Source organism: Phaethon aethereus (genome assembly GCF_964289735.1).
Source record: "Phaethon aethereus genome assembly, chromosome: 6".
Classification (NCBI taxonomy): Eukaryota; Metazoa; Chordata; class Aves; order Phaethontiformes; family Phaethontidae; genus Phaethon; species Phaethon aethereus.
The window spans coordinates 25107706-25179794 of NC_138580.1; the positions used below are offsets into that span (position 1 = coordinate 25107706).

At 38.1% G+C, this 72089-nt stretch overlaps 1 protein-coding gene across 1 annotated transcript; it reads right to left on the reverse strand.

Moving 5' to 3' along the window:
* Positions 1–7214: 7214 nt before the first annotated feature.
* On the reverse strand, positions 7215–50277 carry LNPK (lunapark, ER junction formation factor; the record flags this gene model as incomplete). The annotated part of the gene is made up of 12 exons (XM_082001777.1): positions 49692–50277; positions 44390–44434; positions 42406–42593; positions 39053–39111; positions 35837–35877; positions 28924–29004; positions 28773–28824; positions 21212–21430; positions 16727–16832; positions 15734–15804; positions 14284–14454; positions 7215–7411 (listed from the first exon to the last, which is right to left on the reverse strand). Exons 1-12 carry the CDS (start codon positions 49767–49769, stop codon positions 7215–7217), a joined length of 1308 nt encoding a protein of 435 aa, XP_081857903.1. The 5' UTR covers positions 49770–50277.
* Positions 50278–72089: the final 21812 nt, after the last annotated feature.

The following is a 72089-nucleotide window of genomic DNA, read 5'->3' on the forward strand; positions in this document are numbered from 1 at the left end:
AGAACTTGAAGCGATGCAAGGAATTAGAGGGCAGACCATTTCAGGAGAGCTGGAAGGTCTTTGTTGCTTGAGTTTTCTACAAATCCAGCATCTCTATTTTCATTTAAGCAGCAAAACGGAGAGAGAAAGAGAAAAATAATTATTATTTCAATATGTTTCAAATTTAGAGATGAATTTGAATTTACAAATTCAATACCCAAAATTGCCAGATCTCCAGTATCTGCACCCCTTGTTTTCTCCTATATCCGATTATTTCAGGATTTTGCTGCATGTCTTTCTCTCTGGCAGTTGCAATCTCCCTTTTGCAAATTATTTTTGTCACACAATAAAAGGAGAATACATGATTTCACAGTGGCAAAGGCTTATGAAGCCCTCCTGACAAACATTATTAATTGTTTACCAAGAATCCTAGCAGTACAACACTAGGTATGTATAGAGGCAGTCCTGAAACAGGTTTATTCCTACAGTGACTACAGTGAGAAATAACTAGTATTAAGAGAATCGGTCAGGACCCTCCCTTCTATGCAAAAATTAAGTCACGATCAAATTGATTTCATGCAACCTTGAAAGGGTTATATTATGATTCAGTGCTTTAGATTTTGCACTGTTGCCAAGTTAGATAATCTATCAAGAATCTTAGAAGTGTTTGCTTTAATCTCAAAACCCCATGGTTTGAGAGCAAATTATGGTATAATCAATAAGTTTCATTTTAAAACCCTTCTCTCTATCCTGCCCATCATACACCTCTCTAGGTCTTATTCTTGCAGAGAAAAGATTGAATGTGACCTGACAGGACCCCAGAGAGGTTCACAAATCAAAAGCAATGGTGAAGAGAAGTCAAATTCCTTGAGACTCACATTCTTAAGGGACAACTCAATTTTATTTTATTTTTTAAATGCTGGAGGGTAGCAGTTCCTACTGTTAAACGCTATTATAAGAAATTCCCACCTACTCAGGATGCCATCCTTTCCTCCACAGAGCCAGAATCCAGAGCATGAAGTACACTTAATTTCAGACTACCAGACACAGTCTCAAGTACGGCACACTTCTGATGGAAGTTTAGTTTGTCCTCTGACAGCAGCTTTGGTGCATTACTACACAGCAAGACCTAGAAGACAACCACCCTGTGCCAATCAGACCCCTAGGAACATTAGCACGAGAAGAGTCAGCTTTAATTCCTCACCTTCATCACCCTCCACAAACTTGACACCTGGGAACTCTGCCTGAAGACTACACACTGGGAGAGAGGAGCGCTGCCACACAGCAGTAATTAACAGTTTCGCCAACACTTTCCTTTCGGTGAATCAAAGCTTTCTGACAACAGCCAAAAATCTCTTCCGTGAACTGATCCTGTCACTTAATGCATTCTTAAGCAAAACCAGGAAAGGCGCACACCGTTAGAAAGAATCCATTGCTCACGGAGTGATCTGCTATTGCCCTCTTGTTCTCAAACGCCATTTTAAACCTAATGCCTCCTGCAAGGCTATTTGCCCAAATCATCAGAACATTCAAACTTCCAGTTTGAGTTATTCATAGAAAACTTACTTTCCTCCTAGTGTTTATGCACTTGATGTATTTGTAGCCTTTTTTTAAATTAGTTTATATTAGACTTGTGTGTTCCAGACAGTCTCCTACGCGCTACAAACATAGGTGAAACTTCAGAGGCTCACTACACCGGAAATCTGGACAGGTTTGCAACTATCAATTCAAGAAAGTAACCAAAGCATGAGACACTGAGATTTGAGGCACTAACTTTTAACCATGTGACTAGACAGGAAAGAACACCTTAAGAGGTATTAGGCAAAAAAACAATCCGCAAGACACAGAAGGAAATGCGGGCCTGAAGATTTTGCTTGAGAACACTCAGTGAACTGGTCAAATGATTAATTGCCAACAAAGATGTAAAATAAACCTTCAAGGTGGTGGTTCTACTAGAACATACAGAGAGAGGCCATTCCTTACCCCATAGACAGTCTCCCTCATTGTGGAAGACCTAACAAAACCTCATTCCAGAAGCAGTTTATCTAGAACTTCCTTTACATCCAGTACCCTTGTACTGAATATGCTCAGACTTTATAAAGATTAAGACTTTTGAAGTTTTTAATAGCAGACTTCACTATTGAATAATGAACACTTTCCTCTGGCCTACTAATTCATCCATCAACACAGATCCACAAGTGTACAAATATTGCTAAGTTCAGAACCATGCCGCAGAGAAGTGTTTCTCCTAGCCTTCGAAGGTTAATAATGTTACAAAAATTAATTACTGCTACAGTTTAACTAACCCTAGAAGTAGAAAAGAATTTGTAAGTTTTTATTTTTAAATAAAAAGGATAAGAGCAACTTTGCTACCATGGTCTCTAGTAGTAGCTAGCCAGTCTTATTTTAGCGAGTTAATGTCATCTGGAATTAATTCTAAAAAAGACAAGAAGTTTCTCTGATATGACTCATTGTCATGAGTTGCATCCTTTTAATAATTGCATCCTTATTATTTCTGACATAAGAACATGGTATTAACCTGGGGTATGTGCTGCCATGCAGTAACAGCCAAACCCTACTACATTTTCTGGAAAATCTTTTCAAGCTCTTATCTTTTTTCTCTCTTAAGACCTTGTTCTGACAGACAAAACCACTCTCCCTCCAACCCCCCAATCTGTTTCACTGTCGTTCTTTTCTTTAAATCCTTCCATTGGCTTCTACGCATGCACCACATGGCGTTCAACTTTCTTGTTCTTGACTTCAGGGCAACCATATGCGCCACTAGTTATATGCTTTTGATAACCTCTAGACCAGCCCATAAACCACCAGCTTCCACATCATCTTTCTTTGCCTTTTCTTGTGAGCTTCTGCTTTTCCTGTGTGTAGGCTCAACAGCTTTCTTGAGACAAACCATCTTCATACCAAGATTCCACTAAATGATCTATTTCTGTCAAAGTGTCCAAGGGTAATCAATTGTGTTCTCCTTTAGAATAAATACTAGAATTTGAAGTAACATTCCCTCATTTCCCTGTTCTGCAGGCTTCTTAGTAAAACTTAAATTTGACCAACTGACTCATTTCAATTTATTTTGAACTAGAACACTCATTTGTCTTTCATGGCAGATTTTACATAGCCCAGATAATTTCTCCCTATTATACATCTGAATAAAAGGAGACCTCTAATTATTCACACTACTTCAGAGGCAATAAAAACATGGCACTACCAAGCTTGCCAAGTATTACTACCCCACTCAATTTCGCTTTTTATCCAGGTTGCAGCACAAAAGGGGGCTTGTATAACACCTCTCAGAAATGAGATTTTCACAGGAGCAGGCTTTTAAGTAATCTTGAAAAAAAATAAGAATCAAGTACACACTAGGAAGTCAGAATACAACAAATCATGGAACCATAGCGTTTGGTATATTTGTCCCTCTACCTTCTTCCATCTCATCTTTTGAGGGTCAGTCTGCAATTGGAGTAAGTATCCCTGACAATCACTGTACCTTTTCGCTCTACATACTCTTACTTCCAAGTTTTTTGGTGTTAGAAAGATATGACTAAGTGTGGCTGCTGCTGTTCACTGGCAGGTATTTTTGGATTTCAATCACAATTCCTATTGGACAGGCATCTTTTACTACTGACACACTTGCAGTAGACAGAAGCCAAGAAGCAACGGCTTCAGAAACAGAATCCTCTTCTCACATTCGTATCATGTCTGGGGCACACGGACTTGGCAGAAGTAACATGAGAATGCTTACTGTAAATTGAGGAAAGCCCAGAGTCTATTACATATCATATGTATCTCCCTGAGCCTGAATTCACTTACAGACCAATTAACCCTCTACTCTCATTTGCTATAGCTGATTAAAACCCTGAAAATGTAAAAAGTTAAAACCAGATCTTTCTCTACCAAAATACCAGGACATTCTTAACACTTTTTTCAAGCCCTCTGTTGTGCTTTAACCCCAGACAGAAACTAAGCACCACACAGCTACTCACTTGCTCCATCCAGCAGGATTAGGGGAAGAAAATTGGAAGGGTAAAAGTGAGAAAAATTGTGGGTTAAGAACAGCTTAATAATTGAAATTTATTATTATTATTATTTAATGAAAAGGAAAATAACAAAGAGAGAGAAATAAAATCCAAGACAGACAAGTGATGCAAATGACAACTGCTCACCAGCTGCTGCCCAATGCCCAGCCAGTCCCCAGCAGCAGCCCCCCCAGCTTTATTGCCGAGCATGACATCATACGGTGTGGAACATCCCTTTGGTCAGTTGGGGTCAGCTGTCCCGGCTGTGTCTTCCCCCAGCTTTTTGTACCAGCCTACTGGCTTGTGCCATCCTACTCCTTGACTCTGTATAGGCACTGCTCAGCAGTAACAAACATCCCTGTGTTCTCAACACTGTTCCCAGTGCAAATCCAAATCATAGCTCCATCCTAGCTACTGTAAAGAATATTAACTCTACCCCAGCCAAAACCAGCACACCTTCTGAAGCAATTAATGGCAACACCTGCTTGGACACTTTTTTCAGTATGAAAATCTTTCAGGAAAACTCTACCATGCGCTTAAAACTCACTTACTCTTCCCCTCCTCAAAAATTCTAGGTAGTCTTAGGTCTCATAAAGCTAGGTTTTCACATTTCAACAAGTTATTTGTTTTCATATCAGGTTGACTGTCTTTACTTGATCCTTCAGTGACATATTAAACAGCAAGTATCAATCACTGATGTGGCAAGTTGCTAATGTCACATTTAATGTTGGAGGAAATAACACTTTCCCATTCCCCCAACCCATACCAGATACTGAGTCTCCTTTTTCAAAAAAAAAAAAAAAATTCAGATTCCCAACAACCTAAGAAGAATCAGTTTCCTTGACAAAAGCTGGACATCTGAAAATAGACATCTTCCAGGTTAAGGAAAAAATTTTAATATATAGCTCCTGTATCAACAGATTATTTTATCAGCCAATTCAATAGATACTACATGCATTACAGCTCAGTGTTTGCTTGTCATGGGAAGGACCTAAAATTACGCTACAAAAAGCCTGACAGTTAAGATACACATTTTTAAAAGGAAATAATACATGGGCCTAGAGTAATCTTACTTTCTGAAGTAACAGTAATTCATGCATTCATATCCCATATGTGGGATAATAACATCAAATTTTACTTAGTTTAGTGCTTATACTGTAAGTACATCCAACAACTTACTGTGCTGAATTACTGAAGTATTCTGTGATTTTTTTTTTTCCTCCAAATAAATTAGTGAGGTACAAAATGCAATGTAGAGATTAACATCTGAAAGTCTTACAAAATAGTGAGTAAGCTCTGTCACCTCCCAGGCAAAATTATTTCTATTTTAAGGAAGTTCTGGAATATAACATACATTCTCTTAAAATATTAAAGAATGCATTCCCCTATCACTTTGTACCCTGTACTTTTCTCATACTGTTAAGACATGTTTGGAAAAGGGACTGTTTTTCTACGTATTCTCATCTAAGATAGTCACACACAAGATGGTTACCTGTTTTTACTAATTGTTTATATAAATATAGACAAACACCTACAAGTGTAGGTGTCCTTTAATCACATCTACTTCCTGCCTATTAAGACTACTAATTAAAGTATGAATTGCAATTTAGTTAGTGAACCAGGAAAAAATGTCACTCATCTAAATACAAACCAAGCTTGATTCTGACTGATGTAAGGGTTGAGCTTCTAAACTAACCCCAGAGAATGAGAAAATAAAGCATATATTTGGAAAAGAAAATTAATCATTGCTGTTGACATAATTATGTCTCGTATAAAGACATAGATACTAAGGTCACATTTTGAAACATGTTTTTCTTGTAAAGGGCTTTATAAGCTACTAAGATTTAGCTTTTTGCTGCCTTTACACTGTAAAACCAGTTCCCTTTGGGACCAAGACAATGGATATAAAAATGTTTGTAAGTTTTCCCTTCCCTCCATACAGCGAGGTACACAGAGAACATCACACACAAAACTTATCAGAACTATTCCTAAATCAACCAAGCTACACATGGTCAGCATTTATTAAAAAAAAAAAAATCTGATTGATTTAGGTACCTCACTTCCAGGCACCAGAAAAATTCTGGTCCAGATTCCCAGCTGTTATATTTAACAGGAAATGTATAAGTGTCCTTAGCTTGAAAAGTTATACAATAAAAAAAGTACAGTTTCAGTAATCCAGCAGCAAATATTCATTGTCATTTTAACAATAAATAGTATCAACAGATTCTGGGCACTGTTAGGAAAGTCTTTTGGCAAACGCACATGCGCTTCCCCTATTGATCAGGGATCTATTTCTATTGTAACAAACCCACCTTAGCTACATATATACATGCTCCTTTTAAAGTGTCATATGCCTTCTGAACTTCCACAAAGTAACTGTAGAATAGCTGCATACAGCAGATCAGAAATTCTCTTCAGTTTTAGGAATCACAAAGCAAGTACTGCTTCTAGATGTCTTTATTTTCCTTTAACAAAATACACAAAGGCACAAAATTCACTTATATCTTGTCATTATTGTACAGGTATAAATAGTGCTTTGTATTCAAGTACAATCAAGTGCAGAGACTTTCTATATTTTATGTAAACACAAAACAGTTTTGTATGTATGTGCCTCTGGTTCATCTGCAATGCAAATACCAAAGGAGATGCCATTTATCTGAGTGCCATTTAACTGAATTCTGTCAAAAAGTTAGACAATTAATAACATTAACACCACTGTAGTGACACTTCCATACACTTAAGTCATATGTCGGATGACGCTTTAGCTTGTAAACATCTGTGTATTTAAGGTGTAGTCAATTCATTTTAACAGGGAAGCATTAAAAAGTATCTTAAGTTCACTAGACTAAACTTACTAGGTCAGCTGCTGCCAGTGATTGTTCTTCATGTGTGACAGCTAAAGAGATGTCAAATTACAGGTCACCCTTAGCAAAGCTTATACTTTTAAGTTTCTAAATAGGCAAACTGAACAATGACTACAACTGTTAGACTTCAACCAATGATACATTCTGTGTGTTAACTTAAAGACACATGCTTAATTTACAATACCCACTTTTACACATAGCTTTGACATACTGTGGTAGTTGAGGCAGTTTAAGCTCAAGCAAGATTTTTAGGTTGTACCATTAAAAAAAAGCTCACCTGAATAGTAACAACAGGCATGAACAAAGCTAAAAACTAGCTACAGAAGGCACTTGAAGTACTTTATTCTGCTTTCATTAAAGATTCTTCACTTGGTTCAGCTGAAACAGACTCTGAAATAGAGTCTTCAGTTGTTGAAATGTTTTCTGCTTCTTCTTTTTCAACTTCTTCAGCTAGCTTATCATTTAGCTGCTCAGGACTTGGTGCTTTATCATCGGTCTCATTTGTCTCAATGATCTGGGCCGTATCCTCTTCAGATTCTGAAAAAAATAAATAGCCGTTTCCAGAAATGAAGAGGTAGCCGATATTCTTAAAGAGCAAACAAAACGACATTTTGCAGTCACACACAGGCTTTGACTAGTCCCTGCATCAAGTTCTTAACTGCTAAAAACTATTTTATTTTTTTTAACGAGAGGGTCACAGGTAAAACCTGTAAAATTTAAGAAAAAAGAAAATACTATGGAAAACACTTAAGATCCCACTATGAAAATATTATGTATTACTTTTATATGTTCATCCTCAACACATTCTTTCTAAGCTTGTTCATTAATTTGAGACTGTGTCAGAAATAAGACATGATGGTAATTCAGATTCTTTGTGCTTCGTAGTAGAAGTTTTACCAACTGTATAGCTTTTTCCATAAAAATTCAATCTGTATGCAGAACCTAAACATTCTATTTGGTGGAAACTACTTTAGACATAAGGAGCCAGATAACCAGAAAAAAAAAATATTAGAATAATCTAGTTCTCAACATGTCAAAACAGCCAATGACAGTTACTGCATATTCTCAATCTTCCCACAGGAAGTATAGGAAGGATACATAGGAGTATCTTTACTCTCAATCTGGGATGGGATTTTCTTTGATAACAGGCATATTTTGAAGATTAGTCAAAAATATTTATCATGAGTACTACCTCTAAAGAAGTAAATTCTAGCTTCACAACAGGATTTCAGTAGCGTATGAGAAATAAGAGATAGTCACATTTTGAAGTAAGCATAAGCACTGAAAAAGTGAACACTAAGCATTGCACTAAATGATACAAAGGTACTGTAGAATGATACTATTCATGGCAGTTTATTGACTAGTATTAGTCAATACTATATAGCATTAATGCATATTGCGAAGGCAAACGGTTTGTAAAACTGATGCAAATTACAGCTCAAAAATGTTAACCTTATCAAATGTTTGTAATTTCATATTTATCAAAACATGTTGAGGGTCTGAAAGGAATCAGACTGCTTCAGGCTCTAGCTTCTCAGGTCACGACCGACAAGAGTAGCTGCTGCACACCATTGTCCAGCAGACCTGGTACAACTGCCGTCAGTCACCAAGAACTCACGACCTCTCCTCCCACACACAGTCCCATCTAGGTATTTCCAGGCTCCACTTCAGGCTGCTCAGTGCAGCCCAGCTTCTTCATTTCTTCCTCTGATCTGATCTTCCATCTTAGCAAGTTTGCAGCCAACTTACCTGATTCAGCTTCCTCCCCTGCTTTCTCAATCACAGACTGCTCAACACCTGGCTTGGCTTCTTGTTCCAAAATTTCTCTTGAGCCATCTGTCAGATGGTCAATCCTCCTACTTCTGCCCAAGTAAATTAATGTTCCCAGTTTCTTTCCAGATTATCCCACTCTGCCTTCCTGCTCTTCAATTTCCATCTTGATCCCATCCCAGGCTGTGCTCAATCTTTATCTCCCAACTGTCAGTTTTCTTTGTCTCATCTCTGCATTTTTTCTTCATCCTCAAATCCTATGAATAAGTTTGTGCCTCCACACTTGAGTTACATTCCTTCTTTATTGCTGCTGTTCAGGCTTGAGTCAAAGAAAGTATAGGATGTGAGAAAGAGACAACTCCATGCCCTCTCAACTCCATACAGGGGGGTTGGGACTAGATGACCTTTAAAGGTCCCTTCCAACCCAAACTATTCTATGATTCTATGATTTGTAGCATAGCCCAACCGTTACTTATTTACAGATTTTTAGTCCTGCAGTCCTCAGCTGAATGACGCTTAGCACTCGCAGAAGTGACTCATTCTTACCGAGGTAAGAAGTGCCATTCATTGAGTCTGATCAGAGAATGCCAAGCACCTACAATATGTTTGAGGACAGCCCCAGGGATAATCAGCCACTAGTAAAAGCAAGCAGAAGCATCTAATGAAAAGGAGAAAACCTGATCAAGTGCATGTTCTAACTATCTATATTCAAAGGAACAGGAGAAGGATGCTGCTTTCATTTTTATATTCTAATAAAAAGTATGGAGACATTGCTTCTCCAAGAAATAAAATGTCAGGTATTACATGACTCTTCCCTTCACCCTGCTCTTGATGAAACTTAGTGAAACTCTTTTAACTGTATATTCTGGAGAGTTTCAATGAACTTACATGGAAAACTTTGGTCTAATAATTAAGACTGACAAAGTTATAAGGAACTAAAGGGTAAGTCCTTTAAATGAGTAGTCAGGGCAATCATAGTAAGTGGTGCTACTAACTCCAACTATGAACATGACCAACCTTCATTAAACATATACAGCAATTCCATTTTAAATACACTAATCAATGGAAAGCTTGCCTAAAGTCAACTTGATCTCAATATTGCATGATTTAAGTTATTGTAAGAGCAGTAGCTAACAAGAGAAAGCTCTGATCATAAACTTTAGAAGATGACAAAAGAAAATTAGTGTCCTTGATGACTAATACTTAATTCATGATTTAACTGAAGAATGTAGCTACACATACACGATCTCAACAGTAAACAGGCCTATTCTGGCCTGCGGCAAATTTAAGAGCTGTATCAATGCAACTTTAAAACTGCTCTTAACTACAGTTCCTCCCCCCTCCCCGACTCCTGCTTAGTACTTAGAAAGCATATGTACTTCACACCGTAAGTGGTCAGCTACCCCTCTTCCCGTTGCAGAGAATATTTCACTGTGTAACCAGTGAAATCACAATACTGCAGCACTATTAAATTAATTAGAAGATGTATGTCTGTTATGCAGGAATTCACCAAAAAATGGTGTAGAGTGATTGCACTAAAATATATTTGTTTTTCTTGTACTTTCAAGACCTTTGGGACAAGCTTTCTTCACTACTGCAGCTCCCCATTAGGGCAGACTTTCACACTGTGAAATACCGTAAGGAACACGTGCTTCACAGTAGTCTGTGTTCATGGCTTTGATATCACAGAAAGCTACTGTGAAGCTTTTGAAAAGTAAGCCCCATGATAGCATAGCATTTCATTCCCTGTACCCTTTACGTCCTACCAAAAAGGCAAGCTATGTTGTTCAGCAAAACTGAACTGTGGTAGACTGGAAACATAATACACTTTTAAACCTAAAGAACTTGTTTACAAGCCATTAAACTCAAGGTGAGTTGACCCATATCTGCTTGAGAAATCATTGAATTCTAGCCATATTAGCTGAACTGAAGAAGGAGCACAGCAGGCAGAAACTCGTATCTTTGAAAAGAAACAATTGCTTACAAAAGATATAGCGGGCTCGTGCTGTCAAGCAGAACGAATTTGGTAAAAAGGCAAGCCAAATCTCTCAAACAGAAAATGCTGTTTTCTGTTTAAAAAAGTCCAGTTTAAAAAGAAACTGCACAAGATACACCCAAAACCCACTAAACTCAGACCATTCTGACCAGAACAAATACTCAAGCTTAGTTCTTAGTCCTTTGTCCTCAACCTGTTTTATTCCTAGATAAAGTTTCTGCTCCATCTATAACACTTGCCCAAAGACATGCTTTATTTTTGGTAGAACTCATAAATAAGCAAGCACGTAAAGCAGCTTTATTTCTGGAGGACAGCATTACTGTGAACCTTTCTGTTGAACAAACCAAGTTCCTGCATCTGCCTTTTAAATGGAAGTCCTTTCAAACATACTATCAGTTGCTGTACTCCAAGAATCCTTTATAAAGTGACAGAGCATTAAATCATCATAAAATATTTCATCAAGATGGCCAAAGAATTCTATAAACATCTGGAGACAATGCAGGAAGCTGTTTCCGTAAAGTGCTGACCACCGTGGTGAAATCTGAAGTTCAAAGGCATTTAATGAAGACCTCTGAACATCAGCACCAGATACTCAAAAACACTGAAGCAGTCAAATTTTGTTTCAACCTTCAAAACATTGCTAAATGTTAAACCTGAATCAAGAGCACAGCGTAACAGTACCAAATACAGGCAAGGCAAAAATCAATCAAGAGGCTTTTGATAATTACGTCCTGTTGGCTTTTTCAATATGATCCAGACATTAATACTTTTAAGAGAAGTACACAGAGAACCAATAGCCTTTGATGGCTCCAGATAGAGACATTTAAGAAAGAGGTAAGAAAAGAAGCAAGTATATTGTTTCATTCTGATTGCAAAATTTCCCAAGTTACTCTGCTGAACAGGGAAGCGTGATGTTTATGCCAGTAATCTGCATCAGATTGACAGCTGATGACTCCATATTTCCAAAGGATTAAGAAATCCAAGGTTCTGTGCCAACAGCACTCCCCATAACCATTCTTCAGATCTCTTATCCACAGGAGTTGCGTGTAACATACTTGTCACTGCATGAGCACACAACTGAAAAAAAGATTCCACTTCATACTCTACTCATTAGTAAAAGTAGTTGACTGGTAAAAAAGTATTTATAGCACTTCTGTATCGCATTAGCTTGCAGTTTCTTTGAGCTACACAGCTACAGTTTACATGAGTTACAGATAAGAATTGGATCTCCCTGTGTTGTCAACATTGCGGTGAAGTTGGTTTCCTGATGTTAATGTTTATCTACAACTGTAAGTGACGATATTCTCTATTCTTGCTATGACAGCAGCTATATTACTGTAGTGAACAAAAGCCTTCCCCAGAGCTATACCTCAATGATAACTTCGTACCTTAAGCTTACAATCAAGGAATATGTTCATTTATTAAAAACCAACTGCCTGTAAGCAGTTATGTTTCAAATTAGGGTTCTGATGGAAAAAGTGATTTACTGAAAATGGTATTTTCTCATTCATAAGAGATTACATTGTGGCAAGTCACAGGCAGTTAATGCACAGTGACAAACTGACAGAGTAGCACCAGCCTCTTCTACATCAAGACAACATTTCTCAGATATTAGTTATGTAAAATATTAACACATGCTCTATTTCTGACTACTTACTAATTATAAGAACAGAAGGGTTTATATCATCTTGGAGATAAAATATTCATAAAGCACCAGATATTTAAGCTAAAGAAAATCAAAAGTCAGTATACATTTCTTACGCCCCTTCTGAAAAATTTCACCATATACTTCCTAGCAGAAAGAGAGAACTGGGGAACAAACTCCACAGTGGTTTCTTTTGTTCTTGTTTTTAACTAAGCAGAACATTAATACAAGACCACACCAACAACAAACAAGTAATTTTCAGTGTTAAAGGTAAATTGGTAAGAATCACACTTACTGCAATAAAACCATCCTATTTTCATCATGTAATACTTGATAAAATTTTGCTTTCAAAAAAGCAAAAGCAGAATTTTCACTCCTACATCTCCTATGGAAGTGCCTAACAAAAATCTCACACTAATTCTTAAATGTTTTACAGCATCTATAAACTGACACAGCAGCTCAGACTCATTAAAGGCATAGTTTGATAAACATTTCCTTCAATGATAACACCAACTTACTTAGCACCCCCTTCTCTCAAAACCTCTAAGAACCTGAGTTATGGATAATACTCAGAAGCCCTCAAGACACACACCTCCAAGAGCTGAATATCCACCTTTAAGGGCTTCCCCATTTGATTCACACAGAGGAAAATAAGCAGAGTTTTGGAAGACCCCAGTAATAAATTATGTCTTTTCTATAAGAACCTTCTAACTTTAAAAGTAGGCAAGAAGCTGCTAACCCACCCCCTACTCACTGAAAAGATTATTATTTGAGGGCAAAGATGACATTTGCACCATCTTAGCTTCATGTATCTGATTTCAGTGTTACTTCATTAAAAGTACTCTTACTAGCATGAAAAGTAAGAGCACACTATAGCACAGGAAAAGAAACCAACCAAGTTTCCCCTATAATGCACCCATATCAGACCACACCCAGAGACAGCTACAGTTAGATGACTTCCCTACTGGTCCCATGCAGCCTTCTCAGGCCAGAAAGTAAAGGCCAATGCCATTTTGTACTCCCTGTTAAAGATAATCAAGCAGAAACATTTTTTCTGTTGTACTCTGACAGTTTCCCACAGTTGGTGTGTTTCCAGCCCGAATCGCAGGGCTGTACACTATTCAACAGCTTCCCCCCAATGATCCCTGTTTAAACTAATGTAAAATCCCATCAAGTACTCAATAGCACATCTAACTGGAGATTCTCTGGTTTGAAATTATAATTTCTGGAGTCCTTTAAAACACTGCATCTTCCTGTTGGCTGTACACCAGATGCCTACTGTATCTGCAGACTATAAAACGTCTCAAAAGGAACTAGGTTAAATTAAAATTGACAATTTGTCTTTGAACTCCCTGATCTTAAACAAGGCAGTTTTACTAGATTTTCCTGCCCTGAGGAAAACACCAAAAGGAACAAAGGCAGAAATTCCAACACACCTCAATCAAATGACCTGCTGAACACAGTGAAAGTTAATCACTTCAGGACATATTCCCTTCTTAACTGTTTCTGTAATTTGCAGTGCTATTTTCTATCTACTTATCAGTAACATTAGAGTGAAAAATTTAGTTATCCCATCATTTGTATGAGACATACTGCCTAACATGAAGAAACATTAGGGTTCCGGACAAAAGATAATAGTATCAACAAGCTAAGCTAGAAGCAGGGACAAGAAGCATTGAAAAAAATATAAACTGCACCCACTATGAAGTTCGAATAGACGATTTCAGTTGGAAGGGACCAACAAAGATCATCTAGTCCAACTGTCTAACCAATTCAAGGCTGACCAAAAGTTAAAGCATGTTATTAAGGGCATTGTCCAAATGCCTCAAACACTGGCAGCCTTGGGGCACTGACCATGACTCTAGGAAGCCTGTTCCAGTGTTAGAGTTCTTCAGTTCTTATTTGTATAAAAATCTCATCTAGACAGAGAGATAGATGATGGGGGTAGATTTCATTAGACGTTAAAAGAAGAGCAGACTTCATGAGATTAGCACATACCTTCTGCCTGTTGAGTCTCCAGGGGCTTTCTCTCCCTAGGTTCTAGAGGCTTAGTTTCACATCGCAATTCTGTAGATTGCTTTTTTTCAAAGCTGAACTCTGGAAGTCGTGGAGCCTGAGGTCTAGTTTTTCTTGCAGGATTCAGGAAAAAGCAGTAGGCACACCTAAATGCTACACAAAAGCACACCCAATAAGTAGCCTCACTAACTAATTTCACATTTCACCTTTAATACTACACTATATTCTGACCGTCCAAAATACTAAAAACAGAGAATTAAATAAGTGACTATCAGTACCTGAGAGTACCTCCATCAAATTTACACAAGCTCTTCCATATAGCTCTATTAATTTCAGCATACATTTACTTCTTAAAAACCTGCTTGCTTTCAGCTCTGCTGCACTTATGAGTACTGCCCACCACTGTGAAAGATTTAACTACAATGAACAAAATAATGCAATTCAGTACCACAAGATGTTGCCACATGATGTTGTTCTATTCTTTCCTACAAAAATTAAGTTGGCAGATGATTTTTTTTTTTTCCCCTTAAGATGCCACTTTCCTCACCCTTTAAGTAAGGGGATGCTATGGATTCTGCAAGGTATGTCTCCGCTTTTTGAGGAGCATTCTGCTCCAGTGGTGCTTCATTAAGAAAAGGCAGTTTTGTTCTGGAGAAGTACTGGATACCAGTTAATAGGTAAATGCATTATTTCCCCTACCAAGAGAAGGGGGAGGAAGTGGCAATTTCTTGCACAGCTGAATTGTGAACTCACTCGAGCTAAGACGACATATAGACTGCACATCTTTGGTTCCATAGGAAATATACAGCATTTTAAGAATAAGCTGAACATTTACTCACAAAATTAAGCAAAACAGAATGGAATGAAAGATTTATCTAAGATTCCCTCCCTTCTTAAGCAACAGGCTTACACTTGTGGTAGAAAGGAGGCAAAATAAAACATCTGTGTTCAATAAAGAGCTGTGTCTGTCTTAAGTTATTGTCAGCCATAAATTCACATATAGCCCCCTAGGGCTTGTTCCCACTCCTTTTCCGATACCTCCCCAAGATCTTCTTGCCAAAGCAAAATTTTGTTTAAGTTCTGGTAAAAGAGGCACACTTTAATGTCAGATAAGTTTCTCAATATAAAATCCTTCTGAGAACAATTCATAGCCAGTAGCAATTCTCAGGGATGTATTGGAAGAGGCTTATTTCTACTGAATAGTTTTCTATACATAAAATCCTTGGCCTGAAGGTTGCAATAAAGTACGTCTCTAAGTCTTGAAGCGAATCTTAAGATACAGAGTAATAAGCTACCATAAAACTGTTCCTGTCTGAAGTGGCATTTCACAGTGTCAGTTAAGTACTTAACTGCAACCACAATGAAGTATGATGCATGTTAGTTATGAAACATAAGCCAACTACTAGAGACCCTACCACAGATTAGCTCTTACCTATGTATTCGAACTCCTCCTTCAAAGCCATACCATTGTGAGAAAAACATTGCTGACATATAAGGGCATACCTAGAAAACAGGTATACAATTACATACCTGAAACTAGTAACACACTGAAGTGATACGCATTTTACCTTAGATATTGACTAATAGCTTATATTTTTACTCTTAAAAGGTAATTTCCAGAGTGGAATTATTATCCTTTAAAGCAAACTACATCTGTTAGTTAAATAATAGTTTTTAAAGTTGGTTTAAAAACAGTGAAATATTCTTAGCTACAACTTAAACCTCATGGTTCAACCTATTCTTAATATCATCATTGTCACAAAACAACATCAAAATTAAGTTTATATTTCATTAGAATACAGTCAATATGAAAAGTGACCATGGTTAACATTAAGTTCTAATATGTTTGGACAGTTCTGAAGGCAATCTGAAAGCTTTTATAATGGTAATAAAGCTGAAGTGCTAATATATTCCATTTTTTTTTAGTTCAAAATACAATTCATTCACCCATTTGAGCATAGATTTTTCTCTTCGTATCACACGGCTAATACCACCCAAAGCGGAGGTGGTATTTGTCAAAATGTTTTTGACAAATTTGTTTCTAGCCTTAAAACAGAAGATGCTAGGCACAATGAACAAAACATGATTTGGTAAGAAACTAAGTCTGAATCATTCAGATGTGACCATTCAAACCTAAGTATCTGAAACTTCTTCCCGAAGCCACGCCCCTGGCCAAGAGACATTTTACACAAGTACAGAAGGCATTAAGTTACAGTACTTCCAACAAATTTGACTAACATTGATTAACCATTTTTCCTACAGAGAGATTTCAGGTGAAGCACCGAGAAAGGGCCATTTCATTACAAAAACTTCAGACAAATTAATTTGCAATTCTTTTAACCTTGATGCGTCTGGCTTAAAAAACAAAAGGTTAAGAAGCTTTCTATCTCTTAAATGTTTAGGTACTTCCTTTAGCAACATTTACCTGTTCTGAGGACCATCACCAACCAAATATTCAATAACTCTATCGACAACTCCTCTTTCTCGAGGAAGAATAGGTCTTGCTAAAGGAGGTCCTGGAGGATGAAGACCTAGAAAGACATGAGCTATGTCAATATTATTTTCAACTATATTATCATATATAACCTGATATTTCACTGTGCATGCCAGTGTAATAAAATAATTGCACCTGCTTAATATATGTGGCCATATTTCTTAGTCCACTATGAAAGCTGTAAGATTTTTTTTTTAAACTCACAATAGTTGAAAGTTCCTCTTCTGCTCCTTTATCTTATAATCTTATTAAATTACTCTACTTTTACATCTTGGATATGTAATTACATTTATAATTTCTAAAGAACTTAAGGCATCAATGATATAATGATTACTCACAAATAGAAGCTTTTCAAGCAAACAAAAACTCCTTATTTGAGTTTTTTACATATAATCTCAACTCTGTACATTCAATACTTCAAGATTACACCAATAAATCTGGTAAAATCAATTACAACAGTGTAAGAACTAAAGATGTTACCAAAGAAGTACCCACTGGTTTCTGTGTAATTACTATACCACATGAGCATGCCCTCAGTGTGCATTCAGTCTACATATTAAATCTGTCTAGTCACACGGCATTTTGGTAATCCCACGTTTAACAGAAAGCTGGATGCTTTCAGATTTTTGCTTAGTCAAAGAAGCCAGAAGGCCACTATTAAGATACTATTTTTCATATCCCATGTGTTTAACAAACCATTATCAAAATAAAACTCCATTAAGGACAGGTAACCACACTAGTTGTTACCACCTTCTTCAACTCTGCTTACAGATGGCAGTTCAAGTAGACCAGTGGCACAAACTTGTCTTTCCACAAAGTTTTAAAACATCTAGTCTATTGTACACAACCACCACAAGCTGCCAATTTCCATTTACACTTCTTTGAGTTCGTATGTCTACCTCCCTTTGCAGCCTTAAAACAGAAGATGCTAGGGACAATGAGCAAAACACAATTTGGTAAGAAACTAAGTCTGAATCACTTAGATGTGACCATTCAAAACTAAGTATCTGAAACTTCTTCCCGAAGCCACGCTCCTGGCCAAGATCAGAAGGACATTTAATTGAAGATAACCATGGAAAAAGCCAGTGGACATCAAGCTTCTCAGAAGACAGATTTAGCTTTCTTGTAGCACCTTAGCTGGGGACAGCACCAGGACATGCACAGCCACAGCTTCCAACACAACTGATACTCTTCCATAAACATATGAACATAAGTAACATGTACCTCTTAAGTATACACAAGCAAAGACAACATGCAAGTCTTATTATTTGATAAGCTGATCCAAGATGGGCTTTAAGTTTAAACAGAGCATTAAATGTAACTGCCAGCAATTACCATCTCAAGCCTTCTACCTTTTAATCATCACAGATTGGAGCAACAAAGGGAAAAGAGTAACTTATAGCAGAATGCGCTACATTGTGGTAAACCTCAAGCTGGATCCCATGTACAACTAACCTCTATCCTCTATGGCAAACGTCAGAAACATTGTAAGAATCAAGTATTTTCAGCAATGCCCTATCGAAGTGCTACATGTAGAATGAGACTAACTTTGCCATTAAGGTTGCAACATTTCTAACAGCACAGACTTCCAAAACACCTCTCATCAATACTAGATAAGTGACCTAAGCAGACTGTCCTAATCTTTACAAGCCCAATAAAATTTGACCAGAAAATAGTGCAATTTACAACCCTTCAATAAGCGCAAAAAGGTTTCATGCTCAAAACAAATGCTTTTAAAACAACCCTCATTTTCACAAGAAAACTGAATTCAGAAGATATCAATCAGCAAATGCATTCCCAAATTATTCCCATATTCTGTCAACAAGCAGGAACCCAGACTAAGAAAACCCTCACAGCAACAAGGCAGAACAAATTCAGTGCAACAGAAAATGGACCTAATGCTTCAGTTTATACATTCTGAAAACACTGTCCAGAGAAGAGTTCAGGCAAAATGCATTTCCTAAAGCTTCATAAAAACCTGAAAGACCCAATACTTCCATTAAAAAAAGTGAATGGACAACATTTGACACAGGTGTGAAGTAAAGATCTAGAGCACTGATATAATCTGCAATAAAATTAAAACTCTACAATAATTTTGTGAATACCTGACTAACACTCAAATGTCCATTCAGCCCTATTTCAAAAGACCAGTTTTTCATGACCTGTATATCACTAATATATGGAAAGTTTCTAGAAGTTAATGAATGAGGTAAAAATTAAAATTACCTAGAATGCAACATCACAACACGCTCCAAGAACAAGTTCAATTACTTGCCTACTAATAACTCAAACCAACCATCTTAGTTCTCATGCTGTTACAGACACCAGTAATTAATAATAAACATCAAAAGCAATCATTGTAGAAAGACTGGTCATTTCTGCAAAGCTTGGCAAACTCTCAACTACCTGCTGGTTATTAATTTTCAAACATATGGGAGCTCTGTGGTAATACACATTAAATTGATTCTCCTCTACAAAATATAGTGTAACAAAAATGAATTATTAATCTTCTCCAAAGTAGAGACAATTAAGGCTATCATATTTGTTGCAAGCCATGCATAAACTTAGATGAAATTATATTACTTTTATAGATACTGAATTTACATACTTTTCACTACAGCTACATGACTGACATTTTATGGGCCTGGAAGGTTTAGGGAAATTCAAGAGAAAACAGGGCTTCCACATTAACTGACAACTGCAGCAGCTTCCATTGTTGTCTAAGACAAAATAACGTATTTGGTCGAAATACCAGTTATTAGTGAAAAAAATTTATATGTGCCCATAAAGCATTATCACAAAAAATATATTACATACTTTAATTAACAGGCTTGGCAATTGCCCTTTCAAACAAGTCCATTTTTTTTTTCCTTCTTCCTCTAAACCATTCCTGCAGTAAAGGCTGAACTTCATCCAGCTTATTCAATGTGCCTGAATTTTCCCCTAAGAATAAAACTATTATATACTTATTATTTTACTATATAGTCAGCTTCTTAAACAAGAAAGAGCATGTGATTTTAAACTCATTAAGGAATTTTCAGTAAGCAGGTTTCAGTAAACGTGGTTTGTAAGCAAATAACCAACTTCCTGGTGCAAGGAGCTGATTTCTGGTAATTCAAGATAATCAAGACTTAGTAATAACTTGCTTTAACAGTTCACTTCAGGGATAAAAACAAATTTAGCAGTTCCATAACACAGGTAAACAATTACTAACAAAAAATAAGGCCTAATAGACTCTGCAGAGAAGTGAGAGCGCACAATTTTTCATGACAAGTTTGTTCCACTACAGTAAGCAATACGAACAGGCATGTTAACATTCAGCTGCCCAAGATCTTCCATTAAGAGACCAAGTGTCAATATATTATGAATAGTCCTACTTTTAGATCGTATCATGGAAGTTAGTAAGCAAAGACATACAGTTTACAAGACTTTAAGTTACTTAAGTTAAAAATCAGGAACACAGGGCAGAGAAAAATATTCTTGATCACTGTATAAAGAGCAAAGAACTACTCCACATTACAGTGGTGCTCAGAAGATTCTTGGCAAGTTGCATCCCTTCTATTTTCAAGACAGCATTTCATCTCCTTTCTTGCCTTGTGATCCAACTTGCCAGACATCCTGCAACAAATGAAAGGCCTGGCACTAAGCCATACACAGCTTTACTATCCATGAGAACGAGTACACCACCTCCTCCCCAAAACTCAAGTTTTGCTACCTTCCTATGGAATTTAGTTCACATTCTATTTAATAAAGCCCATCCCATCTGATCACCAAGACAGAAATCAAAGGAAAAGCATTTTCAGGATATGAAACCGAATTTTACGGAGCACTCATTTCTACCAGATTTGAAGCTGTTGCTAAACTTTTGACTCTTGTACTAAAATAACAATGTGATTTTAGAAGAATTCAGATGCAACATAGACAACTTTTCTGGTGTATTTGCTATTTTACACTTTAATCTATGAGTATATATTGCATGACTATACCTCCTAGAGTAAAAATTTAAATAAATGTCAAGATGCATGTTAAAAAATATGTGCAGAGTTTAGTGAGAAACGTGAATGTATTCTGAACGTGTTCTCCTCTGTACCTGATTTATATAAGCGTAGAGCTCTTCTAAACGAAGAACATAAAAAGGTATGCTATATTGTTGACTACAGAATACTGCAAAGTTTTATTGCCATTTAAACAAAGAAGCCATAACAGTTAAATGCGCTCAGGCAATAGGTTTCGGCATCAAAAGGTGCCAGCTGTAAAGAGTTATGGCTAATTGAATATGGAACTCCTGCTTAATCAGATAACTGCTCTGCTATTTCCAAATGAAATGCCATTTCCATACTGTCTGAAAACGGCCTATTTTATTGGTAACCAGAGAAAACAATATAAACTGTAAATAACATTAAGTGCTCTGTTTACCCATTCCAGGCACTGAAGTAGCGGGGGATCCAGGGCGTCTTGGTAAAACATTTGACTGCAAGGATGGCACAACAGTTCTTTCTGGGGGTCCACTCAGAGCTGATGTGTCTCTCTGCAGGTTAGGAGATGCTGGAACCAGTGTTTTTGGAGAGCCTTGTTTAGGAGTTGCAGGTGGGGGCGTAGAAGCATTTCTTTGGGCTGTGGTCCTCTGACGAATTTCTGACAAGAACAAGCGCATACTGAATTAAACATCTAGCTTTATAAGCAAGAGATTAGTAAAAGTACATTAATATTGTTAATCCAGTCAGCAAATTACAGTCTCAAACAAAACCAGAAAGGTCTATAACGAAAGATCACCAGCTGCCTGACTGAGCATGCCATAGAAATAAACCCCACACAGAATAATATATTTTAATAGCAATAATAATTAACTGTTAATACTTAGGGCAAAATTCTTCTAGAAGAAAATTAGCAGATACCTACCTTACAATTCTGTTCTTTAAGGCAGAACGCTGGAGATAGGAACAGCTAGATTCAAACCACAATGGCCAGAACTGACCCCTGTTTTACTCTATGGTTTAAACGTGCTTCCAAGTATTTAGCTTTCCATGGGACCAAAAACTATTCATTCAATGTCTAAAATATCCAGGTGAGTGCCCAGAGTTACTAATTTTTTTTCAGATTGGAGAAATGAAACAATTCTAAAGCCAGAAGAAAACAATGCCTCATTCAGATCATATAGCTTTTTTTTTTTCAAAAACTCTACCAACAAGCCACATGTTGGATTGTTACAAAGCAAGAACAAGCTCTGCTGGAACATGTCCTTACTTTCACCTCTTCTCACTCCACTATCAGATTTCCTGTTAAATCGCTATTATGAAAAACTTAACAGGTTTCCTCAGTTCTTCTCACCTGAAGCCAGAGTTCTCATTAAGACCAATGGGAATATCATCCCAGTAATATATTAAGCTTTGGATATTATTCATGCAAACCTGAAGTTCCATTATATTTGTTCCTGATGAAAGTTTGTTCCTGAAAACAAGCCAGGAACAATGCTCATGAACAGCAGTCACTATTACCTATTTCTCATCCCACCTATACCTAATCACCTCTAGGGAGCCTTTGAAATACACTATTGCAACAAATCAAATTGAAATGTAACCCTCACTTTCAGGCTGCGGACATAAACTTGGTTAACAAGTGACAGCTTAGCCTCTAAAAGGTACACCCCAAGAATGCCTACACTTAAGCCTATAGTACCCTACAGAGTTCATGTCTACCACCCACATTATTTTGAACAAGCTCATTTGTCTTCCTTCACAACAAATGGAATTTAACATTAGAACTGGACTTTAAATTTATGTCCCTGAGTTTCAAGATTAGAGAGATTTTTATCTGCTGACTTTGTGTCAGGCTGGAAGAGTTTAAATCCTTAGCAGGCAGTTTACAGGTCCACTGGCAACCAGCCATACGGAGACGGGTGTGCTGAAGTTTGAAGGAATGATCCCTGTCCCTGAAAGTACAATACTACCAAGCTAAGCTTCTGTATGGGCTGGAGGAGGCAGGGAGTGTGCAACATCAGCTGACACTAGCTAAGAAAGAGTTGCTATCACTGGAGTAATAGGTCAAACATAAAAGTCCTGTTGGAAAATCGTCAACATCTAGTGCCACGAAATTGCAATGTATATAGGCTATGTTCTTGCCTACTTACCTCTACATATAAATAGGATTAATATACACCAGAAGAAAGAATAAAAGACTCTTTGGTATCATCAGTTAGAAGACGACGACTGCACAAAGTCGTACTAAAAATCCACCTAGTTCAGTTTCCTACAGAGCAGAACAAATTACTAGTTTTCCCCTGCCACACCTTCATGTGCATGACTGCATTACTTCACACAACTTTATCATCCAGGTCAGATTACCCAATGAGTGCAAAGATTCTGTCTTTTAGCTTGGCTTTAGCAAGTGAAGTTTGTACCCTCACTACTTCTACTGTTCAGAATCTGAAAACCAGGATAAATTGGTGAGGCAGTTGCAGAAATTCCTCGGTGACTTGTTTCTATTTTGAAAACTGCTCCTGTGTTGAAAGTTTTGTTTTAATCAAGAATTCATTTATGATGAACTTCACCATTGACATTTCTTTGAGAGCCTTCTGTGAGAGTCCTTAGTAGTAAACCTTTCAAATCTAACTACACTAGAATAATTGCATTATTCTCTCCATACCATCTGACCAACAGGCATGACTCATCTACAAACAATATACTGATTCTGCCCCATGATTTATCCATCCATACATTCAAGTTTGTTTTATAGTTTCTACTCATGTACTAGTTTCAAAAATCAAGTTAAAGGTATGCAACTTCTTAATTCTTTTCAGCTCCACAGATCTTTAGAAAATGAGCGATAAATATGAAGCTTGACTCCACTTGTTCCAAGATCATTTTAAATACCTATAAAAAGACATTTCAATCCACTGCTAAGACTTTCTTCATTCTTTTTCATTACAAAGCCTGCTTTATTATGGTTTTACATATAAAAATGTCAAAGGTCATGATTGTAACTTCTACATAAGGATGTTACTTCTACATTTTGAAGGTTGTCTTCCTATATCATGTGGTTTAAGCATGTCAATTTTGGTTGCTTAACAGCTCTGAGTGTCTTCATAGGTCACAGGTATATCCACATTTATTCTCAGCCCATAATACACTATTTCTAAGCAATTTCCATGCCACCTGCAAGAGCTTGCCCCTTTCACCTGTTTTTTCTGAAGGGTCATTTTTGGCAAGCCTCCTTTAAAAAGGCTTTAAATTTTTAAAAAGTTACTGCTACTTTCATGATTCTTTCCCCGTCTTTTTTTCCTCATACAAAGATGCTGAACCCAAGTACTCTACAGTCAGTATTAGGGAGATGTGCTTCAGTAGTTTTAGTCTCATTACAGAGGTAAGAATGCAAGACTCATTGCTAGTTTCCACAAAACGATATAAGGTTACTCACAAGGCTTCCCCCCCACCTCCACTTAGAAGTTCATTTTGTTTTCACTCTAGTCTTATTTCATAGTTAAGAGAACTTGTCAACACTTCCCTGCTCCCCAAGTAAAAGAAGTTACCAGCAGAACTTACATTATGAGAAAATGAGAAACGCTCTCATTGGCAAGACCAATAGCCCCATCCATCCTAGTATTTCATCTCTTAGAGTGGTTGTAGATGTTACTTAATGACAACACACAAACCTGAATGCTTTCTGTTGCCTACATCTCTGATACCACCCCCAGGATCCATAAATGCATTGTCAGGGACACTAAGCTTAGAGTACAGCCCTATCTAATCATCTTAGTATCTCATATGGACACTATTGCCCATGAACTCCTCTAATTCCTTTTAAACCTGCTGTCCGCATCCACAATAACAGCCCTAATTTTTCTGCACTAACTGAATATGATCTATATACTTCTTAAATTGCCTTATGTTGAGATGCAATGTGTTAATGATGAGCCTCTTGCAAAGTTCCAGATTTCCGTAACTCAGGTTCCACGAGTTAGCTGAGTAACACATCTGTTGGCTCTCAAAGCTAACACAATATACAGCTTCTGCTGAAGTAGTTTTAATGAAGTTTTGCAGTTTTCCAAGGTTTTTTATTCCCCGAATAATTTTTGTGCATCTGCAAACCAACTGTATGAAGACAGATAAATAACTTAAAAATAGAACATTTATTCTTCAAGAACACTGGAGTCCAAATTCCGCAGTTACTGGCACTGAACAATACAGATATATAAGCACACATTATTTAACAGGGCTACTACTCACATCTGATGATTCAGTATGACCTATTAAAGAATATTAAGGTCTTGCCACTGGCAAGACAGCTATATCTTTCATGTTTACAAACATAACTATTTTATTTCTCCCTCCCTTCAAAACTCCTTGATTTTTTTTAGAGAAGAATACACCATTTTTAAAGAGCTAGAGCACAGCACAGGTCAATATACAGTTCACATAACTTACTGGCTTTAGTGGAAAAGACCAATCAAGAAATTTGTTTCTTCCTTCTCATGCCTCCTCCTCATCCCACAGCTTGCAACCATCTGGTATTGCATTATTTTTAATTCGGGTCATAGAGTGATCTCATTTACAATACAGTCTTGCTAACAGTTGTATTAGGACAACCAAGGGAACATGTATCAACAACAGGATACTGTTGATAAATATTTATTCCACTGCCAATATATACTTACCCTATTACCCTTTTTTTTTTCTTACAGCCTAAGTACTGAATAACTATATGCTCATTAACTTTACCCATTAAAACATTTCTGAACAGATAAAAGTGCACTTAGGTTTTCAAATTCCTTTCCTTCTGAATTTCCAGGTGCTTTCTTATGCCAAACTAGAGGTTTATATGAATCATCTGTTAAAATTACAATTATTTAAGTGCATGTCAATCACAAAAACCTGCAAAAGGAGCTAAATACATATGAAAATTGGGGGTCTACCACTTATTTTCCTGAGAACCAACTATTATGCAATGCTGATTAAATCTTTGTACCATGATGCACAAGTTTCCACTTCAACTAGGAAGTCAAAAACATACCAGCTAACTAACTTTTCATCAGCTGCCTTATACACAACATTGTCCAACCTGATTACACACTGGTCATTATTTACCCTCTTTTCAAAAAGACTCAGTTATAGAGTTCAAGATAAAAGAGCTCTGCTGCCTAGCTAGTTTGTGTCCAAAGTGAGCAAAGAGAAGATCAAGGAAGCTTTAATATTAACTTGTTAACAGATATTTTATTATTCCAAATCACTATAATCCTACCACATATTGCATGTACCAAATTACACCACAACCACGTTAAGGTGTCATCTAGTTACAATAAGATATATACTGCACAGAACAGAAGCTAATATTTGTTTTCAGCAGATATTATTTAGTGTGAACAGCAATAAGCTAGTAGTTTTTTGATAACTAAAAGTTGAAATAATTACTGCATACCAAGAACAGGTTATTTCAAGTCTCCACAATTTCACAAGCTAAAGCCAAATACAGCATGTCTCCTGAACTAGAATGCATCTACAAAATACAATAATCTAAGTATCAACTTTTATATGGACAAAAAGCAGCAGCAGTTCTAAATTTAATGTGTTAGAGAACAGACTGGAAAAAGAGAAAAAAGGAAGTTTTACTGTATATGAACAAAGCTACACAGAATCATAGAATCATTTAGGCTGGAAAAGACCTTGAAGGTCATTGAATCCAACTGTAAACCACAATAACTTACAAAATCTGTTTTACAAAATCCTTTCCAAGACTAAACTGCACTTTTATTCAGGATGAAGTAAATTGCTTACTTTAATGTGGATGCACCCAGAGAAGTTGAATAATATTTGAATCAGAAGTGTACTTTACATTTTCTCAGTTGTGTCCCCACTTAGAGGTCTCTCATTCACACCACAACACAGTCTCAGAGAGCAGCACTTCCATTCTTCTCAAATGAAACTGAAAGATGCCTTCCATCAGGTCCACAAGACCAGTTTACAGCTAGCCCTAAATAAAAACCCCTAAACATATATAGTGTGGACAAATTCCTCAGAAAAAAGCTTCACTCTACAAATCTACTCCTCTTACATCACGTTTATTAACATAGACCACAGTCTATAGTGGCTGGGTCTCAGAAATACTTCTAACTCTCCCAGAGCCTCTCCCTCACAGCCCTTCTATTAACAGTCAAAATCAACACAACACACCGCATGCTGGACCCAACTAACCTGCTTTTGACTAACTCAGAACCCTGGATCAAAAGCACATGCACTGTGCTCTGTAAACCCAAACATACACAAGACTAGTTAACTAACAGAAACTGAGCAACTCACTTGTCACCATCACTACTTACACAGCCTGGGCAGAAGGGGGTGGGGGAAGAAAACAATAATATAACTCCTTAGGAGTTTCAAAAATGCTGGTGATATCTCTTAATAAAGCCTCCTCATTGTCTATTTAATTTATAGGTAGTTATCTCTACATAGACACACACAGTTCCAGGCAGTTTCATCCCCTGGTCAGCATTACTTGCATTCTACAAACACATCTGTCATCCTGCTTCTGGAGTGATTTCTAACATATCTCAAGGAGAAGGATGAGTATAAAGAGTTTAAAAAAAAAAAACCTACCTAAACATTACAGGTATGACAAAATTCTTGGCAACCACCCATGAGCTGTATTAAGACAGAGAGCAAAACAGGGTGTCAGAATGGCCCTTCAGCCTTAAACCATGAATGCCACAGAAATTGAATGATAGGAGAGACAGGTAAGGAGCAAACTTGAGAAAAACTGTTGTGCCTGGGACACCAGAAGAGAGAAAAGCTTTACTGCTAACACACTGCACTGCAACTACTCACTGTCAATGTCAACAAGTAAGCATCGGCTAAAAATGTTTTCATGACAATTTGAAGCTAAGCTAGAAGAACAAAACAGTGGATTTGAGCATGCAGCTTATTAACACCTTTGTTAGTAAATCCAGGTGCTCTGCACCCATCAAAACCAGCACTCCAAGAGCTAAAAATAAGACAAATAAAGTTTTGGTTACTCACAAGAATTAGACATAAAGTTGACAATTCCAATACATGCGCTAAAGCAATCTGTCTATTTTATGGAAAATTATGCACATCAGATTCTGCAGTTCATTTTGAGCACCAGCCCCTACAGGTCTAAGATGGTTAGAACAGCAAATTAGTACCCACACTTGGAAACAGCTCTTTATAGGTATCTTCAGTATTATAAGGTGGCCTTTTATACTGTGTTAATACTAGCATTTTCAGTTTAACTAGAGCATATTATACTCGACTGTAAGGAAAACTTAACAGTAGTTTGTTTGCAGAAATATTTTTTTAATTTATAGTCCACATTTTTAATGCAAACATTCTACTGGGAGAGGGTGGGGGAGAGATCTTTTCAGTCTTGAAACCAGTGTGCGCAACCTAGAAACAAAGCTTTCTTGAAACCCATGCAAGTTTTCTCTATTTATTTTACCATTTTATTAAATAGCACCTTTAAATGGAACATCATAAACTAGTAAAGAACTGTCCATTCTTTGTATCTAGAAAATATCCAATTTCTGCACAAAAAAAACTAGTGCAGAGTGGGATGGAATCTCTCCATCCCACCATATAAGAGTAGTTTAAGCACGGCATTAGGAAAGGTCTAACTAGCCAGAAATAGAAACAAAACTGAAAAGCTAAGCCAATGAACATTATGTAAGATTTGAAAGCACCTTAGTATTCTAGAAAAATTGTAAGTATGCCACAAGAAGTAAATTTTCTCTCTGCTTTAGCATCAAGCAGCACTAAACATCCTGCTGTCTAGAAGAGCATCAGCCTTCAGTAATAGAGCCCTTGTCTGAAAAATACAGAACGGTAATGGGCATAGTCTAATAAACAGTCTATTAACCCTAAATAAAGGTCAATTGATCTACAAATTTTATCACAGAAAGACTTCTAGAGTGGAAATTGCTATGAAAGACAAGTATCTATGCTAAAGAGCAGCCATTTTACAGGGCTATTACCTTGTCCAGGTCTTGGGGTTGCAGATGTTCCAGCAGATGGCAGTTCAGCCTCCTGCCAATTAATTATAAATAACGTTATCTGAATGTTCAAGTTCCATAGTACCTTTCATTTAAATCAGTATCAAATCACCATCAATACCAAGATTCTTACCTTTGCACTTGATTCTGGATCAAACCTTTCAAGGATTAATTTAGCAGTCTTGTACGTTTCTTTCTCCATTACTTCCTCAAGCTGGAAACAAAAGGTTCCACATATCAATACAGAATTCTTCAAAGTATTGTCCCCCATATCCTCCCACTTACAAGCAACTTATTAATGCTTCCAAAAGGTGAAGCTTAGTCCAGTGAACCAGCAGCATGTTCAGATACCTGCAGATTTGCTGTATTCAATGGAAATGAAATTTTGCTTTCAAAAATAGTTTCTAAACTCTAATGGGCTACTTGTATTTAACAGCTTTATTGCAAGAAAACACCAAATAGCACTAATTGTTTACATATAATGAGGAGAATAATTACATGCACCAACTTCAATAATGGAATGTGCAAAAATCTATCAGCCATCATTATTGGAAGTTATTAGACATGACAAGCGAATGACAGGCAATTCCTTAGATTTATTTCCTCATAGCACTTAATGCTATTAATTTAAGGAAGGTCGTTAGCCAAGCGCTTTACAGAATAAAGTCTCTGTGCCAATTACCTGCTGTCAGCATCGATTTTAGATTATTTATTAGCAGAAGCAATTAGCTTGCTGCAAATGTTGTGAAAACTCACTAAATAGAGAACAGCCATGGAATTTACTCAAATGACTTTAAAGGCTGTATCTCCATCTTTACAGTGATTCAAACTGCTTTTCAGAAAACAGGGAACATGTTAAGAATTTAAATAAAAAAATTTACTGAGAACTATGCATACTTTAGGGAGTGTAATTAAAGCACTTCATTATTACAGCATTTTATTTACAATGCACTCAAGTGGCTTTATAGCTAATACATGGGCTTAATTAAAAAAGTAATCACTAGTAAAGTATCATTTTAGCGGTTAACAGCCAGCATCAGAAGCAGCTTAACTTTAAAACAGAGATAGCTGAAGTTATGACAAATAGCTAATATGTATAGAAATTGTAACATATTTTACAGTATCTTAAGCAGACCTTTCCTCCTAGATATGCTAACGGCCATGTTCAGCTAGAAGGAGGGGGTTGTTTGTTCTTAGGTTTGCTGTTGGCATAAACCGCAAAACTGAAAAGGTCAGCGGCCAAAAAATTAAGTTCTCTCGAACTCATTTATCACTGCTAAAATAACAAATGGTGCACATTAACATGACTTTTACACTATTATTTAGCTAGTGGGAAACTAAAGTTTCGGCCATTCTGCGCATACAGACCTCATAGGGGTTTTACCTTTAGACAGACCTCAGAATTACAAATAGACCTCAGAAGCTAAATAAAATTCACTCAATTTAATGGATACACAGTATCCATTTAAGAGCTCGCTCCTACACACACTACCAGAAGTTTAAGGCAAGGAATACTACCCAAGCTATTAATTAAGGACTGTTGAAACAAAAAGGGAGTGAAGAGGGAAGTAAAAATCAATTTCCTAAACTTGTATTTCAGCAAGACTTTGCAGTTAACCCACTAACTTCATAAAACAAATGCCACACAGTGCAATAAGATCAGAATTAAGAGTCTAATAGGAAAAATAAAGTAGTTATTGCTTATAAAAGTGAAAACCATAAGGCAGACCTTTATATGAAGGGGCAAGGTTAGTGAGGTGAAGCTGCAAAGCAGGGAAGTGTTAACAGTCAGTGTCAATATCTGGCCCCCAAGTCGCTCCACATCAATGAATGTATAGTGCATACAATTTCTTTATAGCCACACAAGAAAATGAGAAACAATCTTCTGCAGAACAAAGTGACTTGGGGGGGGGGGAACAGAATGCTCCACTATCACTTGACACTTTCCTTATCTAACGCACTCCTTGTTTTAGCAGTTTTAGATAGGATGGTAGTTATTTGTGGATATGTAAGTTTTGCAAAAACAGTAACATTATTTTGAAATGGAAAAATTTAGCTCTCATCACAAGATTCGGATGTCAAAGTTATTCTTCACATTCTAAAGTTATTGGATAATTCAACAAGTTACTCTTTGTATTCTGAAATTCATATATAGCTTTATAATTCTAGTAAATCTGAATCTGAACAAGAATTCTGGTTCACAACTGACTCTACAAATTTCTTGAAAACGCATGGAAATTGTCAAGATTTCTAGAAGCACACTCACAGTTCTGACCATTTCACTTCTAGAACATATTTTCATAAAAATCAATTGGAATTTGGCTGACAATGCCAAATACCAAATCAAACAGGTTAAAGTTTACTTAGTCTTTGAGCAAATTAGTATAATTACTAGAAGCAAATAAGGGCCTGTGTAAAATTTAAATACTATCTCTACATTTACATAGCAGAAGAAACTGGCTTGTGCACTGCCACAGCAAGCTCATTTATAAATGCAAATCAACATACTGACTTCTGGATTATTTGCCATCCTGAAGCATAACTTTGGAAATGTTAACCTAGTGCTGAGCACTGGCTTGCTAACACAGCAAATTGCTCAACACCTCCTGCTCTTTTTCTACAATATACTCTTTTCTGAGATCCAAAACTTTCCCCACAAAAACATTTTCTACTTTCTGCCAAGGGCTAATTCATAGTCTATTAATGCTGAGTAACCAGGATCACAAATGAAGTCTCTATGAAAGTTAGCAGCAGCCTAATCATGGATTTTTCAAACTTACTTCACAGAATTAACCACATCTTAATAAAGAAGTATGGTCATGTACCACATTCTCTTCTAGGAATAATTGCATGGATGGCCTCCTTTCCAACTGGCAGCCAAAGAGAATTCCTGTGGCAACAACATCAGTTGCCTATATTTAAAACTAATATGAGTAATGTATTTTAAGCTTCTTGTAAATTCAATTTAGCAACTGGAAGTCTGAAGTACTGGCACCATGCAAAGTACTTATTCGCCGTACTACCACGTGAATTCTTAAATCGAATTACTCAGTGTGTCAAACCCAACTATGGAGAGGTATTTCTTTATGTTCAAACAAAGCCAAAAGAGTCATTTCATTCTACCATGTGAGATAAGCAAGTACACACAGCAAAAGTTTCCTTAAAACAGGAAATAAATCATTTAAGCCACAATAATCAAGTGTACTCTGGACAGATCCATGCAAACAGTAAAGCAAGCAAAGTAACGGTTTTGTGTGAACACTGCATGAAAGAAATACCTCATTCGATCATTCATCAGTAAATATGATTTTTAACCGTATTTTGGGCTTCCAATTGCACGTTTTCAGCACTCTAGCATATACTGGGTAGACAAGACTGGGCTTATACAACAATCAGCTCCTAGTCGAGTAGAGTTTTGGTCATGTACTGAGGGTTATCAAAATATCTACAGTTTTCTATGCCTGGAAGGCTGAAGGTGTAAAGTTCATTAAACAGTAATTATTTTAAACAAGAAAACAATGGAAAAAATGCAGCATATGAATTAACATAACTCCAAGGCAGCCTTAAAATCAGACCTCTCTTTTTCTTGGAAAATTAACAGATGCAACTGTCTAAATTCTTACTTGAAATGACTAGAAAGTCTGTCCAAGTCTAGTATTACATTCAGCCTACTATAACAGCATAGCTAAGCGAACTTCAGCAAAGTTTAATTCTAACATTAGCAAAGTAATTACTATACTGGCTTCACAACTCTGTCCTCAGGCTAAGAATTATCGCATCTTTAAGACTGCTGCTCCAGGTAAAGTCTCCACTAATTCCCACTTGTAGCAGCTTAATACATGTCCTGTGCCCTTGCTTTAATATGCTTAACCCTCTGAACTTGCTCATCTATACACATTGAGGCTTAAGGGCTGACATCCTCATTAACTGAGGACTCTAAGGCCAAAGTTACAGCTACGCAATCATGAACACAACCAGAGTATCCCTTACAATCAAGGAGGGAAAACAAGTTGCACCTTGAAGTAGTGCCTTAATTATAGCTAATCAACTTAATCCCTACCCCCAATCCATAAAGAAACACTCAACACATTTTAAAGAAAAAAGTAGTGTAGAGAGTCAGTTCTGTGGAAAACAAGTATTACACAAACTTTGAGTCAAAGTACAGGATAAACAATATTAATGGGAATTTCCAGATTAAGGATCCGTATTTGTGTTTGTCAGGTATTTTACCCACATGAATATCCATGTGATTATGCCACCAAAGACTGGAGCCTTTCGAACAGGACTGAAGTTCTATTGAGCAGCTCACTGCATAGCCACCAGGGCACTCTATCTCGTAGATGAGGAGCTTACTCTGTTACAGGTACACTTCAGCATGTAAGTAACATCATTAGGGAAAAGGTGGACCACATGCCTGTAAAACATAAGCACTGTAACATTTTTCAAAAGGACAATTGTCTTCAATACAAGATTTCTCCAGCAATCAGGTAGCTGAGCTGCAACAAAGTGAAAATTGTTGTTGTGGCAGCTGACAGTGCCTACACAACAATCTGCACTACAAATAAACAGGAAATACATAATTTACTTATCCCAAATACTTTGATGATCACAACATAAATATCTTAGTAAACTAATCCTGTTTTCAAACTAAGTAGCAAATGAGAATCCAACAGGGGGAAAAAAAAAAAATCCTCTCCCTCCCCCCTTCCCTTTATTTTACTTGGTAAAGGTTTTTGCTTTACTAAAAAGTAGGTGTTGCTAGTTATTCATAGCTACCAATAGTCCTAAGGAAGTTAATCCGACACAAAACCAAATCTGAATATTATCAAAACCAAATTACTACAGAATGCAATTTTATGAGTGGTTTTATCTAAAACACAAATTGTATTCTGTCTCATTACCTGCATCCCCTTTCAGCTCATTTCAACATGCTGAAAGTTTCACATATGATGACCTAATTTTAATGCTTAAATGAATACCTTTAAATTATGATGAAACTCCTGTGTAAAAAAAAATACCAACACCACACTGATTCAAGCAGTTGCAATAAGTCTTCAGTTTCTGGGTCCTTTACTAGGAACCAGGCACCCACAAGATCAGGAGGTTATCATGGACTTTTTATTCCCCTCAGATTGAAAAATAGCGAAGTTATAGGCTATTGGACTTCCCAGAGCTCTGTTTTACTAATCCTATTTAGAAGTTTGTCTTTAATCATTAAAGCTTGATATGCATATATACTAGTGGCAATTTATATTTCCAGGTTTAAACTCTCCGTAGTTACACTGCAGTTTCTATATTGTTCACAAAGGATTTGTGCAGTTTAATTTACTTTGATTTTTTGCTATTCAAAATACACATTTACATCTTGTTTCAACAGCATCAGTTTTCAAAGTAATGACACTCTACCCTTTATAAACCAGCTTTTTCATGACTAATCTTTTATTCAATGCCTCTTCTTTAAAGAAGTGCTTCTCACACACAAAAATTCAGCATTACTAGTTCTTCCACAATAGATATAAAAATTTTCATGAGTACAGAAAAATAAACATATTTAACTGAAATGAAGGCTTTACATTTAAGACTCAAAAAGCTATTCTGTTCTCCATTGTGCTTTTTCCTGTTCCAGGAACTTTCCCTCCAAATCTACTCAATGACTATGTAAATTGGAGAAATTAACTCATTTCAGTTAAGCAGTTTTCATAAAGTTAAAAACACAGTTATACTCATTTATTGCATTCTTAGGAAATGCAAGCCCCTCAAACCCCTTTTTATCACCTCTCCAACCAAAAGACACTTCCATTTAATTAGATTCCTTAATATAAAGATTAGCAGATATTGCTCTTTACCAAAAGACAAAGACAGAATTAGGTTACAGGTTATCATTTTTACATCTACATCTTAAAAGTGATAAAATAACAGAGTGGAAGATCAGTGAAATCTGTTTCCCCTGTAAAGGCCATATAATACCAGACTCTTACCTGACTCCTTTTTGGCAGCTTTGCTTTGGGTTTTCTATTGATTTAAGCTAACATGGCAAAATCCAGAAGGCATGAGGTGAAATTCATCAATAAAGCTTCATAATACAACTTTTGAAGTTTTGGGGCAGAGGAAGGGCTGTTAGGGGGCAAGTTGGTTTTTGGTTGGTTGGGGGTTTTTTGTGTTTTGGTAGTGATGGATTTTAAGTTTTGCCTTGCAAGGCAGGAGATTAAGCAACAATGTAAGTAAACAGAGAACTTCCTTACAGAATGATTAAATAGAGAGAAAACAGCTTTCAGTGTTAACAATTTTGCAAAGAGTGCAAGTTATCTAACACTTGGTATCTTTTCCATTCTAAATTTGCCTTATTGAAGTTAAGTGTTGATCCAGTTGAAGCAAACAAAAGTATAAAACTCATGTATGCCAGGTAACTCATTCACACAGCTCACAAAATAGATGACCTCAAGACACGCAATAGGATTGATACATGACAAGATAAATTTTTTAGAGGAAAGAATATAATAATTATGTAGTACAAAAATAAGATGGAGGAGGATGGGAAATAAGTGGTGATGCATTTCAATATAAACAGTAATCTGTTACTCGATGAAAAAGTGAATCCCGACAAGATGGAAGTCCTTTTTGCTATTTATGAACAAAACATTAAATGACAGAGTAACTATTAAAGATATAGTTGCACTCCATGTTCTTAAATCAGCACATCATCTAACACTTTTTATAATCCTAAAGTAAGAGTAGTAGTCAGCAATGAGTAGGTTAAAGCATACATTTCCATTTTCTGACAAAATAAAAATCACTCTACATAGATGTAGCAACAGTAGTTTTAAGCCAATCTACAAGGAGACAATTTATTCTCATATGCAAGCAGCCCTTTGTAATTTTGGGGCAAGGAAAACCTTGTGTGGTACTAAAAATGTATGAAACAGAGGAGTGATAATAGTTTCACCTTCCACTCTTCACCTGTGTATTACAATCAAACTCCACTTGTGGAGATGCAAAAACACTTCAGTGGACCATAACAACTAGCTTTTCTTGAAGTTTTTACTTACTATTTTTTTCTTTTGAGACTTTAATTCTTCCAGTGCATCATCTAAAAGAAGGACATCATCCATTAGTTTTCAAATATAAATAAGAGGTAATTTTAGCACACTCTGAACATTGACTTCACCCTGTGAGATCAGGAACAATTACGCACTGACCACTACCACCCTACAACGTTAGTAAACTTTGTATAAAATAACTAAAGTTTTTATGTGAAAATAAATCATTTTAAATCCCAAAACTGCTTATAAATTATAGCCCACTGTTATCCCTTTACAGTTATAACTATTAAAAAGCTTTATGTACCATTTCGTCATTAAGCAAACCAATTCTAGCCAGTGCCCTGCTTTGACCTACATTAAAACTGGTACAACAATGGACCAAATACACTTAATCTCATGAGTCAAACTACAGAAAAAAAAGCTTGAGGTCTAAGTATTAATATATCTATTTGAGTACCAGATTTACTGGCTTCAGTATTTCATGTAAGCCTCTTAACACATGCTAGTTTTAAATGCCAGGTCAATTCTCAGCTTCAAATCTCAATCTCTTTCACCCTTTCAAAAAACCCCCAGTTTTGTAAGAAAAGCTATCAGAATGTCATTTTACTAATAAATGTTATTAGACTCCGTTACAACTACTAGGCACAGCACCTAACCTCTCCAAAAGGGAGGGGAAAAAAGAAAGGTCAAATGCACATGGGATTTCCCTTTAAGTCAGTGCTTGCAGCTTGTCACTCATGGAAAACTCCCTGTATTAAACCACTGCCTACTACAGAATATAGTCTCTTGATAAATCCGTTTTCTACTACCTCCTTCACAGCAAGAAGAATTTAACAAAAACTTTACAACTTTTTCCCCTTCTAAGCTCTACTGGGCACCGGCAGTTCACTTCCTGCAAGATATAGCTAATTTTACCCATTTTTCAGTTTTCTAAAAAAGAAAATGCTTCATAGAACTACATGAAACAAAAAAACCCCAAACTGAATAAATATACATAAAGATACAAAAAAGAATTTAAGCATGCTACACACACTTTCTAAAGTTACTTCAGGAACACTACTGTTACTTGAAATTAAGGAAACACGTAATTACTTGAACCCATTTTGATAGAATGAACCACTTTATTAAATGTACAAAATACTAAAACTGAGCATGTACATATTTGAAAGTTTATGTAATGAAAAGGTAACTACAACAATCGCTTATTAGTTAAGACAAATAGGACATGGAAGAAGACCATTTTTAGCACTGGGCTGGACCACAGAGGATAGACAATTCCAGGAATTATGCATCTTCAAATTAATAAGGTACTTCCATCCACCAAATTTTACATTTCTATTAGAACACCACCTCTCATGTAGCCCCAAGATTAACACCTTGAAATGCACTGCAACATGCAGACAAACACCACGATATAGTCAGCTGTTAACAGTCATTTAAGAAACAGAAGCTGCTTTTGGTACAGAAATGCCTAGAACATCTTCAAGCATAGCCTCCCACAAAGCAATGCAAGCAGTTTAAAGCGTGGGAGTTTGTTTCTGATCACTTTACCTCCTATGTTCAATAAGAACCTCATGAAACACCTGCCCCTTCAAACATAGCCAAATGGCAATTACTGCAAAGTACTCTCAAGAATCTCATCCTAATTAAACATATAGAACAAAAGAATTCATACTAGAAAAATCAATACCTGCAAGATACCTCTTATTTTCCCCACACTTTGGGACAGAACAGCCTAAACCTTCCCCAATAGTTCTCTGCCTGACCAGTCTTAAAAACTGAAATTCCGTAATCTACATCATCTGTCCTAGGATTTCACCAGGAATTTTCCTCATTCAGAGCATGGTTCCCAAACCTGGTGCATGCCGGTTATTCAGCATAGAGCTTTACAGTATTAGATAATCATCTTCAGTGACTCAATGTGTTCTATCAGCTTATGCCAGAATAAAAGGCTAGCTTTGAGCCACTCAGTTGCCAGTTTGCTCTCAGCTACATTTTCTCCTGCTTTACTGCTGTAACTCTTGCACTGCGCATTTGATTTGTCTTCCCAATACAGGACTTGTATCTCTGAGGTAAAACACTTAATTTTTAACCAATCTCTGGAACAATGCAGAAATAATTCCTTTTGGCATGTTCTAACATCTACTAAAACCCTTTATACATAGGTTCAACAAAAGCACTAGACTTGCTTATATGCTAAAAACAGCAATAAAGACATTTAAGCAAACCAGAAAGACAGACATACATACTTTTTTTTTCTTAGCCAGCAAATATATATTCACTTTAGAAATGAATCACACAGCACCACAGAATATATGGACAATTTTATTTCTACACAAAAACGTACATCCTATGCTTGCATATCAAATGCAAACATTAAGTTTAAGAAAAATTCCAAAAGTGATGTTTAACTCTTAAGCTGGCACAAATTAAATACATCATGTTGTTCTGCAAGTCATAAAACATAGTGCAACATTCAGATTTTCCTCTATTATTGCTCACATCACTGTGAGATATTGTTACAGGCTGGACTGCTTTCAAAGAAAGTTTCAAATTAATTCTAACTGCTGCAGACAACTGCCACAGATGCAGTTTTTAAATTCTGCATTAGAATGAATCTGTATGTTCTGTAACAACTATATATATTTGAACACCTGCTTCACTTTTTTTTGTTACATGAATCCCAGTTTTCCTTAGCTCTCAAAACAGCACAAAAAACCTGCTTATCCCTTTTCCACTTAGGAAAAAACGTAAGCATGCTTTGGAGGACTTCAAAGGAAAAAAAAAAAATCTTTCTTGACAAATAATTAAATACATCTGCTATAAGTCTCTTATACATCAAGATAACAGATTAAGACTGCTAGAATACTTGCAAGACGCCAGTATTAAGGGAACTACTACTATTGTTTGTACTTCCTTTTCTTCACTCCTACTTCTGCACTACATTTTACTCTAGTACACTTTGAAGTGTGTAAGTAAAGCGTGTAAGCAAAGACAGAAGAAAGTTACCAGAATTTTGTAAGTGAAATGAAAGACTAAGCAGCTTCCTGTTCTTTCAAGAACTGTGTGAGAAACAAGTTTAGCTAATGCTACCCATTTCAGCATCAACCAAAACACTACTCTCTTCCTGGAAGCCAAATTATCCAAAACATTTACATTTTCATAGTAAGCATCATTCCCAACTAGTTCCATATTCTTAAAAAAAGACAAAAAAATACTTACTATTCCTTTCTGTCCTTTTGGAAAAGAAAAAAATGAGCAGTGTTCTTATAAACCAGATTCTTTAAAACAGAAAGAAGAATTATATTAATTAAAATATATTACAGTAACCATTTCTGAAGTCATTTAGCAAACAGGTCAGTTAATGCAGAAGACCTACCCGATGAGATTTAACTTTGCAAATACAAAGAACAGAAGTCTTCAAACAAAATTTATACAGAAAACTAAAAATTAAATTATATCTTGTCAACAAAACATCAACATCGACCTAAATAAAATCCTCCCGTCTGTTAAAATTTAACCAAGCATTACTATAGGTAGAGATACTAAGGAGGCAGCAGCAAGTAACATCATTATTTGCCAAAGTGTTCAGTGGGAACTTTTTAAAATCAACGTATGTGCAGCTAGATGAAAATTACTTAGTCATCACTTCTTATTTGATAGATTTATGATGCATGTTATCCAGAAAACCAAGCTTACCAGCTAAGGTCCAAAATTAAGACCCAGGAGATTTGTGGGAAGAATTCAATACCAATGAAAAACATAAGATAAGGTTATTGTACAAATGTTCTCCCAAGCAGAGTTAACTGACCTGATTCCTGGCAATTTTAGAGCTCTGAATCCACTCAGTTTCTGTAGGGTTTCAGCTGACTTAGCTCAAACAATGGAGCAGTTTATCTGTTCTCAAGATAAAGTTAAACTGATCTATGATCATTTTACATCTGAAAGGTCTCTGCAATCATCAGGATTTCATTTGTTTTAAAGCTTGGAATTGCTTATAATTAAATAAGTTGACACATTTCCTGGCAAGTTATTTGGCCTAAGTGGCAGATCTCATACCTCAAGCCCTTCCAAGCATCTTATCCAAAACCCTCCTAGTGCCAAGAACTATGTTATAAAGCCTAAAGTAGCAATGTTTCGTTTAAGAAAAAAATTCTTAAAGGCTAGAAAGGTTCTCGGAATAACAGCTAGCACAAGAAGGCAGGCAAAAGGCTCTAAGATTTCAAATAAAGTTTTGACTTAATTCATCAGAACACTTTTTGCATTTATACAATGGTTGCCCAATTCAAAATGCTTTCAAATATTAGCAACAGAAACTGAGTTAGGTAAATTAGATGAGACAGCTGGAACGCAAAAGTAACCTATCCAAGATCAGAAAAGCGGAGAAAGAAGTTGAACTCTATTCCATGTTCAAAGGTGTGCTGTAATAAGTACTCCAAGAATATGGATGGCTTTGCCTGCTTACACAATGCAAGATATGTCTCTTCATGAAGTATCAAAAGAAATGCTTAATAAAGAGTCTTCTACCTAAAGCTGTACTCTAAGCTAGTAGATATATGGTAGGACTTCATGAAATAAAAAAATATTACCTCTTTAAGAACTTTGACGTAAAAGTTTAATAGCTGAGCATTTCAGACCAATTTTACAAAATAAAAACATATTTCTCTGAAATTCTGAACATGAAAGATGAAACAATCTAATTAAGATGAAAATTATTTCAAGAAGAGCATCCATCTAACATGCTAATATATTTCTTCAACTTTTCAGATATTTCAATACACATTTAAAAGATGCTATATATTCCTAAAACTTAACTCACTCTACCAGCATCAGTAACTTGCTGAGACCCTGAGGGAATGACCTAAGGCAGAAATAAGTTGGTGACTGACTGCAAGTTGGAAAAGGCAGACATGTTCCAGTTTGATTAGGGCTGAAAAATCTCTAGAGCTATTACTGGGTGGCATCAGGCATTCAGCATGGAGTCACCTCTTGACCGAGAACAAAGACAAGCTGGCAGTTGCTTGCCATTCATATCTGCCAAAAAAAGATGAAGGGGAATAGCTCAAGAGAAAAGTCAGATAAACAGTTGCAAGTCATAAGAGAACAACAGTCTAATTCTGAAGGTTAGTAAGCAGATATCTAAATCAGAATTTTACAGAAACCCACCATTTAATAAAGAAAAAAAGAACTGGAATAGAAACTAGAGAATAAAAATCCAATGTGAAAATTCAGACCACTGCTAGAAGCCATCACCTTCAGTAATAAAAGTTTTCATTTCTACACTAATCCTAACATACCTAAACGAAGGGAGGCTGGTAATACCTCCTCTTCTCCAAGCCTTCCCTGTTAGCATGAGCAAGCCCCACATGCTAACAGACTTGCAAATCCTTGTCTTGAAGAACACAATCAACTCATATTGCCAGCAAAGATTAATCTGAGCTGTAATTTCTATCCTTTCCAGTCAAGATATTGCTGCCCATGTACCTTCTCTACAGGATTCCATAACAGCAGCATATTAGTACATTATGCATAACAATATGACATACAAAAAGCACCTTCAAATATTTTTTTTGCACGTTATGTTATGCTGACCCATACTAATCAAATTTGCAAAGCCTTAAATATTTACATTTGACTTTGCCTTTCAAGTCTAAAGCTAGGGCACTGACAAGTCATGTTTTCGTACAAAGATGCTGTACAAACATCAACAGTATTTATGACATTCATTTCAGCAAATTAGTAAATACACTGTGCTCCCCATTGGTAAAAAAGATGCTCAGTAGGTTGCTGCTTCTCTTTGACAATCTGGGGGAAGGGGAAGCAGGGAAGCTGCTGTTTAGTGAGGTGGAAGCCCATTTTTTCTATTTTTAGAAAAGTAGTTTTCTTAGAAAACAAAAGCCACTCAGGAGGATGAGCAGCCAATCAGCTCAGCAGAACAAAAAGTAGACAATACTTTCTCCTATTCACATCCAATGATGTTAGGATATTTTCTGGTTGAAGAGAACAGTCAATGATTTTCCAGAAAAACCACTAATTATGTAATACTAGTCCTCAACATATTTAGGCTGATGATATCTCAAGTCACTTCTGTGTTTATAGTCACCTAATATGTAGAAGTAAGTTTCTCCATTCATTCTTTTATTTTTTTTCCCAATTTTATATGCCGCATTTTACATATAGGCAACATACCTTAGGTCACTTTCATACAGTAGTGTTACTTTTCCAAATAGCAGTAGAAATAAAACCCAAGATAATATTCTTCTGCTTATATTACATTACCTTGCAGCTGTTCAGATACAGGTCTCTCTCTAGCCCTAGTACAATTGTGATAAGCCAAGTAACTTTAGATGCTAACATCTTTTGATGGTAAGACTTAGCTCTACAATAAACCCAGACCCATGAGAGACATTTCCCTCAAATCCAAATAGTTAGGCAGACACTTTATTTTAAAAGAAAAAATTCTGCAAGTTATGACAACTCAAGGATCGTCAAAAGCAAACCCAAACCCCTGCTGAGATGTATTTTCCATCTCCTTTTATCAAAGAGACAGTGGGGGGGGGAGTATATTTACTTACATCAATGGAAATGCAAAAAATGGAAGTGTCATAATCAACCTTGCTGTCCATTCATCAGGAAGACACCACAAATATACAATTAAGCAAGTGATAAGGTAAAGAAGTGAAGAGTAGAGAAGCAGCCTTCCAACCCATAGTTTCTGTAGCCTCTGATTTTTTTCTCTAAATTCTTCTAATGTCTGTATTTCCTGCAAAAAAGTAGGGTTCAACCTTATTAGTGAAATTAGTTGGTGGTTTTACTAAGCTGCCTTTAAGTGTTTTCTAAAATTAGCCATATCAATGTGATACTTAATTAGAAAAGTCAAGCAGCTTTTTGATAAATGACAATATTTGCCCAAAGATAACTTTCATAGTATAAATACATCACACTATTAAGGTTGATATAGGCCACTTGCACTGTATTAGCAGTAACACATCGCTACTGGGAAGAAATACTACAAATCAGCACTTTATCTCATTTGTAATGCGTTCTTATATTTGGGACAAGTGGAAAATGTCAATATCTTATGAATTGCAATCTTTACGATCACGTAAGTCACTACCAACCATACTTCACATCCCGAAACTTTCATCAGGCACCTGTGGAATTTCAAATGCTTCTAATATTTTTCTACTAATATGGGAAATTGCTGACACCTCTCCATCATTTCACCTGTTTTCATTTCTGTATTTTCCTCACATTAAGAGTGAAATCCTGAACATCTGAATGATGCTTTTGGCATATTCATAAGTAATCAAGCAATGCTCTGCTGTTACCATTTTGACTGCGTTTCAAGTGACAACGGGACTACTCACACTTTTAATGAAAGAAAAACAAAAAATATCAACAGCATATTTCAAAACAGTTAATTTCCCCATAGAGTACAGACATCTGTCACAAACTCTGGCAAAAAAAAAAAAAAAAATCACAGTTGATTACTGAACAGTCTATTCAGTTATTCTGCCCTTGACCTTACTTACTACCACTACAGTTACAACTCTGTCCTGGTTTCAGCCAGGGTAGAGTTAATTTTCTTCATAGAAGCTAGCGTGAGGCTGTGTTTTGGATTTGGGATGAGAAAATGTTGATAAGGTGCTGATGTTTTGAGTTGTTGCTAAGTAGTCAAGGACAGTCCAGCTTCTCATGCTGGGCTGCCAGCGAGCAGGCTGGGGGTGCACAGGAAGCTGGGAGGGGACACAGCTGGGACAGCTGACCCAGGCTGGCCAAAGAGATATTCCATACCATATAACGTCATGCTCAGTATATAAAGCTGGGACAAAGAAGAAGGAAGGGGTGGAGGGACGTTCGGAGTTATGGCGTCTGTCTTCCCAAGAAACCATTACGCGTGACGGAGCCCTGCTTCCCTGGAGATGGCTGAACCCCTGCCTGCCCATGGGGAGTGGTGAACAAATTCCTTGTTTTGCTTTGCTTGCGTGCGCGGCTTTTGCTTTACTTATTCAACTGTCTTTATCTCAAACCATGAGTTTCCTCACTTTTACTCTTCCGATTCTCTCCCCCGTGCCACCGTGGAGGAGTGAGCGAGCGGCTGCGTGGTGCGTAGTTGCTGGCTGGGGCTAAACCACGACAAACTCTTACACTTAAAACCATACATTGAAGATTTTCTAATGAGTCTGATGAATGTAACTTTGCAGTAGTGACATTCTCCATTACATGGGAGTTTAAACACTAGTATTAATTAAATTGTGTTATCAAGCCAACTTCACATTCATTCCCGTTTCAGGCTCTCTAAATAAAACTTTAGTTTCTCACTACCTATTATACGGTGTTTTGGTTTTTTTTAAAGTGACTAACAGTAAGGGGAAAAAGGGTAGCAGTCCATCTGAAACTCAGAATCTCTATTACATCCAACCGGAATAATTACCAACTTGATTTACAATTCCATGACAGTATTTTACCTAATGCGAAAGAAATATATGGCCAGCCAAAAGGATGCATATTTCTAATCAAAAAAATCAAACAAAACACCAAAAAGCAAATACATACCTTATCAATTTTTTCTAATACTTCTACAGTGGAAGGCTTTGCCTGCTTACAAGGGAAAGAACAAAGATGTTAATCTAACTTTAAAAAGTCTGTATTTTGAGGATTACTGTACATTAACATTTTCTAACAAAAAGACATATTCCTGATAGATTAATATAGTCTCTGTTTTACATAAAGGTAAGAAGTTATTTTACTTTAATAGTGACAAACAGAAGGGACTCTAATGAATCACTATTTTAGAGTTGGTATTACTATTAACTGAAGGCTTCTCTCCTACACCGCAAAAGATTAAAACCTATAATGCACATACAGCAATAATGGATGTGTGGGTGGGAAGTAAAACAAGCAGTGAATTGATGAGTGGAGAGAATGGGCAAAACAAAGAGAATATATACAGAAAACCCTAACCTGAGAACTTAAGCTTTTTATTACTTTTCATTCCACACAAAGACAGATACTCTAAATAAATTATAAGCAACTGCAAATAAGTGTTATCTCCAGTAAAATTCCCCTTAGGAGCAACTTGGAATTCCCTTCTACGAATCTTTCCTAATTTCTAAGAAGAATAAAGTCACTATCTTCCCCATCCTTCAGGCCACAAATTCAAAAACCATAGCCCACATTGCATCACTGTAAAAGCAAGCTTCTTTCTACTACACAAAACCAACATTTCACCTGAACTGTTGCCTTTAAAAAAAGGAGTTTTGTATGGGAGGCTCTAAAATCAACTGGTAATATGCAAAGGCAAACGTAGACTCAAACAACTCACACATGCCAGGGGAGTATTCAAAAACCTCATGCCTCTTCTTCAAACTCAGTACACCATTAAATAATACACAAACCAGTAAAAACAGTTAGGAAGAAAGACTTGTTTAAGTAGCTATCAAAATATTTGTTAAAACAGACACAGAATGATATTCTGAATGTATTCATCTTGACCTAAAATAGCCACCAGTCTTTCAAGTCACAAACGCTGTTATATTTATCCCAATGAAGCATCACAAAACTATTTAGATTTACAGAAAGTGTTGAAACTGTATTTTTTTATATGTGAACCAAACTAGTGCCAGGCCTAGTACTGCAAAGGAAATAAAGGACAGCTGCACAGTTTCACAGTTTAGGGATTTGGCAGAGAATATCTTTGATATTTTCTTTGCCAGTCTCACTACTGGATTTCTAAGTGACATATTAATGGGAAAAGTTTAGCACTAACATTCAACCAGCATCAACAGTCAACCAACAGGCATTAAGATTATTACATTGTTACATGATTTTACTTACCCTCCATCTTGAAATTAATCCACCCATCTTCGATTGTGGACAAATGTTGGCAAGAGCTATCAATCTTCTACAAGAATTCACAGCTAGAAGTGAAGCATTAAGCACTTAGGAGCAATCTAACAGCACAGTCCAAGATTCACAGATTTATTCCAATACCTGAAGGAATCAAAATATTGCATAAAGCCATTGCCTAGTTATCTAGGCTGTCCAGTTGAGACTAGGACAATATATATGTTAGTTTAAAATATCTAGTCTTCTGTTTCATAGGGCATCATTTTTACTTTGAAAATATTTAATCAGAGGAGAGTCCTCAAAAATAGACACACAAAATAACTGCTAAAAAAAGCCACCAATATCCTCCCTCAGAAAAACAAATTTTTAAAATTTATCATTAAGCAGCGTTATCTAAGAAACTGATTTCCAATTATCGCCTCTGCTGCTCATAAGCATAACTCTCAATGTTTCTTTTCAGCTGTCACTCCAGGCATCCAGCATTAATATCCTACTATTCATGAGAAAGTTCATCTCCAATAAGTCTACTTCATTTTCATGCTCTCATAGACAAGAACATATTCTATAGCACTATTGCTCTTCCTTTGTATGATCAGTTTTAAGTTCAAATAATCAGTTTCAAAGAGATTTCACTTACTCTAGGAAAGCACTACACTGGTAGGTGTTCCCTGTACACAACGTACAGTGCAGTCACCGGCACATCAAATGTCCCTACAGCAATTCCAAAGGCGCAAAAGTAGCTCACCCTACACAAATCTGGAACCCATGAAGAGCACTAGTTTGATGATCTGGGTCTAGGTTCCTGAAACAAAAAGGTAGCAACTTCCCTTCAGCAAGTAGTTGGAATCGATTGATTTTGAACCTCAGGATGCCATAATTTCTCTCCCGCCACTTAATTTACAAGTTTTCACCCAGTGCATGAAAAGATGATCAGTTCATAGCAACCCCAATAGTAAACTAATGCCCAACCCCAACTAGGGCTCAAACCCTTTTAACTCTGGAACGAAACAGTAAGACTTATTAAAACAAAGCACTAATCCAGTTAGACAGAAGTGATTATTACCTTATTTATTAAGTTACCTTTGGCCAGAAATTGAAGATAAAGAAACCTCATCTCAATCCAAATTTGTTCCCAAATTGTCTGAGACTGTCAGGACAAATTAATATAATATAGGATACAAATTGCTCACTAGCACAAATGCTACTGCAGTATAGCAACCTCTTCACCTTTTAAGCAAGCCAGGGACTTCAGAATCCAGAAGTACAGGCCCTATGATTTCAAAAATCAATCCTTAAAGATAAGGAAATCAGTATTTGAAAGGCTGCCAAAATTAAGCTAGAACTAATGGACAAATCTGCTCTGAGGCTGCCAAATTACTAGCACAAAGGGGTGAGCTACAGAAAAAGCACAATCACCCCCTGGAGTCTTGAGCAAATTCTTAAAATAATCACTAGCCGAGCAACTCACCTCAGTAAAACAGCAGCAATATTTTTATTTTTCAAACACACAATATTACTCTTCTCTAACACTGAGAATTTTATACAATTGTCACTTTGCAGTTACAGGCGAGTTTTTGCATGACAAATATTGCAGTAGATCTGAGCACACACTTTCTTCACAAATATTTCTACAAGGACAGATAGTATCCTTATTGCAAAACAATATAAAAGCTATGTCAAATAGCCAGTCAAGAAGTTTGTAAACTTAGCACAAGGTTCTCAAGTATAGTTTGCTTCCTTAGCATTGCCACTGCTGTTAGGAACAATAGTAGCTCTCAGTTCTGGACATACAGAGACATGGAGGTACTCACACAGCCTTTTTGTGCGCCATTTTCCTTCAGACCATAGTCTGAGAACCTCTGCAGTAGAAGTGTTAGTGGATCTTTTGGGCATAGGTCATCCGTCAGCCATTGGTGACACCGACCTTTGACAACAACACATTCACAGAGCTATCTCTACACATGTTTTTTCAAAATATCTGGCAAATATGTGAAGGGAAACAGGTTTGACAAGTGTCACCATGCGCATAATTTTACATGAACTATGACGCTGACAGACTTTACTGCTCTGTAAGTCAGTAATAAAACCAAAACCCTTCCCCAAAGAGGTATTAAGGGATTAGGGCCACTAGATTCACATTTACACTTTAGTCACCTTAGTTAGGAGATGATTAATTTTCTATGTTTTCTATGGAGTGTGTCAGATGTTTTCCTTCCCTCCCTTCTCCTCTTTTTGACATGACAACACAAATTGTCTTCAATTGCTTCAGATCCTCCTCGTTCCTCCTTAATTGCCACTCCACATACCTACCACTAATATGCTACTGTTCATGGTTAAGAGTCCTCCTTCCACAAGTCTCCTCCCTTCCCATGCTCTAATCATCCAATTATTGCACACCACTCTTCCTTCTGAAGACTGCATTTCTTCAGCACAGAGCTGTCCTTTCCACTCACTGAGCACTGCTGCAAATGGACTTATTTCCACAAACATTATCCCCAATTTAATACACAAATAAGACAGATGCAACATTTGCTAGCCGTAGGCTTAAAATAGATAACAGAGGTGTTAAAAAACATTTAATATACAAGCTTAAGGAAACACTATTACCAATTTTATTACCTGATTCTCAAAAAAAACACCCTAATTTCCTGATAGCACCTCCTCCACCTCAAAAATACGCAATTTAATTAGTAAAAAAATCAAAGCAGAAGTGCCGCAGTAAGAGTACCAGAGCAGAAAAAGTTTCTCTCTTAGAAGAGGGATGAATCATGCACAATTACAGAAGTCATCCAGCATCCTATTCATCCAGATGGAAAAAATAGTTTGATGACCTCATTACACTTTTATCAAGTCAGTCTCAAATTTCTTCGAGCTGGTTTTTAAGTTTTAAGATTAAAACCTATCAAAAAAAAAAAAATCAAAGTCACCAAAATAGATTTTAATAACTGACATGCTGAAATTCAAGACTAAGACCAAGTCAAGCCACATTAAAAGAAAAAAGGAAGTTAGAAACTTGAAATCACGACTTTGTGTACAGACGTATAGACCTTTCCCCTGAAGGAAGGCAGAATGCTCTTTAAATGAGGTATTTTCTAAACTTAATTACTTCATTTTATGTAAATACTTTCAGATATTTACTATTACAAAGAACACAAGTTCTACCTTTCAACTTGAATCTCCAATTCTGCTCACTAAGTTTCCATCCAAAATTCCTATTCACACACAATTTACTGATCTCAGAAACTTCCACAGTGACCATGAAAAGTCTGTCCTGCTGTGAATGCCGTGGATAAGGGAAAACAAGCATGGCAAAACTAGAAGCATCATCCATCGCCTACTGTTAGCCTGTCCTTGCACCTCTCAGTTAAAACAGGAGAGTGAATCTTGTTCATTTTAAACTTAATTTTCAACTTTTTCTGTTCGGAAGCATCCAATGGAGGGCCTATGCTTTGTAAAGCCTTAATTAAAAAGGCGAATTAGCTCCCACACAGTGGCTCCAAACGGAGCAAGGAGTGGGTGGGTCGGGCGCTTTTTTTGAAGCCCAGGCTTGTTTTGAAGCCTACGAGAGCGGCCGCCAGCGGCCCGGGGAGCGAGCCCGCGGGCTCCCGGGCAGGGAGGATGGCGGCAGAGGTCAGCTTCGACTCCCGGCGCCCGCCTTTCCGGCCAGCCGGGAAAACCCCACGGCTCCACCGTCCCCCTGCTCCCGGGCGGGTGGGGAAAGCGCCCGCCATCCCCTCCCCACAGCCGGTGGCTTCCTCTTCCGAGGCTGCGCCCCGGCCCGCCGCCCACTCCCCAGCAACCGCCCTGGCTGCCCACAGCGAGGCGAGGGAGGGCGGGGGCACGGCCCGCCCGCACTGCCCCGCTTCGGCCCCCGAGGACAGGGGCCCCGAGCCGGGTCACAGGCAGCGCCGAGCGCCCCTCTCCCACGGCCCCGCCCACAGCGGAGACAGTCCTTACCGCGGAGTCGCTCGGGGCCGAGCCGGGCCGCTCCTCCCCCGCCATCACGTACCTGCCGCGGGCCGTGCCGCGCATCCCGCCACCGCCGCCCGCCGAAGGAGGGCCCTGGCTGCCGGGGCGGTGCTCCCATCAGCCCCCGCGCGGCCCCAACAGCCAATCAGCGCCTGGCTGCCGCGGGGCGCGCTGGAACGGGGAGGGGCCGGGCCGGGCCGGGCCGTTACGTGAGGCCATCGGTGCTGGCCGAGGAGCGCCTGGGCGGTAGCACGCTACGCCGGCGGATTGTGCCGCGCCGAAGCGGGTGGTTGTCGGAGGCGGTCACTGCCGTCCCGCCGCCACCGCCGGTGAGGCTGGGGAGGCCGAGCTCGTCCGCCTGCGGCTCTGATACTTATTTACAGAAAAAAAAAAACCTGTTTAAACGTTAAGACGTAGGCACACGAGGGTCAAACTGTCGTGTGAAGGTTTATAGCAGCCTCCTGGCACTTGCCAGAGGAAGACTGCTCTCACTGTCCCCTTCGTTCCGGTAGGTAACCGTTGAACTTACTTGGAGAGAAGGAGCACTCTCTATTTGTTTAACGTACGTTGCTGTAATAACGGTGCCCTCTTTCCTGGTTCTCTACTTTGTCAGTTTTCTGATGTGGTGTCCCTTCTTGGCCGACACTCATCATCGCCCGTCCCCTGCTGAGAGGACTGAGGAACAGAGAGTATTCGCAAGGTCTTCAGTGCCCTGCTCGGAAGTTTCACCGCTATGGTTACACCAGCGGGGACATGTGCACAGGTGTGGAATAAAGTCCTCCAGAGTGCCCTGAAGTAGAAATTCATATGCAGAAGCGGTATGCCTTCAGCTGGCCCTGCCTTGTTGAACTCATATGTAACAACGCATCATCACACAGCCTATAAATGTTGAGGTTTTTCCAGTTGTGGTGGGTTGACTGTGGCGGGCAGGTAAACACCCACACAGCCTCTTGCTCACTCCCCCTCAGTGGGATGGGGGAGAGAATAGGAAGAGTAAAAGCAAGAATACTCATGGGTTGGGTTAAAAGAGAGTTTAGAAAGTGAAGGAAAGAGAAAAAGTGATGCAAGGGAAATAACATACTACTTCCCACAAAGCAGACCATTGCCCGGCCAGCCTCCAAGAAATTGTCTACCCTGGAGGGAAAACCCTGGCACATTCTTACTCTGCTACCCCAGTTTTATTGCTGAGCATGATGTTACATGGTATGGAATACCTCTTTGGCCAATTCAGGTCCACTGTCCTGGCTGTTTCTCCCCCCAACTTCCTGCCCACCCCCAGCCTACTTGCTAAGGGAACTTAGCTTGAAAAAGAGAAAGCCTTGACACTGTACAGCTACTGTTCAGCAATGGCCAAAACATTGCTGTGTTAGCAGTTTTGATACTTCAAACTGGTGTGTTTCTGGAAAGAAGCAGATTTAAATCTTCGTTTTTAAGCTAATATATTTAAGTATACTAACATCTTTTTCCATGGTCTAGCATAGCATCCACTTAAAATAAACCCAAATAATAATGATACCATATCTAAAGGCTTTTTCAAATGCTGCAGCCAGTACTGGCACCTCCAAGAAGCTTCTCCCCCTGTTTTTTCCAGAATTGTCATAAACATCTTCAAGTCACCACAGAATCCAGCCCCGATTCAGGGCTGAACCAAAATTGTGAGGGAGATCTCAGACTCTATTTGTGTTCTTGGGTCCTGTTAGAACAAATAAAATTGATTTTTATGCAGGCCTCCTCCATGAAGTTCTAATCACTGCTATGCAGTTATGAATCTATCTAACTGGTAGTTTTAAAAAAGTATTGTTAGCTACCACTATTGAACTTTACATGCAGATAAGTCTCTCAGTTATGTGATGTTATATGATAGCATGTAGCTACCTGTTTGCTTCAGAGCCAAGATCTACCTAAAAGAAGAAATTATGCCCATGTAGCTGGTGAGGATAATAATGCATAACCAGTCTAACAGCAGAGTACATGTCCAGAATTTTCCCCAGCACCATAGACAGCATTTAGCACTTTCGGTCCCTCTATATGCAGAGCACTGAACAATCAGTAATAAACTTCTTTTAAAATGTTTTGGTCTCATACCCTAAGACTTTTGTGCCTTCAGGAAGAGTTTTCGCATGGTAACATTCGTAACACTCATATATGTTAGCAATATATGTAGCCGAGTAGTCCAATTTATTTTTCTAAGTAAGTATATGGGTCTATACATTCTTAGGAAAATGCTGTCTGCTTAAGAGAAGCTGAGTGTTGCTAATTTGTGTTTACTTGCGGTTTTTAATTTAGTATACTCAGCATTCTCCTAAAGTAGACCTTTTTGAACTTCTCTGGCTAGTGAGGCCATGCTGGGAAATTTTAGATGTTGAAACAGAATCATTGTTTACATTGCAAATGGAGATGTGATTGCAGCAAATGAGGGTACGTAAATAGCTGTAAGATCACAAACTCCACTACCCATACCACTATTGACTCTGGTCTGCGTGTGCTGCCATCTCACCATTTTTTTCACTGCACTGTTAATCAACGAAAGAGCCATTTGTGAATTAGGTGCTGCTGTACGCTGCATTGCTCAGACCAAAACTGGAGTACTGTGCCCCAGTTACTCTGTTTTGTTAGCTGTTCTGTGGTCATTGCTGTATACCACAGACGATTCGTCAAGAGCACGGCTTCACTTCAGGCCACTTCCCTGTGCCCCGTGGGCACCTCAGTGATGGAAGCAAGCCTGAGCTGTTAGGGACGCAGTCCAGGCACTCCTCGCTGTGGCTCTGCTCTCCCCCTGCAAAGCCAGTCTACCTCCAGTCATTGAACGGAGTTGGTGTCAGCGTTTGGGTTGGTGCAGCGTCTTTACATCCCATCCTCAGCTGAACGTACGGCAGCCAGCGCTCTTAGTGTAAGCCAAAACTGAATTGAGCCAACAATGGATTGTGTTTCTCAGGGCCTAGACTCTGTTTCGTCTGCATCTTGAATAGAATGAGTGCATGCTGGCATTTCATAAATGACAAATACATAGTGATTAACGCACATTTGTTAATGTCCTGCATAATTCAGCTTCGGTTAAAAAAAAAATTGGATAATGTATTTGATAAAGCAACATAGGAACATTTTATTTTTTACCAATAAGGGAAAATACAGCCGTAATTAATAACTTCCTCATGCGGGCATGTCTGTAGTAAAAGTTACGTCAAACCTGTACTTTACTCTTAACTGACATGACTGATTGTAGTGACTTTAGGCTATTTTCTTGTCTTGTTTTGTTGCAAGTGTTAGTTAGGACGGGGACCAGGAAAATATCTAGAGAAAATTTTTCAGATTACAAGGGACTGGCAGAGCCCTCGTAGAGAGAACTGGTGGGCTAGAAAGAGTCGGGGCCTGAAGCCGTGAGGCAGGTGTAAACTGGAAGCTGCAAGAAAGGCTTAAAAATAGATTAACCAAATAAATTGTGTTTAATTCATTACATTTTTATAGTTTCAAAGCATACAAAAAAGGTGGGGCTCCCCAGGTGGAATGACTTCAGTGCCATATTCTGGGATGATGTGCTTTAGAAATGCGGTCTGCAACAGCAGCACTGAGGAAGGTATCATAGCTTTGATTTAATTTTGTATATGTTATAATATATGCTGCTTTTGATATTCTGATCCAACTGTAATATTTGCAGTGTCAGATGTCAGTGTTCTTACAGTTGACTCTCATTCCCTGAGCTTTTTAGTACCTTATCATGCAGGGCATTTCAGTGCTTCAGCACTATCATGAAGTCCTTTGCATTTGCCTCTTCCTGATAAATTATTACTTCAGAAAGACATATATAATCCATCAGGTCAAAAGGTATCATTTCAAGTGAATATCTCAAAAATCTTTTAACAGTTGCACACAATCATCAGAAAAAGCCAAGATCAACTTTTCCATTCCAAAATTATTCTTGTGATTAAGACCTTTGTTTTTTATTATTATTACTATTATTACTGTTACTATTACTTACTATTGTTAGTGCCGTTGCTATCGCTGTCACGGTTGCTGTTACTATTGCTAGTATTATTGCTATATTACTATTACTTATTGCAGTTGTTTCTATTGTTATTACTATTATTATTTATATTATTGTTCTGTGGCAAAAATCTAAATGTGTAAGAGCTTTAAATAAAAAAAAAAATCCTAGTGTCTTAAACCTCTAGGTTGATCCCTGTAGCGTGAACTTTTCCATACCTGAAAGACCCTCAAGTTTAAAGCAAGAATGCCAATCTCATCTTCATTTGAGTACTATAAATCTCCTACAGTATGTTAAGGAATATGGCTAAACTTTGGATTATTTTTGTGACACAATGAATCAGGAGAGTGATTCCTCATCAGGAGAGTGATTCCTCATAAAACACTGAAATGCGTGTGTTTATTCCATCATTAAGATCTCATGAACAAACAGAAGAAGCCTAGTGTGAAATCATCACATGAGCAGCAGAAAGATGGTTTTGCCTCTATTTCAGATAAGTTATGCTTCAAATCATGTATGAAGTTTTTGAAGCTGTTATTATACACATATAAGTACATTCCCTTCGCTGATGGGCATGACTTCAAGCTTCTGACTCTTTAATGGTTATGAGTAATATATGTTTATAGTTAGAAAAATGACTGTATAAACAATAACTAAATGTTCTGTAAAAAAACATACTAAATCAATTTTCCCTAGTCTCCAAATGAAAGCATGATTATTCTCACTGAAAGTATTTGAGCTGTACTAATACCTAAGTCAGCTATATTATTTTTGCTTCCTGGAGCAGTTTGCTCTTTAAACAAATTAGGGCTCTGATTCAACAGGATTCCTCCTCTTTAATAAACACATAAGTACATCCTTAAATTTTATTAACATCTATTTCCTTGAAGCTAAATAAAATAAAGAATGCTTTCCAATAGCCTTTTTAATATGGTTGTGCCTACTGGGCAAAGTGGGAACTAACCCAAGAAAATGAGGGCCAAATTGTGAAGTAATTTGAATGAAACTCTTGTTGACCTTAAGAGGACTTTTACTTGATTAAGAGTAACGGAATTTGGAACCAAGTAAATATGATTCGAGTGAGAATGTGCTGTTCTTACTGCAGCGAGCCTCCCTTCCAGGGCGCTGCATGTGTGTGCAGAGCAGAGACAAGTGTATAGGAACAGTATCCCGTTCCTATTCAACCTGACTGCTTTTTAGTGCTTTCTTATTAGTCAAGCTGGAGGAGACAGGCAATGAGAAGGAAAGTTCTAATTAGTACATATATTTCGCTTTTGATAACTGCTCGAAATGGTAGACAGAACATTACCTACATTAAATGCATTTCATACATACTCGTGATTGTTACAAGAGCTTACTTTAATGAAGTACTAACTTCACATATAAGATTGTTTTCAGCAAAGTACCGAGAACTGGATCTCCTAATAAGCTTTGTTCTGGTTGGAAACCAAACGGAACCACGGAGTCCCAGAATGCCAGAAATAGGACAATAAATATTTCTGGCACAGTTTCAAAGATTCATAATGCCAGACATAGACATGTAAAAATAATGGCAAGCTCTACAAAGATTATAAAAGAAATAAAGTCACAGTTCGTAATTCATATAATCATGTTAAATAGCAGGCTTATAAACCAATTCATATAATAAAATCCACATGTAAAAGTATCTGTGATTTCATTCAGTTAAAGATGACCAATATTAGAGCTCCCCTTGAAAGCAAATATATATCTTGCAAGATGAAGGACAATGAACAGTTGCGTTGTGTTCATGTTTAATGGTATAACCTCTGTTAGTCTTTTCACACATGTGATTTTCAAATAACTTTGAAAAGAATGTGAAATTTGAAAGAGTTCAGAATTTCAGAACATATTTCAGCTACTGAGCATCCTTTACTACAACTATTACTGCTTCAAGTTTAGATAATTTAAGATCTGAAGTTACAGTACCTTCACATGCAAAATTCCCAGGCAACATGATTTTCTCGTAGTATGTGATACTAATAAATGTCTGAAACAGAGCTTAAATGAATTAGAAGGATGTAAAAAAATATTCCCTTTCTTAAAATAAAGCTAGTTCATTAAATACATATAGAAGATGGGCAAAAAGCAGAACTTCACTGTAATCACTCTGATGACTTCAAATGATAGGATTCAAAGTCATTCCAAGCCTGCTTTCGCTACATAGAGGTACTTAGATAAAATTAATGTGTCTTGAATTTTAAAAACACATTTAGGAACTGGTATTTTGGAGCAACGAGTTGGGGTTTTAATGTACATTTTTGGGGTACTCTCCACCTTCCAGTCATAAACTGACCCATAATCAACCAATGGACCCATAGTCAACCAGTTAAAAGTAAGGCCAATGAGTAAAGCTGTAATGAGTCAACCATAAAGTGCAGATGAGATGTGGAGGAAGAGAAAAATCTGAAATAAAACTTCAGTTCTTTAGAAAAAATAAACCAGAATAAAATGCATTAGAAAAGGCTCGTTTTCCTGCACAAGCAGCACATCAAATTGAGTCCTGTTGAGAATAAAGGAGGTTACCAGGAAATAGAAATAGCATGTAGTGAAGTCTAGAAGTTTTGCTTTAGGGCAAAATACATTTTTTTGTTTGGTCTCTGTTATTTTATTAAGTAATACACATTTATCACTACTAGATCAGTTCTTTCATGCCAGAGAAACAGGAAAAAAAAACTATAATACATTTTATGCTCGTTGGTGACTTTAATTCTTTATGAAGGATAGTTATTTTACACATTCATTAAATTTTCTTCACTTTAAGACAGCTGGATGCTAATCCCAAACATCGTAACTTAATGTACAATGAAAACTTTCTTACTGTCATTTTGCTAGCTGTCCGTCTTAGCAATTTTTTCCTCAAAACCTCTCTTCGTTTTCAGAAAAGATTTAACACCATAGTGCACTAAGAAGATCAGTGAAAAATAACAATATTTGGAATATTGCTAATAAAACAGTATTGTCTTATTGATGGCCCACCTGCCTTCTGTTTCTTTCCCTACATTTAAGATGTAAACAGTTTGGTGCTGTCTCTGTTTTATGCTTTTAACCCATGGCTAGGAAATTGGGTCCCGGGATTCCTGGAAGCTTCCACGGTGCAACTATCCATCTCCTATCCTGTAACGTACTTAATTATACCTATCTGATATATGTATTGACAAATCACAAGCTTTCCTATTTGGCTTGTTTGCTTACTCTTTGATTTACCAAGAAAACTCTCAGAAAGGTTTTGTGGGTTCATTTGAGATACTGCAAGGCATCTGATTTTCAGAAAGTCCTAATTGTCTAACCTTTGAAAATCAGGTCTTTTTAAAATGTCTTGAGCTTGGCTCAAGTCTTTTTAAGATTTCAAGAGCAGAGGAATCTGTCCATACTCGTTAGGTATTTTTTTAATCTTGACCTATGCATATTCCTATTTTTTCTATTTTTTAGGAAAATAATTTCTTATGTATGCAAATTATTTTCCCTTTTTGTTGTAATATAACCAGAAATTAACAGTAAAAATAAATCATTACATTATTTCTGAAAAAAGTGCAGGCACCACACATATTTCTAACAATCTATAAATGCATTCCTACAAACTTGTTTATTGGATAAGTCTGGCCATAAATTGGCCAGGACACAGAACTTTATATGAAAAGAGCAGAACATTGAACAAAAACATTATAAGTCCACAGTATTATATTTAAAGTAAAGTAACCACAAACTCCTAAACATGTACCTCAAAACTCAGAATCTTTATAATGAAAGGGAAAGACCACATCATATAACTGTCTTAGCCAGGCAATTTGGCATTTAACTTGTTTATTTTTCAGTTAAACAAAATCCAAATATCTCTGGGGAAGACAATGCTAATAACAAACATAACCACATAAGCTTTGTATATGAAATTCAATTTTAGCTTTAGTAGGGTCTGTCAAATTGGAAATTGTAGTAAAAAGCCAATAAACCTTAATCAAATTCTATCACACAGAGAGATTGGGCATTTTGTTTTTACCCAGTTTGCTCCAGAATTTCTGGTCTGATCCTGAGTCTTGAAATACTTGCATATTCCTTTGATATTATTCTTAGCTTTGCAAGTAATTTACTGTACTTTTTAATAAGGAAATTCCATCTTAATAGAAGAAATCCTGCTTAGTGAGCACATTTGAGAAAAAAAAAAATATTTGCCTTTTGTTTTGCTGGTGATGTTAAGTATTTTCTTGAGTGTATGATTCCCTACTGATAGAACTGCTATTGATTTCCCTAAAAGCAGGAACAGCCTGCGTGTGGAATAGACACCTGGAGCCTGCTGATTTTAAAGCTCTCCTGAAGACACTTTTTTAGCATTGTTTTCAAATGTATGTGCATTGACATCTATTTGTTAAATTAATTCTTATATATCTAAAATAATTCTTTGCTTCTTCACACTATCCTTAACTGTTTTTATTCCACTGACATCATCTTTTGTTTTTTTAACATGTGCTTTCCTTAATTTAGAGTTTACATCTTCTCTATTCTTTGAGCGTTGCATGAAATTAGACTCTAAACCTTCATCAGAGTCTAAGTGGGATATTTTAGCTGCATGCTTCCCAAAAACTTCATTAGGGTTCTACATAGTTGTAGGGGTCCACACATAATGCAGGACTGAGACCTGATTCCCTCTGATACTTCTGTGACACAAATCTCCTTTATTACTTGGCAATTTTATTTTATTCTTTCTACTCTTGCCCTTCATAATTTTTGCAACTAGCAGAGTTGCAAGACAGCGTATGGGGGTTTTTTTGTGTATCATTGCTGCTGTATTATCTGAGCTGTGCATTGGTCCAGGAGATTGTTCTGTTCATCTAATTTTATACCACTCATACCTTCAAAAGTGTCAGTTTGTGTTGGGTGCCATAGTGAAGAAGTCCCACAGATTCTGACTTTTAAGGATGAGTGGACTACGTAAAGCATTGATGGGAGGCAGTTAGAACCAAAAATGTTAAGCATGTAAAAAACGGTAGACTCATCTGCTCTAAAGTTTTCATTGGGCATTCAAATGTTTCCACACTATCCCATTGCTTTACGAAAAGGCTTTTCAATTATTAACTTACATCACATTACATACATTTTCACATTTTGATCTAAATTCTGTCTTCAGATGAACACAACCAGCTCTTTGGCGTCAGCAGAATTTTGCACGAGGCCATCTACATGCTCTGTGCTAGAGGACAAAGCTTCTGCCTTGATTGAAATCATGGGAAAAGCCTTCATAAGCTTCCAAAAAGATCATGAAGGCAAGAGCTAGCAGCACCCTCATTCTTTACCCCAGATCTCAAACAAGAGAAAGGGCACTTCACTGGTGCTCATAATTGTGACAGCACGCACGGCACACTTATAAAATATTTTCATCTGCAAAAGGGTCTGTGTCTCGACCACTTGTAGATCCATGAACCAACAGTTCCTTCAGATCATACAGCATCTCCCAGAAAGTCATTTCACCTGACCGTGAAAGCAGACACCAGAATGGGAGGAAGAGAGGTGGGAAGCCCTCCATCCACAGCCTCAAAACCACACTGGTGCCCTCGGACCCACGACACTAATCACCCGCTTTGGGCCTGAGCTGGACATGCCCTGTTATGATCAAACACTGTGAGGGAGACATTCATCCCCTGTACACTGTCAAAACCACACGTCTCCATTTCAGAAGCAGCTGTGTTAGGAGGAGTTGATATCTGGTTCATTGTATGTTTAAAATCTTTGTCTTTGAGATGAGGATTCAATGATCCACCCAGCTGCATGCAATTAGGAGCAGCAGCTCAGCATAATAGGGTGAGGAACTTTTAATGGGTGTTTATAGGTTGAAAGCATCAACCTCTCTTTTAAATGAAAGAAGCAGTAGAAGAAATAGTAAGCACTAAAAGACAATTCAGAGTGCCCTTAGATGAGAAAGACTTGAAGCTTCAAAACACCAGACCTTCAGAAGACCTCTGCATTCCAATATCACCAATAAGGACAGTGGGAAACTACTTTTTAAAATCTGAGAGATTTAAGAAAAGAGAAAAAAGGTTGCATTTTCTGAGAGAAAAGAAAAAAAAGGTTGCATTAGCATTTTTTAGCTGCTTGGAAGGTTAAAAACATTCCAGCAAAAGGGTCTAGATTGAGGTATGTGAGGCAAAAACAAACAATTCTCCATAAAATGGCTACACTAGCATAAAGAGAAATACTTAGTAGGCTTAAGGTGGGAATTTAGGGAATAGTATTTTTGCTTTTTTTTAACAGGAAATACTGTTTAGGCATTTTATATAGGAGGTTCTGCATTTGTGAAGGGATAATTTGCTCTAAAATATGTGGGCAACCAGCCTAAATTCTCTAATTGAGTAGTTTGCTTATAACCCCAGGCCATTAGGTGAATGTAAACTATTACAGGCTTAGTAAGAAAATAGTCCCATTAGGATTTTTGTATTTGTATGTGGTTGTGGGTTAGTGTGACTGTTTCCAAAATGATGGATTAATGAAAAGGTCTTTTTTTCTGAGTTTGCAAATACCTGCTTTGAAATACCTAAACTCAAATTAAGCTGAAGAGTTCTTTTTTCTATCAAAAAATACCAGATCAAGGCTTAACTATTAGTTCCAGTGTGAGTTATCTAGGATAAATCACAGGTATGTTTGCAATCTTTACAAAATAAATATTCCTACAGAAATACCTAATTCAGTTTTTGCTCCGTATTTCATAAACTCTCCTTAATTTTAAGTGCCAGCTATTAGTGCAATAAAAAATGTTCTCCATCCTCTGAGAAAACCATGGTCTTTCTGGAAGTGTAAGTATTTAACCTTCATGCTTCGTACACGTACTTCAATTGCTAATGTTAAGATGTCACACAGGCTGCTTGTAGACTCATATTTCTATAAGGAAGGAGACAACTTTATGTGCAGCTTCTTTTATACTGCTAGTATTAAATCTTGTACTTTTCACTACATAACACATCTCTCAGTTGAATAGTCTATCGCTTTTCCTGTTCCCAGGCAAACTTTAGCCTATCACATTTTATTTTTCATGGCCACTGGATGTACATAATATGGTAAGATATTAAGAAGAAGAAATATAGCTTTAATTAAAATAATAGGAATAAATTACCTACATAAAAACACATTAGAAGTCACCCCTAAATTTACTGATAACTTCCAGCATTCAGTCTCCTTCCCACAAAACCTGAGAACCAAGAGTCACGAGAAACTGAAGTCTATGAAATGAGAAAAGTCCTGTAATAGCTTTGGTGCAGAAGGAGGTAAAGAAAAAGTTCTTGTGTCAATGGTGCCCAAACTCCAAGGGAGAAGTGTGACCACAGAGGCAGGCGGTTCTCCAGATGGAGTGAAGGAAGGGTGCAAGTGTAGCTCAGCATCCCTTGGACCCTGGAAAATATTCACCTAGCAGAAGAAATGCCAGACATGAAGACTACTGGAGTTTTCATGTAAATTGTCAAATTTATCAATATAACAGGGACTGGAAGGATTAAAAAACATCAAAACATTTTGCATCCAGGCCAAGTAAAACTGGAGCAAAACGGAAAAGGAAGCTACACACTGAAAAAAGGTGGTATTGCAACGTACAAAGAATCTGGTTCCTCAGGGGATTTAGAAGGAATAACCCCAAGAGTAGCTTCCTATAGAATTAAGAAACTATGTAAAGGGGATTTATTAAAAATAGAATGCTCACATGGCTTGTTCTGCTTGTCTTATAATGTCAAAATATTGTAAGTTGATGTTTTCCCATTATATCAGCAATATAAAGGACTTTGTTCATTAAGTAAAAGAGTTATAAATAGGAGATCCCTATTTTAAGGATTTAACAAAGTTAAAAGCACTGCAAATCCAATAAAATAAAGCACAAATAAGAAGAACGTGAATACAGAATAAGCATAGAAATGCAGTCGGGAGGGAGCACTGTGTGCAATAGTATGTTGCTCTGGCTATGCCTACAAGATCTGATGTGGATGGAAAGGAAAACCAGTGAAATTCAAAAACTGAGCATTATAATCTGAATAGGTTATTAGGAAAACCATTCAAGAGAAAACATGAAGATTTCAGATTTTTTAACTTAATCTTCTTGGTATCATAAACAAACCTACTTCAAACTTTCCTTTTTACACACAAAATCCTCCATAGGCATTCTCATGTCCTCATCCTTTCTGTCCCATACTGTCTGCGCAGAGACTGGAAACTTGGGAATTCAAGAGCAACATTGTCCCAGGTCTCAGTCCCATGACCTGGATCCACGTGATTCACAATTGCAGCTATGGACAATTGCAAGGAAAGGGAAAAGTATATTCAACCCCCCTCTAAAAATGTATAGATGCAGTGCAGCGAGCACATCTGCCATGGGGCAGTGGAGCATGATCACTGCAGATGGGATCTTTAGAGAATTTATCTACTAAGCCTTTACACATTGCCAGTCAGGATGTGTGAAACAAGAGGCTTATTTATTGCACAAATTGGAAAAAAAAGCACATCCCTAACTTAAGGACAACTCCTCTGCTAGTCTTGAGTTGTTTGTCCAGTAAGAAGCTTTAAGATAGGGTTTGGTTTTTTTTACTTTGGGGGAAACAACATGTTTTTCATTAATGTAATAGCTTAACTTCTGGTGTTAAAATTTTCAAACATTGCTCAAAGGCAGATACACAAGCATTTGGTGTGAACAGTGTTAAGTCTGAATATCAGGGACAATGGACAATGAGGTCTTCTAGGAGGTGTTGGAAACCTTAGCTGTACGGAGTACTATTTGCAGCACTTAAAATGAAGGTCAAAACTCATATGCAGACAGTTTGATGGCTGTAACTGTGCAAATTCAGGTGTTTTCCTGGAGTCATGAATTAATTTTCAGTTGTTCATTTGTGTTTCCTCTTCTGCCATCAGGTTCCCGGCAAGCTTAGCCTTCAGCACCATTTTAGGCTCCAGCTTTTGCCGTAGACCAGTAGAGCTGGTGCTGTGGGTTGTCTCTCCAGAGGGAATTAGAAGCCAGCCCAGAGTATAGAATATAAACCAAACATTGAACCCTGAACATAAAAATAAATGAAAGTTTCACTAACTTCATCAAACACTCTTGAATTTCCTGCTGTACAAAGAGGCCCTGCTGGTAAAGGCTCTTTGCAAGAAGAGCGCTGCTCTGAGGAGTCTGAGATCCCCCTTAAGGGCACTCACACACTTCCCAGAAGAAAAAGCATTTTGCCTGTGATGGTACTCCTGAATCCTCCAGCCTCTGGCTCTTCCCACCCATCCAACCAACCAGGAAAAACAAGCTCTACAATTATACAGAAATGTCTCCGTTTCCATACACGTGACATAAATGTCTCTTGCTCAGTTTCGCTGCCATCACCTTTCCTATTCCCCACTTTGCCATGCACTGTCTGGGTGTCTCTAAAGTCAGAAATAAGACAATGCAGCCTTGAAAATATGGGGCAGGAGGGGGATTTTGCAGATGTTCCAGTACTTGAGCAAATTCTCCTTGGCAGCATTCGCATCCTCTCTTCTGTTTGCTTTCTTGACTGTCCTACTAGGAAAGTTTGCAAAACAGGAATTTGGAGTAAATATTGCAAAATACCTGCACTCAGTGTACTTGTGCAGATCAGGTTTCATACACAGATACCTGAACATTTTCTAAGTGACATTAATTGCTCAAGAAGTCTGAATCAAACAGTTACCATCAATCAGCCTTGGAAAGTAAATATTATGAAGCAAAATATAATAGAGGCACTGGAGACTAAATGTTGTCAGGAAAATAAATGGATATTTATTACCTTCAGAAGTTTTATGAAGGAACTCCAGATGCTGAATACTTCTTAAAATCAAACCACTTCTCACTGTGAAAAGATGGAGTTAGTTGCCTTCAATCAAAATTGTCCTAATTTGCCCCATAGAATTTCTCAGTCAAGGAATTTCTCAGTCAAGAGATTGCTCAGGACAAGCTAAAACCAAAATAGGTGTCAGCTGTTAATAACTTTTCAGTCTAAGAAGAATTTGGCAAAGTAATGACATGGAAGGGGTGAAGATTCATGAACAAATTATTTTTTAATGAATCCTCCATTCTATTTCTATGGAATTCCAAATTAGTTTTCCCTCTTCAGCTTTTCTGTAACCTCACTGGGGATGAGCTTCATCTCTTGTGCCAGTGGAGGAGCCCATGGAGCAAAGCTGGTTTGGTGCTTTTGAATAGGTAGCTCAGCCTGGCTGTGCAGGAACATGTTCCATGGTACATACTGCCTTTTAGCAACTGCAAACTGCCCTTTAAGATGTGTCCCATCTGCTGCTGTCCGTCTGTGATCATGTTCCACTCTTAATCTCTTCTTAGACCTTTTGACTTTAAATCTTATTGTCATTGTAGCTTTAACGTATTCTTTGAGATTATGTTTAGAGAACGATGAATTCACAAGAGACTTGATTTTAAAAGCAGAGGCTGGACATAAACCTTACCTACTATGTAGTTGTACCATGGATACAGGAACTGTATCGAGCTTAAACCCAGGGAAGAAAGCCCCAGGATCAAAGCCAGACTTTGTAGACATATTTAATTATGTATTACTGGTAAAGCAATAAAAGCTTACAACTTGGGCTCTATTCACAAAAAGGACATTGTTTTGTCATGTTCTTCTTGTAAATTCCTTATGCATGACTCAAAGTGTCATTTTACATGAGATTCATAAAGACAAATGTCAGTTCTACATGGGTGTACCAATGTGTTACAGAGTTTAATCAAAAGCAAATGTGTATGTTGAAATCGTATGTGTCATTAAGAGCATTTTTGCCCATAAATTGGAACTCCTATTATGGTCAACAGACTGAGTTCCTATGCAATAAAGCTGTACTAGGCCTTCTGCATTTCCTGAAAAAGTATACCAAATCATTTCAAAATGCAGTTATTAAACACAATGTTCTCTAAGGGAACTATTATCTGAGGGAAGTGCTTTGGGAAGAGTCTCCATACTTTGCATTCCTACTTCCATTTCAAGTACTGTCAGAGAAAAATTCTTGAGCAACACACGGCACTAGAGACTGTCCTAAAAGTGTTCAGGCTCGGTCTTTATAAGAAAACGAAAGTTACAGGAGCTGGTAGGTCAGAAACTTCTGCCGAAAGAATTAGGAGGTATGTTATTGGGGAAAGAGTTGAAGGCCAGCAAAAGGAAGGTGGGTAGATGTTGAAGTGCTGTGAAGCAGAACAACACTGAGAACATACTGAATAGTAATTTTCGTAGCTATGACAGCAAAGTATCAATGCATCACAACTGTGTTGGAAAAAATAATAGAAAGCTTGCTTTTAGATGCTGCCTTATGGCAGTAGTAAATGCAAATAAACCAGAGTCTTTAAAAATATGAGTTACAGTAACACTAATATTTAAAGATGAACTTACAGGAAATAGAGACACTGACATAATTCTTCCCGGGGCATATTTAATCTCCCAGCCTATTGTGCCTTATAACCATACATCACCTAATTTCAGTTAGCAAATAAACTCCCATAAACCAGAATTTACTGTTAAAAGGATAAGAGTGAGTAAATAATAATCAGATTAAGATTACCAGGAAGAAATCAGCAGCTGAAAGACAAAAGGACCCACAGCTTGTCTAGATTTTTAATGGATAGTTAGAAAATCTAAAAATATCACACAGACTGCCAGGAAGCAAACTGATAACATACGTTGAAAAAGAAAAGGCAAGCACACATGACTGCTGTTTTGTAAAATGCTCTTTAAAACGTGCGTGCCATATGTGTCACTGGCATGTGTTGACTCTGCAAATGAAACCAAGAGGAGTTCATCTGCTGTGAAAGAGGTACCCAGGAAAAATCAACTGGTTTTAAAAGGTTATTAATACTAATGAACTGCGATTGATTCTTGCAAAGCAAAAAGCATTCAGAGCTAGGTCCTTAATTCTGATATACATCTTGGTTGATTCCGTTATAAAACCTTTTACTGCAAAATTGAGTGAAAGTCAGATTCTTGGTTTTCACTTGCTATTTCTGTTCATCTGTCTTCCGATTGCTCAGGGGAATTTGAAACTGAAATTTTCTTCCCCACCAGCTTTCCCCCACACAGGCATGTTCTGCTGGGGTGAAACATTTGTCCCACAGGAAAATACCGTAGGGCTCATACTCCCTTTATGTGCCGACACCTTCCTTTTCCCCCATGCCATCTCCCTTTTCTCCCACCATGTGCATTTCCCCAGACTTGTGGGGTGCTTGACAGGAACTGTAAGGAGGGGGAAATATTTTAATCAGGAATAGTGACTTCTTCCACTTACACAGAGAAAGATCCAAGTTCAGAAGGCTTTTCTTCATTCATGGAGCTGAAGATGTGACCTTGGTCAATAAAAGTAATTTCTTACTACCGATGAAGGGGTGAATTGATCCCCTCATTTGCACACTGAGGACTGTTTCTTGCTTTGTATACAGCTGTTACCAGCAATGAGTTTTCTTTTACAACTTTGGTTCTCAACACTGGATAACCAGAGTTTGGGCTTTCTGCTGACCAAAGCCAGAGAGAAGCCAGGACATGGTGCTGCAAAGGTGCAAGGCAGCATCCAAGGAGAACTTACACTGGGGGCCAGCTGAGTGAGGCCCTCACATGGACCAGAAGATCGGACAGGTCTGCAAAATGCATCTGCCCTGACTTAAAGCCCTTTACATACGTAGGATAGTTTTGAAGTGACCGGGAGTTGTTCCACTCAAAGTATAAAGAGCCCATTCTGGAGGAAAAGTTATTGCTTGTTTTAGATGTCACTGGCAACAGCTCTGATTTGTTGACCTTTTCTATGTAGTATAGGGATAGATATTCTTGTATCGGCACAAAGCAGTGTTTTCTTTACCTTTTTCTTTAGAAAAATTTTGCATACAAATCACATGAGGAATTTTTTTGTCTTTTTCCCTCTAACCTGAGTCAGAATTCAGTTCAGGTATATGTAAATCATCCCACAGTAAACTAAATATAGCAAGGACCGAGAGAGATTAGATGAGATGGTGTGATGTTTTTGTGAGTTGCAATTAGACAGCCAGCAGCTTCACTTGTAAATACCAGACTTTAAAGGATAAAAGGCTACTGAGTGCTTCCTTCAGTAAAGCGCCTTGAGAAAAAAATGCACTTTGTTTGCCAGTTGTGCTCGAAATAATTTCAGGTGGCTCATTGCAATTTCATCATATTTTTTACCAGTGTACAAATGCCAATTTTTTGGAAATGCTAACAGGTTGGTTTGGGGTTTTTTTCCCTTGAGTTAGAAAGAATTATCAAAATAGTAGGATCCTCCTTGGAGTGAAATTTTATCCGTTAGCGCGGGACCTACCTAGGGCTGTGCCTTGCTTACGCCTGTTAAAGCTTTATTTTGATGCTTTGAGTTGTGCTTATCCCTTGAGCCAGCATTCTGCAAAGTCCTATATGTAACTGAGATTCCTGTTGACCTCATTAGGCTTTAGCTCAGGTCCTCGGTGAGAGGTGCGCCAGCTCTATCATGACTGACTTCTGCTGATACAACACCGCGGTGCTCTCTTGAGGGTCGCGGGGGGTTCAGTTTCGTGCGGCAGAGAGAGCTTACAGTGGAGGGGGAAAGAGCTCCCAAACAAGTGAGATAAATAGAATCAGTAAATACTAATGTTCAGACGTAGGGAGAGAAATAAAATTAACAAATATTCACATTCAGTCATAGTCTTGCCTTGCTACATTTTCTTGTTTCCTACGTAGTTAAGGGAAACGGATCATGTCATGAACAAATGAAACCTCTAACAAGATTTCGCACAAAATGTTGAACATTTTCTTAGCATTACACACACCTCCCCTGCTTTTTTCTGCTGGGATTATTTGGCAGAAAACAGGTTTAAGATGTTTAATGGGAGAAAGTACAGCCCCCTTGGGATTCAAAAATTGTTTCTGGTTTTGCTGTGAAATCTCTGTCTTTGGCCGCTCACCCAGAGAATGTTGCTGTTTTCCGTTTTCCAGATAAAGATAATACAACTTACCTATTTTACAGCATTACTGTGAGAATTTCTAATTTTTCAGAATTAGTTTTGCATCATTGGCTGAAGAGTTGTATAAAAGAGGAAGAGATTATGCTAAAAAAAAAATCTGCCTTTTCTGCTTATTTCACTGTAATTAGTCCATTGGAAGTGTGATACTGTAATTGAAGTGTAACAAATAGTTCATTTCGTAACTTAAACTCTTCATAAGAGAAAGGGGAAGAAATAGAGACATCATGTTTTTATACAAATATTTTGATAATAAATATGAAAGAAATAATAGTCCTGAATTATATTATATACATGGAGAATTATTTGCATATGGGAGGAAGAGCTACTGACTTTTTAAAAAGCAAAAGGAAGGATGATTCTCATACCCAACTTCACAGGATAACCGAGTTCTTAATTTCCCTGTAATATGTTGTAGTCTTTAAGAATTCTGCTTAGATTTTATTTTCCTGTTCTGCATGGCTATTCTTTTGTGCTGTAGGTGTATTATACAGAATCACAGAATCACAGAATCACAGAATCACTAGGTTGGAAAGGACCTTTAAGATCATCAAGTCCAACCATTAATCCAGAACCACCATGTCCCCTAAACCATGTCCTGAAGTGCCACATCCAAACGTTTTTTGAACACTTCCAGGGATGGCGACTCCACCACCTCCCTGGGCAGCCTGTTCCAATGCCTGACCACCCTCTCAGTGAAGAAATTTTTCCTAATATCCAATCTAAACCTCCCCTGGCGCAACTTGAGGCCATTTCCTCTTGTCCTATCACTAGTTACTTGGGAGAAGAGACCAACACCCTCATCGCCACAACCCCCTTTCAGGTAGTTGTAGAGAGCGATAAGGTCTCCCCTCAGCCTCCTCTTCTCCAGACTAAACAACCCCAGTTCCCTCAGCCGCTCCTCATAAGACATGTGCTCCAGACCCCTCACCAGCTTCGTTGCCCTTCTCTGGACACGCTCCAGCACCTCAACATCCTTCTTGTAGTGAGGGGCCCAAAACTGAACACAGTATTCAAGGTGCGGCCTCACCAGTGCAGACTACAGGGGCACAATCACTTCCCTACTCCTGCTGGCCACACTATTCCTGATACAGGCCAGGACGCTGTTGGCCTTCTTGGCCACCTGGGCACACTGCCGGCTCATATTCAGCCGGCTGTCAACCAGCACCCCCAGGTCCCTTTCCGCCGGGCTGCTCTCCAGCCACTCCTCCCCAAGCCTGTAGCATTGCATGGGGTTGTTGTGGCCAAAGTGCAGGACCCTGCACTTGGCCTTATTAAACCTCATACAGTTGGCCTCTGCCCATCGATCCAGCCTGTCCAGATCCCTCTGCAGAGCCCTCCTACCCTCCAGCAGATCAACACTCCCACTCAGCTTGGTGTCATCTGCAAACTTACTGAGGGAGCACTCAATTCCCTCATCCAGATCATCTATAAAGATATTGAACAAGACTGGTCCCAGAACCGAGCCCTGGGGAACACCACTCGTGACCGGCCGCCAGCCGGATTTAACGCCATTCACCACAACTCTCTGGGCTCGGCCATCCAGCCAGTTCCTCACCCAGCGAAGAGTAAACCCGTCTAAGCCTCGAGCCGCCAGTTTCTCCAGGAGAATGCTGTGGGAGACGCTGTCAAAGGCTTTACTAAAGTCTAGGTAGACAACGTCCACAGCCTTTCCCTCATCCACTAGGCAGGTCACCTGGTCATAGAAGGAGATCAGGTTGGTCAAGCAGGACCTGCCTTTCATGAACCCATGCTGGCTGGGCCTGATCCTTTGGCTGTTCTGCAGATGCCCTGTGAGCACTCTCAAAACCAACCGCTCCATAATCTTCCCTGGAACAGAGGTCAGGCTGACAGGCCTGTAGTTCTCAGGATCCTCCTTCTGGCCTTTCTTGTAGACGGGTGTCACATTGGCAAGCCTCCAGTCTTCTGGGACCTCCCCTGTTAACCAGGACTGCTGATAAACGATGGAGAGTGGCTTGGCAAGCTCCTCCGCCAGCTCTCTCAGTACTCTCGGGTGGATCCCATCAGGCCCCATAGACTTGTGGGTGTCCAGGTGGCTTAGCATGTCCTTGACTGCTTCCTCCTGGATTATGAGGAGTACATTGTGCTCTCCATCCCCGTCTTCCAGCTCAGGGGGCTGAATATCCTGTGGATACCTGGAGTGGCTATTAAAGACTGAGGCGAAGAAGGCATTAAGTACCTCAGCCTTGTCCTCGTCCTTGGAGACAATGTTCCCCGCCATATCCAGTAGGGGATGGAGATTCTCCTTGCCTCTCTTTTTGTTGTTAATATATTTGTAAAAACATTTTTTATTATCCTTTACGACTGTGGCCAGACTGAGCTCTAGCTGGGCTTTTGCCTTTCTAATTTTGTCCCTGCTTGACCTAACGAGATCTTTGTACTCTTCATGAGTTGCCTTCCCCTTCTTCCAGAGGTGATAAACTCTCCTCTTTTCCCTGAGTCCCAGCAAAATCTCCCTGTTCAGCCAGGCCGGTCGCCTTCCCCGCCAGCTCTTCTTACAGCACATGGGGACCGCCTGCTCCTGCGCCTTTAAGATTTCCTTCTTGAAGACTGTCCAGCCTTCCTGGACCCCTTTGTCCTTCAGGACTGTCTCCCAAGGGACTCTCTCAACCAGTGACCTGAACAGGCCAAAGTCTGCCCTCCAGAAGTCCATGATAGCAGTTTTGCTGAGTCGTCTCCTTACTTCACTCACAACTGAGAATTCTATCATGTCATGGTCGCTAAGCCCAAGATGGCCTCCGACCACCACATCTCTCACCAGTCCTTCTCTGTTTGTAAACAGCAGGTCCAGCAAGGCACCTCCCCTGGTGGGCTCACTCACCAGCTGCATCAGGAAGTTATCCTCCACACACTCCAGGAACCTCCTAGACTGTTTCCTCTCTGCCGTGTTATACTTCCAGCAGATGTCCGGTAGGTTGAAGTCCCCCACAAGAACAAGGGCCAGCGAATGCGAGACCTCCGCCAGTCGCTTATAGAATGTCTCATCCGTCTCTTCATCCTGGTTGGGTGGCCTGTAACAGACTCCCAGCAGGATGTCTGCCTCATTGGCCTTCCCCCTCATCCTTACCCACAAGCACTCTACTTGGTCTTCACAATCTTCGATTTCTATGCAATCAAAACACTCCCTAACATACAGAGCCACCCCACCGCCTCTCCTTCCCATTCTATCCCTTCGGAAGAGCTTATAGCCATCCATTGCAGCACTCCAGTCATGAGAAGCATCCCACCATGTTTCTGTGATGGCAACTACGTCATAGCTGTCGCGCTGCACAATGGCTTCCAGCTCCTCCTGTTTGGTGCCCATGCTGCGTGCATTGGTGTAGATGCACCTGAGCCGGGCTATAGATTTCAACTCTGGCACGTTGAACCTACCCCTAGGTTCAACTCTAGTGAGCCCGGTTTTAGCCCCTCCCCCCTCCAATCCTAGTTTAAAGCCCTCTCAATGAGGCCTGCCAGCTCATGAGCAAGAATCCTTTTTCCCCTCGGCGTCAGTTGCACTCCATTATTTGCGAGGAGACCTGGTGCCGTGTAAACCGCCCCGTGGTCAAAAAACCCAAAATTCAAAATATGAAGCACAATGTGTCTTCAAAATGGTGAACACTCTGTATTGCTCTTCTGACAGAAGCAGTAATCCCCCCAAAAGCTGGCATCGTTCAAAACCTCACAGACAGCCCAGGCAGTCTTTTAGCAACGCTTCGCTTTTCAACCAGGGAGTCACAAACTCATGTCAGAGCATCTCAGGCACCTGCTATTTCCATACTGCTGAACGGGGAAAGCTCTTCTGGGGCTCCTAATGGAAAAGAGGGCGTTGATGCAGAAATCTTGAGAATTACTAGTTCAATATCAAGGTAAAAACATTCTAACACGTAAAGTTCAAAACATCAGGCTGTATCCTTTAAGTTTTTTGAGACTGTGTCAAGGTGAAGCGTTCAAGGTGGCCCGTGGTCTTGCCAGCAAGGCAGTTTGATTTGGCCTCTAGAAGTACCAGCTAACAAAAAGGCCGGTCTGTCTTTGAGGGGTGAGGAGGCAGAGAAAAAAAAGGTTATGTGGTCCCTTTCAGCGCAGTATTGCGGTCTCCTTCCCCAGATTCTCGTTTGAATAACAGTGTCTGCTGAAAATGCATAAATTGGCCACCTTTTTAATGATGGGTTGCATTTTAATATCAATTTTAGCAAATGTAAATTCTAGTCAGAATGCTGGATTATCATTTGGACTTAATTCGACCTTTTTAACAGGCAGATTTTATAGAGATGAAATCATGCGATGACAGCAAGACAGGCACATACAATAGTGGAGGGGCTAGAGGTATCCTATCAAATGGTAATAAAGCGATCGTGTCCTTGTGACAATACAAAGTTTGATACTGAAACAGGGTCAGTGTGAGCTTTAGGTAATAAGAGAACAACAACCCTAACCAACAAAATTCCAAACAGACCATGCAATACTTAGGTCAA